The sequence below is a fragment of the Carassius gibelio genome, chromosome B23, assembly GCF_023724105.1.
Source record: "Carassius gibelio isolate Cgi1373 ecotype wild population from Czech Republic chromosome B23, carGib1.2-hapl.c, whole genome shotgun sequence".
Taxonomy (NCBI): Eukaryota; Metazoa; Chordata; class Actinopteri; order Cypriniformes; family Cyprinidae; genus Carassius; species Carassius gibelio.
Window position 1 is genome coordinate 27248852 of NC_068418.1, and position 72089 is coordinate 27320940.

Genomic DNA, 72089 nt, shown 5'->3' on the forward strand with positions numbered 1-72089 from the left:
TGTGAAGAAAATGAACACTGAACAGAACATGGCCCATCATTCTTCTGAAACCAATATCACTGGACTCTGGAAGAAAAAGAGAGACATTTTTGCCTTAACTTAGTTAATAAAATATGCATAATATGCATACACTATATATATTTATATATATATATATATATATATATATATATATATGCTGAAATATAAGGTACTGTAGTTTATAAGAACTGTAAATGATCATCTTGCAGATTAGTTGGCGTGAAACAAAATGTCTAATGAATAACACTTAAAATATTCAAAATTATAATAGAAAGTAAAACCTGCTAAGGAGTTTGGAATGAATCCTTTTAATCTGTGCAATAAACATTAAATAATAAATTGAATATACATCACATATTTTTATCTGCATTTTACAAAATCTGTATGTTTTCCTAAATCTAATCGTATGGTGTGAAAATAATACGAGTATTATAGAAACTCTGACCTGTGTGTGTGTGTGTGTGTGTGTGTGTGAGAGAGAGAGAGAGTGTGTGTGTGTAGCACTTACACACTAATCCCCACAATAATAAAGATGTTAAATACTCATCTGAGGAGGAAACAATGTTGCATCATAATGAAAGGATGTGTAACGTACACTTTTCTGTAAACTGAGCCAAACATTTTCACTTATTTAGGGAAGAGTAAGAATATTTACCGTATTGCGCAAGTTAGTTCATACTTAGATATAATTTTATATGCAATATTACCTTTTCTTTTCATCATCATCTTTAAGAGTTCATAATAATTTCTGTTCAACTTTATTTCTCAGTTGATAAATCCATGCACAATTCATAAAACACAACACATGCAACTGAGGTACAAGAAGCCTTGACTTCCAAAATCATTGAAATCATTAAAAAATTAAATCGACTGGTTAAAAAAAGCCTCAGGTCCAAATATTCATTTCTCACTAATAAACTGTTTGACAAACATTTCCTGCTTCGATGTCCAGATCTGAATTTAAAAAAAAAAAAATTCACAAACAGTCTCAGGAGTCTTGATATGACGATATATTTGCCGATCTGAATCAACGGAGTCCCGAACAAGCTCCGAAGTGCCGATCTGAATCAACCGAGTCGCGAACAGGCTCCGAAGTGCCGATCTGAATCAACCGAGTCGCGAATAGGCTCCGAAGTGCGGATCTGACACAACCGAGTCGCGAATAGGCTCCGAAGTGCGGATCTGAATCAACCGAGTCGCGAACAGGCTCCGAAGTGCGGATCTGAATCAACCGAGTCGCGAACAGGCTCCGAAGTGCCGATCTGAATCAACCGAGTCGCGAATAGGCTCCGAAGTGCGGATCTGAATCAACCGAGTCGCGAATAGGCTCCGAAGTGCGGATCTGACACAACCGAGTCGCGAATAGGCTCCGAAGTGCGGATCTGAATCAACCGAGTCGCGAACAGGCTCCGAAGTGCCGATCTGAATCAACCGAGTCGCGAACAGGCTCCGAAGTGCCGATCTGAATCAACCGAGTCGCGAATAGGCTCCGAAGTGCGGATCTGAATCAACCGAGTCGCGAATAGGCTCCGAAGTGCGGATCTGACACAACCGAGTCGCGAATAGGCTCCGAAGTGCCGATCTGAATCAACGGAGTCTCGAACAAGCTCCGAATTGCCGATCTGAATCAACCAAGTCTTGAACAGGCTCCGAAGTGCCGATCTGAAAAATTCGACTAACCAATGTAAAAAATAAATTCATTTTAATATAGTAAAAATAATTAAGATTGATCTTCCTCTATATTATATCAACAGCCTAACTTTTAACGAGCAATGCACCATAAGATCACCTTTATACTATAAACAAAACACTATATTTCAGCCTATATTAATAACCTCTACGTATTAAAAAACATAGAATACCTTACTTACCAAATTCATTCAACACATTATTAAATCATATTTAGTTTTTAAACACGTGACAGGAACTTTCAGATCTGATTTCAAAGTTACTGCGTTTATAAAACAACTCTATGAAAGACTCCAATCACGTATCTAAAAATAAATCGCTACAGTAAAAGAGAAATAATAAGAGGAGTGAAGTTTCCTACCGTTCTGCTGTGTTTGGTCCTCACGCGCGTCTGACGCTCCGCGGCGCGTCTCCGCCCCTCACACGCGTGTTAACAGCGCTAAATCAATCATCTGTGCTAATTATTATACATTTACTTCATTGTCAGCTTCAGGTACTTCATTTATTATTGTTCAATGAACTGTTTGAAACAAAAAAAAAGGTTGTATTCGACAATACAAGTAGTGCTGTCGACACGCGGCTATTGATAGTGATGCTACAGTCAAAAATCTGTAATAATTCAAACTTATCAAAATAAAATATATAAAATAATAGTTTCTATTTTAATATCCTTTAAAATATCATTTATTTCTGTGATTTGCAGCTGTATTTTCAGCATCATTCCTCCAGTCTTCAGTGTCACGTGATCTTCAGAAATCATTAAAATATGATGATTTATTATTAGAATTAATAATAGTTGTGATGCCAAATATTATTTTGGAATCTGCGATACCTTTTTCAGGATTCTTCGATGTATAATTTTTTTTAAAGAACAGCGTTTATTCAAAATATAAATCTCTTCTTACAATATTAATCTTTGATTCACTTCTTATCAATTTAATACATTCTAAAAGAGTTATAAACTTTTGAACTCTAGTGTTTATTGTTAGAAAAGACTTCTATTTTAAATAAATGCTCTTCTTTTTAACATTTCATTCATCAAATAATCCTGAAAGAAGTATCACAGTTCAGCAGCACAACTCTGATAATAAATCAGTAATGGAGTAATGATGCTGAAAATCACAGAATAAAATAGATTTTAATGTATATTAAAATATAAAAATATTTTTTTTACTTCATAATTCTATATATTTTTTAAAAATCCAGTATGTTTGATGAGTAAAAGAAACTCCTGTAAAAACAAACAAACATAAAATATCATTCTGATCCCAAACTCTGACCTGTGTGTGTGTGTGTGTGTGTGTGTGTGTGTGTGTGTGTGTGTGTGTGTGTGAGAGAGAGAGTGTGTGTGTAGCACTTACACACTAATCCCCACAATAATAAAGATGTTAAATACTCATCTGAGGAGGAAACAATGTTGCATCATAATGAAAGGATGTGCAATGTACACTTTTCTGTAAACTGAGCCAAACATTTTCACTTATTTAGGGAAGATTAAGAATATTTACCGTATTGCGCAAGTTAGTTCATACTTAGATATAATTTTATATGCAATATTACCTTTTCTTTTCATCATCATCTTTAAGAGTTCATAATAATTTCTGTTCAACTTTATTTCTCAGTTGATAAATCCATGCACAATTCATAAAACACAACACATGCAACTGAGGTGCAAGAAGCCTTGACTTCCAAAATCATTGAAATCATTAAAAAATTAAATCGACTGGTTAAAAAAAGCCTCAGGTCCAAATATTCATTTCTAACTAATAAACTGTTTGACAAACATTTCCTGCTTCGATGTCCAGATCTGAATTTAAAAAATTCACAAACAGTCTCAGGAGTCTTGATATGAGTCAACCGAGTAGCGAACATGCCCCGAAGTGCGGATCTGAATCAACCGAGTAGCGAACAGGCTCCGAAGTGCCGATCTGAATCAACCGAGTCGCGAATAGGCTCCGAAGTGCGGATCTGAATCAACCGAGTCGCGAACAGGCTCCGAAGTGCCGATCTGAATCAACCGAGTCGCGAATAGGCTCCGAAGTGCCGATCTGAATCAACCGAGTCGCGAACAGGCTCCGAAGTGCCGATCTGAATCAACCGAGTCGCGAATAGGCTCCGAAGTGCGGATCTGAATCAACCGAGTCGCGAACAGGCTCCGAAGTGCCGATCTGAATCAACCGAGTCGCGAATAGGCTCCGAAGTGCGGATCTGAATCAACCGAGTCGCGAATAGGCTCCGAAGTGCGGATCTGACACAACCGAGTCGCGAACATGCTCCGAAGTGCCGATCTGAATCAACGGAGTCACGAACAAGCTCCGAAGTGCCGATCTGAATCAACGGAGTCTCGAACAAGCTCCGAAGTGCCGATCTGAAAAATTCGACTAACCAATGTAAAAAATAAATTCATTTTAATATAGTAAAAATAATTAAGATTGATCTTCCTCTATATTATATTAACAGCCTAACTTTTAACGAGCAGTGCACCATGAGATCACCTTTATACTATAAACAAAGCACTATATTTCAGCCTATATTAATAACCTCTACGTATTAAAAAACATAGAATACCTTACTTACCAAATTCATTCAACACATTATTAAATCATATTTAGTTTTTAAACACTTGACAGGAACTTTCAGATCTGATTTCAAAGTTACTGCGTTTATAAAACAACAATATGAAAGACTCCAATCACGTATCTAAAAATAAATCGCTACAGTAAAAGAGAAATAATAAGAGGAGTGAAGTTTCCTACCGTTCTGCTGTGTTTGGTCCTCACGCGCGTCTGACGCTCCACGGCGCGTCTCAGCCCCTCACACGCGCGTTTACAGCGCTAAATTAATCATCTGTACTAATTATTATACATTTACTTTATTGTCAGCTTCAGGTACTTCATTTATTATTGTTCAATGAACTGTTTGAAACAAAAAAAAGGTTGTATTCGACAATACAAGTAGCCTAGTGCTGTCTACACACGCGGCTATTGATAGTGATGCTACAGTCAAAAATCAGTAATAATTCAAACTTATCAAAATAAAATATATAAAATAATAGTTTCTATTTTAATATCCTTTAAAATATCATTTATTTCTGTGATTTGCAGCTGTATTTTCAGCATCATTCTTCCAGTCTTCAGTGTCACATGATCTTCAGAAATCATTAAAATATGATGATTTATTATTAGAATTAATAATAGTTGTGATGCCAAATATTATTTTGGAATCTGCGATACCTTTTTCAGGATTCTTCGATGTATAATTTTTTTTAAAGAACAGCGTTTATTCAAAATATAAATCTCTTCTTACAATATTAATCTTTGATTCACTTCTTATCAATTTAATACATTCTAAAAGAGTTATAAACTTTTGAACTCTAGTGTTTATTGTTAGAAAAGACTTCTATTTTAAATAAATGCTCTTCTTTTTAACATTTCATTCATCAAATAATCCTGAAAGAAGTATCACAGTTCAGCAGCACAACTCTGATAATAAATCAGTAATGGAGTAATGATGCTGAAAATCACAGATATAAAATAGATTTTAATGTATATTAAAATAGAAAAATATTTTTTAAAACTTCATAATATATATATATATATATATATATATATATATATATATATATATATATATATATATATATATTTTTTTTTTTTTTTAAATCCTCTAATTTTGATGAGTAAAAGAAACTCCTGTAAAAACATACAAACATAAAAAATCATTCTGATCCCAAACTCTGACCTGTGTGTGTGTGTGTGTGAGAGAGTGTGTGTGTAGCACTTACACACTAATCCCCACAATAATAAAGATGTTAAATACTCATCTGAGGAGGAAACAATGTTGCATCATAATGAAAGGATGTGTAACATACACTTTTCTGTAAACTGAGCCAAACATTTTCACTTATTTAGGGAAGAGTAAGAATATTTACTGTAGTGCGCAAGTTAGTTCATACTTAGATATAATTTTATGTGCAATATTACCTTTTCTTTTCATCATCATCTTTAAGAGTTCATAAAAATTTCTGTTCAACTTTATTTTTCAGTTGATAAATCCATGCACAATTCATAAAACACAACACATGCAACTGAGGTGCAAGAAGCCTTGACTTCCAAAATCATTGAAATCATTAAAAAATTTAATCGACTGGTTAAAAAAAGCCTCAGGTCCAAATATTCATTTCTCACTAATAAACTGTTTGACAAACATTTCCTGTTCGATGTCCAGATCTGAATTTAAAAAAAAAATTCACAAACAGTCTCCGGAGTCTGAATATGAGTCAACCGAGTAGCGAACAGGCTCCGAAGTGCGGATCTGAATCAACCGAGTCGCGAATAGGCTCCGAAATGCGGATCTGACTCAACCGAGTCGCGAACAGGCTCCGAAGTGCCGATCTGACTCAACCGAGTCGCGAACAGGCTCCGAAGTGCCGATCTGAATCAACGGAGTCGCGAACAAGCTCCGAATTGCCGATCTGAATCAACGGAGTCCCGAACAAGCTCCGAAGTGCCGATCTGAATCAACCGAGTCGCGAACAGGCTCCGAAGTGCCGATCTGAATCAACCGAATCGCGAACAGGCTCCGAAGTGCCGATCTGAATCAACCGAGTCCCGAACAGGCTCCGAAGTGCCGATCTAAATCAACCGAGTCGCGAACAGGCTCCGAAGTGCCGATCTGAATCAACCGAGTCGCGAACAGGCTCCGAAGTGCCGATCTGAATCAACCGAGTCGCGAACAGGCTCCGAAGTGCCGATCTGAATCAACCGAGTCGCGAACAGGCTCCGAAGTGCCGATCTGAATCAACCCAGCCGGCATTTCAACGTTTATTCAACGTTGAAACAACGTCAGGTACCATGGTTGAATCAACGTTGAAAAACCTTTCGATTTTGCAAATTGGATCAACGTTGAAATCACGACGTTGATTCACCGTTGAAATCGTGACGTTGATTTACGGTTGAAATCACAACGCTGATTCACTGTTGAAATCCCGACGTTGAATCAACGTTGAATAACCTTTCGATTTTGCAAATTGGATCAACGTTGAAATCACGACGTGGATTCACCGTTGAAATCGCGACGCTGTTTCACCGTCTTACCTGCATTATGGGTGAATTAGGGTCGTGCTGCAGCCCTGGGATGAAAGCTGAATGAGGTGTTGATTTTGAAAAGTTAATCAGCGTTGATAACACGACGTTGTTTCCCCGTCGTACCTTGCACCGTGTGTAAATACACCTAGATCCTAGTTGGCATTTAGATCAACAATGTACATGCAAGGCTAAAAATCTAATGACTGGCAGCAATGGCTTTACAAACAACTTCAATAAACGACCACATGCTCAAAATTGTCAAACAGCAGTTAAATTTTGTAAACATACTGAATAAAACAGATGAAAATAATCCCACACTTTATTATGCAGAGTATGCATGGAGGTAATGCTAAAATGTAGTAGAACAATCCAAATACAATAATATTTAAAGGTTTTTGTAAAATAATTCGGCACAAAAATGCATATTTTTTTCAGCACTTACAAGACAAACCCTTGTACCTTTATGACTGAAACCAGTGGATCTTTTATTTTGGTGGAAAACTACAGTTTCTGTCAAAAACATGTTTTAGTAATGTGTCTCATTTCAAGTTGTGCACATTTGTGCAGTGAAAATGTGTTCAACCAGTTGATTTCTAATGGGAACCCCCCCGGACTGTGTCTTCTTTACCGTGGGGAATGCAGAATGAGATTTCTCCCGCAGGGCACTCTAAAATGTTAGACCGTCCCCTCCACTCTCTTCTACTTGTGCACTTTCTGTACCGTCCTGTATAAACATTTACATTTAATCATTTAACAGACGCTTTTATCCAAAGCCACTTACAAATGAGAAGAACAGAAGCAGTCAGGTGTACAAGCGAACAACAACAGTATACAAGTGCCATGACAAGGCGTCAGAATGGACCTAGCGCTGGGACACTTTCAAGGATCACCCGAAGCACAACCACACTGTATACACTAAGGCTGCTGGTCTCAGTTAGTCTAGTACAGAACGCATAGCCAGGTTTTTTTTTTTTTTTTTTAATATGAAAGACAAGAAAAGAAGGAAAAGTGCTAGCATTAGTTGGTTAAGTTCCTGTGCAAAAGGCGATAGAGAGAGTGTCAGAGCGCTGTTGCGCTAGTCCGAATGGGGACTTTTATTATGAAGCGCGCTCATCGCGCATAGCCGGAAGAGACACTGTTCATGACTCTGAGATCGGCAGACCGCCTCAGCTGCTGCTAGCGATCAGGTTTCTGCATAAATAAGTGCTGGAGATGTGCATCATCATCCACATATGTCTTAGTTTGAATGTATCTTGTGATGTGTGCGTCCTATACGAGTGAGTACATATAACCGTTGCTTGATTGCTTGTCAATGATGACGCAGTTATTAGCTGTCTGATAGTGTGTGATAATGCTATTATCTACAGCTATTCTTGCACTTATGTTTATTTACAAAGTTCAGCATTATAATGTTATTATGTTATGAGTCATGTGGATAAATAATGACCATGAATGCACTGTCTTACAAAGTGTTTATTAATCATTGTTACTGTAAAGGGGAGCAGCCTATAGTTGTGTATGTAAAATACTTGTAAGAGTGGTTCCATTTATATACATATTGCTTTATTTCTTTCAGAGAAACCACACCTTCATCGCAGTCATACATTTCATGCTTCATCTGATAAGCACCTAGCTTTCACAAGGAGACCAGATTATTTAAAGACTGTGCTTAAGTTTCGCCTCTAACTGGCTCACGCCTCCAGTCATTCTCAGCAACTTGTGTCTGCTCATCTGCAGTAGCCTCAGAGCTCATCGCTGTCAAACCTTATCCACTGGGTGGTCACTGCGGTCCTCAAGCTTTTGGTCCACATCTTGTTAGTGGACACGGTCTGATGTGCATGTAAAGGCTGACTCCCCCTCTGAGTTGATCATACTATATCTGTGAAAATAAACCTGTTCAAACTGATACTTCCCTCTGTGGTGTTCTGACCGACACACCTGGTTCGCTGCGATTCAAACTAGCCCTAACAGTATCTGGTAGATCTTCGCTACATTTGTGGTCCTTCGAGCCGGATCGCAGTTGTGCTAGGACTATGCAACAGAGTGATGAAGCATCGTGGGCCCCCTCCACTCGGCCCAGACGTCAGTTAAAACAGCCATCCTATTTGAAGGATTATGAGGTCAGTGCTGTGCGACCAAAGATACGTGGTCCATCACGGGTCAGCCCAGCAGTAAATCCATCTAGGGAGGAGAATCGGAGCTCACAGCCTCATGTAAAGTGGAGTCAACCCCCCCTGGCACCTGACAGTTATTCCCCAATCTTTGAGGAGAGCTATGAGGACAGAAGCCTAGGATGGCCACATACCACTATGTCCTACACTGAAGGAGCTGAGGCAAGCGGGCAACACAGAGAAGGCCTGCAGTACAGTTCTGCCTCACTTTATGACTCTACAAGGGAACTGCTTGAACCATCTGCCTCAGCCAGAGAGCAAGGTGCAGCACAGTGCGTTCAATCCTTTGAGCGGTGGCCGATGCCTCCCCTTCCGGTACCAGATGACTCTTTAGTGCCAGAGGAAGAGGAGGGTGATGGGGAGCTGCCCCCTCCGCCATGGCCTTCTTCTGACTATCCTCCAGGGCCAGCAGCTGTTGAGGAGCAGCGAGTCGTCATTGTCATAGACCGGATGATGAGTGAGTTACAGCTTATGAGGGATAGTGTGACATCCAGCATCACAGCCCGCACTCGTCCACATTCGACCGATCGAAGCCTGAACCCCCCTCAGCCTATACGAGGTCCTGCACAGTATGATGTCTTGTCTTCAACCCCCAGAGCAGGGCCATGTTCACCCATATCGCGTCCACAACCCAGTATGTATCCTACCAATGGGAGATCCTCAACTCAGCATCCAGTTAGGCCTGATATGAGCCATCCGCATGCTACCAGAGGCAGCCAGCTCTCGTCAGAATCTGTGAATCAGGGAAGAGGACCGTATATAGGGCCTGCACCAAAGATTCCTCTGTTTATCCATAACGACCCGATGGAGTTTTCTCGGCTAAAATTAGCTCTGTCAAACCTGCTACCCACAGATGCTTCAGAGCTTTTCAAGTATCAGATACTTGTTGATCACGTGAAACTTGAAGAGGCCTGTCTCATTGCTGACTCCTTCATTAACTCACCAAGGCCATACACGGACACCATGGCAGCCTTGACTGAGAAGTTTGGCCAACCGCACCACGTAGCCTTGAAGCGGATTGCTGCAGTGATGGATTCACCTGAGATTAGGAGGGGAGATATAGTAGCCTTCGAGAAATTCTCTCTGCATGTACAGTCACTTGTAGGTATGCTGCAGACATTAGGCCCAGACGGAGAAGTCGAACTGAGATGCGGCTCTCATGTGGCTCGTCTCCTTACAAAGCTTCCAATTGAGATGAGAGCGAACTTCAGGCGTATGATGTTCCACCGTCCTGGACACACTCATACGCTGCTCGACCTGGCAGAATGGCTTCGATACGAGTCATGGTGTCAAGGATACGACAACCCATCTGACATCCGTACCCCAGGTCTGTCTGGCTACCGAGCTGAGAAGCGTCGCAGCAAGCCCGTAGCTACAGTCCTACATGGGGCTGAGAGCCATAAGTCAAACCAAGCAACTGGACAAGAAGGTCAGAGTTCATCCGCGGTGAAATGGAAAGGCAAAGTGAAACCCTACTGTCCATATTGCGAGGGTACAGAGCACTTCCTCAATAAGTGTTCAGCTCTTCAGAAACTCACCCGAGAGGAGGTCATAGAGTGGATCAAAGTCAACAAGAGATGTTGGAGATGTGGGAGAGCACATCAAGCAGCACAATGTGACCTCAAGAAGCTCTGTAATGTGTGCCAAGGAAAGCATCTAAGAGTACTGCATGACGTCAACACACGCCCCAATGCTGAGCAACCAAAAGCTGAAAGCTGTCTTGTAAGCACCAGTACAGAAGTTCTTTACCTAGACAGACCATCGTCACATACCCGAGTTCTGTTGAAAGTCGTCAGAGTTCTCCTACGAAACAGAGACCGGATACTAGACACTTACGCAATTTTGGACGATGGATCGGAGCGGACAATGCTCCTCCCTGAGGCAGTTGAAAAACTGGGCCTACATAAGAAGCCTGAAGATCTAGCTCTCCGCACTATTCGACAGGAAGTTCAAACCCTGAAGGGAGCCGCTGTTTCATTCAGAATCTCATCCACAACTAATCCTAAGAGAACCTTCCGAATAGTGGAGGCCTTCACCTCGCAACGCTTGGGTCTAGCAGACCACACCTACCCTGTCACCAATCTAAAGAAGAGGTACAAGCACCTGGCAGACCTCCCGATTGAGCCATTTCAACATGTCAAGCCGCTCGTGCTGATTGGTGCAGACTACCCTCATCTACTTACCCCGGTGGAGCCAGTCAGACTTGGTCCTCCTGGAGGTCCGGCGGCCATTCACACAAGGCTGGGATGGACGCTCCAAGGACCTGCCCATCTTATCCAGTGGGCCCCAAATATCCAGCAGTGTCTCCTCACTGGTGTCTCATCTCCGGCGACAGAGCTGATGCAGAACGTAGAGAAGCTCTGGAAGATGGACATCCTGCCATACCAGAGTAGCAAACTGGCTGTGAGATCAAAACAGGATAAGGAAGCGCTGGAGCACTTGGAGGCCAGAACGGAGCGAGTGCAAGTTGCAGGCATCCTTAGATATGCCACGCCCCTGCTAAGGAAACAAGGCATACTCCCACTCAGATCTCCCAAAGAAGCCGTCCTACCCAGCCTCAGGAGTCTGGAGAGACGCTTGGCCCGAGATCCTCTACAAGCTGAAGAGTACTGTGCAGCGATTCGGAAGTTGGTGGAAGCAGGAGCTGTCAGGAGGATTGACCCAGGCGAAGCCTCAACCACCAATGAGTCATGGTACATACCACATCACTTGGTAAATCATAACGGGAAGAGTCGTTTAGTCTTCAACTGCTCCTTCCAATTCCAAGGCCGAAGCCTCAATGACACCCTCCTTCCTGGACCAACACTGGGAGCCTCTCTTCTGGGAGTTTTATTACGTTTCAGGGAACATGCGGTGGCGGTTAGTGGAGACATCAGAGGCATGTTCCACCAGGTTCGGCTCTTACCAGAAGATCAGCCGCTCCTCAGGTTCATTTGGAGGGACATGAAACGCGATAACCCCCCTGAAGTCTTCCAGTGGCAGGTGCTACCATTTGGCACTGCGTGCTCACCGTGCTGTGCCACCTTCGCCCTCCAGAGGCATGCTAGAGATCATGGCGGATCAGGTGAAGAAATCCAGCATTCGGTGGAGCGCTGTTTTTATGTGGATAATTGCCTCCAGAGTGTGCACACCGCGAATGAGGCCAAAGAACTGGTGGACCGACTCAGAGAGGTACTAGCATCTGGAGGATTTGAGCTCAGACAGTGGGCCTGCAACATACCTGATGTGCTCCGACATCTACCTGCAGAGGCAAGATCCGACAGCACAGAGCAATGGCTTTCCCATGATGAACCTGACCAGTTGGAACCAGCCCTCGGACTCAGCTGGAATTGGAGATTAGACGTGTTAGGTTACAAGAGCCGACCTCTGGACTATGAGGCACTGACGATGAGAAATGTCTATAAGGTACTGGCCCGACAATATGACCCCCTGGGATTCATTGCACCTTACACGACTCGCGCAAAGCTCATCGTCCAGAGCATGTGGGACAAGCCTCGTGACTGGGATGACCCATGTATCCCTCAAGACCTGCAAAAGGCATGGAAGGAATGGGAATCCGAGTTACACCTGCTACCAAGCATCTTGGTACCCCGACCCTATGCTCCAGGTCTTACGGAGGAAATGGTTGTTTCCAGGCAGATCCACGTGTTCAGTGATGCCTCCGAAAGGGTTTATGGCTCAGTCTCCTACCTTAGGACAGAAGATGTTCAGGGACGAGTCTATCTAGCCTTCCTGGCAGCTAGGTCCAGGGTAGCACCCCGGCGGCAACTTTCCATTCCCCGCCTCGAGCTTTGCGGTGCATTGACCGCTGCCCAGTTGTCAAAGACAATCCAGAGGGAACTGACAGTGAAGACCGATAAGACAGTAATTTGGAGTGACTCAACGACCGTGTTATCCTGGTTGCAGTCGGAGTCGTGCCGCTTCAAGGTCTTCGTAGGCACTCGTGTGGCGGAGATCCAAGAGCTTACGGCGGAGAGTACCTGGCGCTATGTTGACTCCTCACAGAACCCGGCGGATGATGTCACCCGTGGAAAGACCTTGGCAGAATTAGCTGTACCTAATCGCTGGAGCCAAGGGCCATCTTTCCTCCAAAAGGGACCTGCTGAATGGCCATCCTCACCTAAAGAGATCACAGAACAGGATATCACAGAGTATAAGAAGGTGGCTTCATGTGGAGTGATATCGAGGGCTGACAGAAAGGAGAGTTACCTGTCCTGGAAGGATATGGTTGAGGGTACAGCGCAGGAAGTGCATGGGACGGTAAACCAAGGTGAGCCCTTGACTGCAGAGGACTATTGTCAGGCAGAGAAGAAAATCTTTCAGAAAATTCAATCGGAATGCTTTCCAGTAGAGTTGCGCCATCTTAAAGCCGGGAAAGATGTACTTCGAAGTAGCCGTCTCCTTACCCTATCCCCAGAACTGGACCCTGATGAGGGAATTATACGGGTGGGGGGGAGACTTCGACGGACCGAAGGGTTAGACCCTGCCTTTAAACATCCCATTGTCTTGGACCCCTCGCATCCCGCAACGAAGCTTCTTATCCAAGACTGTGATGCTCGGCTCTGTCATCCGGGCCCAGAGCGAGTATTCGCAGAGATGCGCAGGACGTTTTGGATCCTCCGTGGAAGGGAGGCCATCAGGAGGGTGCAAACCCAATGTCAGGAGTGCCGGCGATGGAAATCTAAGCCGTCGGTCCCAAAGATGGCTGATCTACCTGTGGCACGTCTTCGTCTATACAAGCCGGCGTTCTACTCCACTGGTGTCGATTGTTTCGGACCTCTACAAGTGAAGATAGGACGACGTTCAGAGAAAAGGTGGGGCATTATTTATAAATGCCTTACCACTCGGGCAGTGCACCTGGACCTCCTGCATGCTATGGATTCTGACTCCTTCTTAATGAGCCTCAGACGTTTCATTGCACGTCGTGGGAGTCCAGCAGAGCTCTATTCAGACCAGGGCACAAACTTTAAAGGAGGTGAGAAAGAGCTCAGTGATTGGTTCAATCGCATGTCTTCTGACCTCAAACAACTACTCGCCAAGCAGAAGATTTATTTTCGCTTCAATCCCCCAGCAGCTCCCCACTTCGGGGGTACATGGGAGAGGGAGATCAAGTCTGTTAAGACCGCCCTGTATACTGTCATTGGAGTCCAACCGGTCTCTGAGGAAGTATTGCTTACAGTGCTTCTAGAGGTCGAGGCTATATTGAACTCAAAACCCCTGGGTTACACCTCCTCCAGTGTTGCTGACTTGGATGCTGTGACTCCAAATGTCTTCTTGATGGGGCGGCTGGATGGTGCGTTACCTCCGGTGGTGTACCCTAAGAGTGAGGGACTGAGCCGACGAAGATGGCGACACTGCCAAGTCTTAGCAGATCACTTCTGGGCGAGATTCATCAGGTGCTACCTGCCAACCCTTCAATGCCGACAGAAGTGGCATGGTACCACAGCTGATCTGACAGTGGGTTCTGTAGTCCTGTTGATGGACCCCCAGTTTCCGCGGGCACTCTGGCCAGTTGGTAGAGTGGTTAAAGTACATCCAAGTGGGGATGGGCATGTACGATCTGTAGACGTACAGGTTAAAGACAAAGTCTACACCCGGCCCGTTGCTCGGCTTATTACTTTGCCAGTCATACCGGATGCTGGGGAGGATGAAGAATGCCGGTCAACGACTCCAGATTAAGGATACGCCTTTTACAGGAGCAAATTGCACACAATTTGGGGGCGGCTGTGCAAAAGGCGATAGAGAGAGTGTCAGAGCGCTGTTGCGCTAGTCCGAATGGGGACTTTTATTATGAAGCGCGCTCATCGCGCATAGCCGGAAGAGACACTGTTCATGACTCTGAGATCGGCAGACCGCCTCAGCTGCTGCTAGCGATCAGGTTTCTGCATAAATAAGTGCTGGAGATGTGCATCATCATCCACATATGTCTTAGTTTGAATGTATCTTGTGATGTGTGCGTCCTATACGAGTGAGTACATATAACCGTTGCTTGATTGCTTGTCAATGATGACGCAGTTATTAGCTGTCTGATAGTGTGTGATAATGCTATTATCTACAGCTATTCTTGCACTTATGTTTATTTACAAAGTTCAGCATTATAATGTTATTATGTTATGAGTCATGTGGATAAATAATGACCATGAATGCACTGTCTTACAAAGTGTTTATTAATCATTGTTACTGTAAAGGGGAGCAGCCTATAGTTGTGTATGTAAAATACTTGTAAGAGTGGTTCCATTTATATACATATTGCTTTATTTCTTTCAGAGAAACCACACCTTCATCGCAGTCATACATTTCATGCTTCATCTGATAAGCACCTAGCTTTCACAAGGAGACCAGATTATTTAAAGACTGTGCTTAAGTTTCGCCTCTAACTGGCTCACGCCTCCAGTCATTCTCAGCAACTTGTGTCTGCTCATCTGCAGTAGCCTCAGAGCTCATCGCTGTCAAACCTTATCCACTGGGTGGTCACTGCGGTCCTCAAGCTTTTGGTCCACATCTTGTTAGTGGACACGGTCTGATGTGCATGTAAAGGCTGACTCCCCCTCTGAGTTGATCATACTATATCTGTGAAAATAAACCTGTTCAAACTGATACTTCCCTCTGTGGTGTTCTGACCGACACACCTGGTTCGCTGCGATTCAAACTAGCCCTAACAGTATCTGGTAGATCTTCGCTACAGTTCCGGTGAAAAAGATGAGTCTTAAAATGTTTCTTGAAAATGAGTAAAGACTAAGCAGTTCGGATTGAGATTGGGAGGTCATTCCCCCAGCTGGGCACAGTCCAGGAAAAGGTCCGTGAGAGTGATTATGAACCTCTTTGGGATGGCACCACAAGGCGTCGTTCACTTGCAGAGTGCAAACTTCTGAAGGGAACATAAGATTTAACCAGTTTGTTTAGGTATGTCCACAATGTTTCACAATAACTTTGATATTGTGAAATATATTTAACTGAAAACTGAATGCAAAATAAATCACACAATATTTTCACTTTACAGTTCAGTAACAGTGAGGTTGGAAACAAAGTGGACAACACTATTCATTAAACACTTATTTAATGTATTCAGATGAAAATTTACAATATTAACAAATTATTCACAAGCAGTGTTTTCAGAGCCCCCAGTTACACTGTTTTAATCAGAACACTAGCAATACAGTGTAGTAAAACAAATAAAATCTAATTCAGTAAATTTTTAATAAACTAAGTACAATCAAAACCTATCACAAAAGGTCAAAGCATCTCTAGCAGAAGTGACAGTGCAATGTAGCAGATGAACAGTTTCTTACCAATGTTTCAAGAATAAACTGGATCCTCGATGACTCTACAAGGGGAAAGAAGAAATGGTTTACTGAAAAGTTCTTTAAAAGCAGGATTTCATATTATACCATTTCTTTAAACCACTGGTTCAAAAACTTTTTATACCAAGTACCACTTCAGAAAATATTTGTTATTAAATATTAAGTTGCACCATAATGACCAACATTACATTTCAGCAGCGTAGTAGACCAAACTATTCAGCTACAGCTCTACAGTTAAAAAATGAGGCAGTTTTATTCTAATAAGAATATTTATTGTTGTCAGACACTTTACCATTTTTGAACATTAACACTACAACTGTGCTTACATACACAGGTAAATAAAATAAAAAGCTTAAATTAAAATGTAATTATGTAACAAAAGTCACAAAACTTTACTGTACTTTAACTCTAACATACTTAAATGTGCAAAAAAAAAAAAACTTACTCAAAGATTAAGTTAAAATGTATTAACATTAATTAGTTTAATTTAGTGATTCACCTGCATAACAACTAGAGGGGGCCTGACACTTTGAGAACCATGGCTTTAAACAATCCTTTTATTTATTTATTCATTTTCATTAATTCATTAAAATTATATTATTTAAATACCGACATTTGCACTTATATGTTTCAGAAAACACTTTGAAACTATTATAAGAATACAAACATATATAACACACCTAATGCATGGGATACATATCAGGAAAATATGGGAAAATCTCTAAACCATCTCTAAATATCTCTTACCAGCAACACATTAGGTGAGCACCTAACTTGATCAGCTGTGATAAAGCAATGCAAAAATAGACACACGGGTATTTATTTATCTGCAGGTTACATGTCCTTTAAACTACCCATTTGTAAACTCTGGTAATACTTTACTCTTTTCAAAAGATAATAAAGATAACGTTAGCGATTTTCTTACCTCATTTTGACAGGATGTTTTCAGGACCTCGCAGAACACCTGACCCTTCTTGTGTTCACAGTTTTTGTTCTCCATTGACATGTCACGACTCAAATTCGCTCAAAATAAATAAAAAATGTACAGGCAAATATGAAATAATTCGGGACCGATAGAGCAGTCAGTTATAACGAGCAGCAGCTCACAGTTAGCCGCCTCAGTCACTCACAGAAAGACGACAATAACGGTCATATTTTTAAATGTAGAAAGGCGCGAACCGATTCATTGTCCAGTTTCCTGAATGACAGCCAGATTAACCAATCATGATAGAAGACGTAATAAAATAAAACTACCAATGGGAGTTGTTTCAGTGTGATAAAGCAGCGAAATGTATATAGTTTTATTGTTGTTAATGATGATAATATTTAACATATACCTTTAGATTTTAGAATAGGTATCATGACTAAAATATTTTAAAATGCTATTAAAATAATTAATTTAAATAATTTAATATAAATAATTTAAAAGCTTGTTAACCTTTTTCTACCATTTAGCATTAAACATTTTTAACCTTGTTTCATTAAAACAACTGACCTTATTTCAACCATATTTCAACATTGAAAGTTGGTCATGTGCTGGATGTTTTTCAACTATTCAGCTTTAAACGTTGAATCAACGTTGTTTCAACGTTGAAACCACAACTGACCTTATTTCAACCATATTTCAACGTTGAAGGTCGGTCATGTGCCGGCTGGGATGTGTTCAGTCTCGAATGAACGGAAGGTGGTCGTGAGAGCAAGCTGTTATCGATCTATCGCCGCACACACTTGAGGTTATATGTAAATAATATGAGTTGATCAGATCAGCTATTACTGTTCTGACTGCAGGTCACTCATTTTAGTTAAAATAACTGCGCTTGCAGATTTTCAATTCCCTTTTACTTTCACCTGTCGTAACGTTTTCTCTCTCTCTTTTTTTATGTTACGTTTCTTAAATCTTATGCGGTTGCAGACTTTATCTATATTTCTTGCCTTTGCTGCTGTTTTCAGCTTTCAATTAAAAGCACGTAATGTAGCTGACAGCTCGTAATTACAATTAATTTGCTAAACAATTATCTTCTCAAACAGATGGCATTGGAATCAGAAGAGGTTGTTAGTGTTGCTGTGTATATTTGCAGCTGTGCGGCTGGTAAAGGATTGTACAACCATCTGACAGCACTTTTATATCAGACGGTCCACTACGTGCAGCTTCATTCACAAACCGTCCCATCACCACTGACCTGCACCAGTCAGACACAATTTGGTCCTGTACCTCGTGGCAGTCCACTTTCTTACAAATGTCCCCCTATAGCTGCAGGTGTTCCTGATCTTAATTTTCCCCCACTACCTGTGTTTGCGTATGAGTTTGGCTGTAATTATAAATTTGTGCCACACACCATCAAGCACTTCATCTGGAGTCTATAAAGGTTACCCATAGCTCAGCTTGCCAGATTGAAGAGGACACAAGACTACAGTCAAAATGCACTGCTTGGGGACAAATTCGGAAATCAAGGGTTACTGCGAGCAGGTTCCGGGAGGTTTGTCATGTGGTTGGGGATTCAGCGAGTCAAGAATCATTAAGTGCTATGAAACGTGGCCTTGAACTTGAGCCAGATATTTTGAGAAACTCTTCAGAGACAGCCAGTGTTAGTGTCCTACCATGTGGCTTTATTACCAACCCAGAAGCATCACATCTGGGAGCTAGTCCAGACGGACGAGTCCACGATCCATCTGAATCATTCCAGTTTGGACTAGTGGAGGTAAAAAGCAGCTCTGCTGAAAACATTGCTCTGGTTCCGTTTGTGAAAATATTTGATAAATCGCAAATTATACTGTAACATTAAATATATAGTGCTTGCTCTTAATTATGTAAATATGTACATACCAAGCTGGATACATTTTGTATTCGATATTCTGTAACGTATATGATATGCATACACATTTACTGCTTGTATATATTTATTTAATACAATGTGTGAAAGGTGGAAATGTGGTTTTATTAACAAAGTTCGGGAGAAGCACGATCAGATAATCATCCAATTTGGTACAGGTGCATCTCGTTTAGCTAATCATCTTATAGCACGCACGCGTATATATATCCAGTCTTCCTACCTTCTGTCCCACGACAGTTTTTCGGCATAGACCGTCTGTCAGCATTCGGTTCGCTCTGTCAGCATTCGGTTCGCTCTGTCAGCATTCGGTTCGCGCTGTCCGTCATCTTATCACAGGCCCAATCTTCCTTCCGACGAAGATATCTATCCGCCGAACACCAACAAGCGTCATCGGTCAGCTGCTCTTCTCGCCAAGCCACACGTTGTGGCCAAAAGCTCGTGCAAATCCTTGAGCTCGCCTCACTCGGCAACACGATTTTCTCGCCAGGACCGGGCTCTATTATAATGCTGGATCGCAGCCGTGCTCCAGTTCTCCCCGCAGTAAACCTCTCTCGCTTTTTCTGCCGTGTCGCAGTTCGATGCTGCCTCCACTAGCGGCGAAGACCGTGCGTTGTAGTGATATGTCGTTCGTGAAAGAATCGTTTTTTCGAATGAATCTTCTAGGCGAACGAATCGTTCTCCGTTTACACTCATTCATGAAGAATTTTTCAGAGTTGTCATCCACAATGAGCGAGTTTCATATGAGTCTCATAGATCGAGAGCTCTCATTCGTGAACGAAAGGACTAAACCGGTATACATGTCGAGTTGATTAAACAGATACATGTCGTTCGTAAACGCAAGGAACTCTTATCAATTTTGTTAAGATGAGAGTAAACCGGGTCAGTTAGCCATTTAGCATGTCAATCTTGCAAAATGTAAAGCGCAGTTATAGGTACTGTGCACATATTGTTTACATATTTAGCATACAAAAGATAAATTCCACGTTTAATCCCCGATTTATGAACGTGAATATATAGATCAATATATGAACCGTCTGACCAAACAATTAAAATGCTAATCATGCAAGAAAACCTCGTGATTTGCTCATCTGAACAATTTAAATAGACGTTATATATAGAATGCGCTTATGAAGACGCCAAAATTTGTTAAACAGCGTTATGACTTAACTCTGTCCGATGACGATGCCACTTTTTAACCACGAAGCAAAGGCTTTTTGCAGAGTTGTCATCCACACCGAAATGTCTAAAGACATTACATTTGCTTTACTGTGCATGTCTAAACCTCACTGAGATGATACAGACATAAGTTTCATGCAATTATTCCGGCAGGATCAATTATTTAGGGACATATTTCACCATTTACTGGCATGATTATTCAGAATTTTTCACGCTACTGCCTCGTGTTTGGCTGCAGAACAACAAGTGTGAGTAAATTTTCTATCTGTTATACGAAAAGCATGCAAAGTAAATGTCTTTAGAAACGGCTTGAATTTGAATTACTGCAATTAACGTTACTGCTATAGACATGTCTATTGGTACAATGGTTTATAAAACTAAACATGCTACATTGTTTCAAAGCCTCTATTTTCACAGTCCATACTACAACAGGAAAACAGCATCCCAAATTTATCTGCTCCGGAGGCTGTTTAAAAGGGCCCGAAGGCCAAAACAAGAGGAAAAGATGCTTTTCCAACAGGACTGTATTAATTCAGACAAGGTTTGAGCAATTGTCAAATCAGCCAACAACTACAGCAGCCAAAGCAAGCATGAAGCTACTTTTACTTGCAACACGGGCCTGCACATCTCAGTATTTCCATCCTGTTACTTCTGCTAGCAGTGCAGGCTACACAGGTTCTTCAAGACATCACACACCCCAGCCCCTTCCCACGACCCACAGCTACAGCAGCTGAAGCAAACGTGAGGCCGCCTCCATTCGTAAACGCGCCCTCAACTCTTCCGCTCCCTCATGCTACTAACCATTTTTCTGTTCAGTGGCCTCCAGCTCCAGATTTGCCAGAAGGCAGAGGGTACCAAGACCTATTATTGGTCAGGCCGATTATTTTATTTATTTATATATCTATCTCGAACCCTCTTCAGCCAACCCCTCTAACGCCAGCTCATCCCCTTTCACTAAAACTCCTAATCTACCATAGCTAACTCTCCTAACATGCCCTATCTATCTGTAATGGTCAATCCTCACTTCAGCCATCCTTCCGCAGGAGCTTTCTCTGTATCTCCCCACCGCCGCAGCATTGTCCGCTCCCGCAGGAGCCTTCTCTATATCTCCCCATCGCCGCAGTATTGTCCGCTCCTGCAGGAGCCTTTTCTGTTTTTTCCTCACTGCCGCAGCAGTCTCCGCTTCCGCAGGAGCCTCTACCTATATTTCACCACTGCCGCAGCAGTGTCTGCTCCCGCAGGAGCCTCTACCTATATTTCACCACTGCCGCAGCAGTGTCTGCTCCCGCAGGAGCCTCTACCTATATTTCACTACTGCCGCAGCAGTGTCTGCTCCCGCAGGAGCCTCTACCTATATTTCACCACTGCCGCAGCAGTGTCTGCTCCCGCAGGAGCCTCTACCTATATTTCACCACTGCCATAGCAGTGTCTGCTCCCGCAGGAGCCCTTTCCATCCTTCCCTACTGCCGCAATTCTCGCTGCCGCAAGAGCCTCAAAAATAAATAAATAAATAAATAAATAAATAAATAAATAAATAAAAATATATATTTTATGTCCATTCTCCAATCCAACCTCATCAGGCTCGCTTTTGTCTAACTCCGGAACGCCCAATCTAAATTCACGATGGACCCTCATTTCATCAACGACTCTGGTTTAAAAAAAAAAAAAAAAAAAAAAAAATTAATCGAGTAACAAAATGTGTTGTTGCTTAATTATACTGATGTGCGCATGCACAGTAAATCTGATGGGTAGGATAAAATGTCAGGACCCCGGACCTTTATTTAGTCGGGTTGACGTACCTTTTCAGTTCTGTGTATGTGATGTGACGCTAGTTTTACTTAAAGTCAAATGCTCATGAACTGACTGTCAGAGCAGTTCTGGAGATGTTGTTCATGTGTTCAAGTCCTCATTTAGTGAGACAGCAGACGCAGAAATTACCGCGAGAGTAATGCGCGCTTCAGTGGGTGTGTGAAAAAGGAAGTCGCGCTCCTGCTCCATTCATTAACAGAGACACACAGAACATGCAGGATTTACATTTAAACACTGTTCCGTCTTAATATTTAGAGATATTAATTCGTGAATCGGATGTAAGTGCAATTACCTATTTTGATTAATTCATTCAAAAAAAAAAAAAAAAAAAAAAATTCATTGCGAAAGAACCCGACGTGAGATTTAGAATAAATTAAAAGAGGCTTCGAAGCAGAGGAATTTGCCTACATCATTTTTTGTAATCGCGTTACTCGAGGAATCGTTTCAGCCCTAATCTTAAGCAGCTCAAAAGGGGCCTCTCACATAATCCGATAGATGCCCTCGGTTGTTGTTCATCAGACATTTAAAAAAAAAAAAAAAAAAATTTATATATTCCTCCTTAAATCATGTTGTGTACTTGAATAATAGAAGCCTCTCAGTTATCGTTTCTTCGGCCAAAGTAAGGGCCCTCCAGCCATCGTTACAATCTCCTTGCCTATTTCAGCATCGGACAGGGCTCTCCCTTCCGGTGCAGCTGGGCAGTGGCTCCCTTCGGTCGCAGTGTGAGCCTTTCATCTGTCATTGAGTTGCGCTGCGCGCTCAGCGGCAGATGGGGGTATCCCTCCCGGTGCAGCAGAGCCACAGGCCCCCTTCGGTCGTTGTGACAGCCCTCCATCCGATGCATCAAATTAAGCCGCTTATACAGTCGCAAGGGGGACTCTCCCTTCCGGTGCAGCAGAGCCGCAGCTCCCTTCGGACGCAGCGAGAGTCCCTCCATCAGTCGCGTTTTCTTGCCTACTCCGTATCGGACGGGGCTCCCCTACCGGTGCAGCAGACCCACGGCTCCCTTCGGTCGCAGGGTGAACCCCCCGTCTGAGTTATGTTGCATGCTCAAGGGCGGACCGGGATCTCCCTCCTGGGGGAACACAGCCGCTGGCTCCCTTCGGTCGCAGCAGGAGCCCTCCATCCGATGCATCAAACCGTTCCTCGAATCTTCTTGCCTATTCTGCATCTGATGGGGCTCTCCCTTCCGGTGCAGCAGACCCACGGCTCCCTTCGGTCGCAGGGTGAACCCCCCGTCTGAGTTATGTTGCATGCTCAAGGGCGGATAGGGTTCTCCCTCCCGGGGGAATAGAGCTGCTGGCTCCCTTCGGTCGCAGTGAGAGCCCTCCATCAGACGCATCAAGCCATGCCTCGCATCGCAAGGGGGACTCGCCTTTCCGGTGCAGCAGAGCCGCAGCTCCCTTCGGACGCAGCAAAAGTCCCTCCAACAGTCGTATTCTAGTTAGCGTCAATCAGGGTTCTCCCCTCCGGGGCAGCACTCCTGCTGCAGAGTTGCGAACCCCCTACGGAGGCTGGGAGAACCCTCAGAGGCAAAAAACCGTGCCTCCATAAACCCGCAATGGGGTACTCCCCCTTCCGGTGCAGCAGAGCCGCAGCTCCCTTCGGATGCAGCGGGAGTCCCTCCAACAGTCGCGTCTCTTTGCCTTCTCAGCATCGGACTAGGGCTCCTCTTCCGGTGCAGCAGACCCACAGCTCCCTTCGGTCGCAGTGTGAACCCCCCATCTGAGTTATGTTGCATGCTCCACGATGGCTAGGGATCTCCCTCCCGATGGGGTACAGCCGCTGGCTCCCTTCGGTTGCATTAGGAGCCCTTCATCCGACGCGCCAAACCGCGGCTCGAATCTCATTGCCTATTTAGCATCTGACGGGGCTCTCCCTTCTGGTGCAGCAGACCCACGGCTCCCTTCGGTCGCAGTGTGAACCCCCCGTCCGAGTTATGTTGCATACTCTATGGCGGCCAGGGATCTCCCTCCCGATGGGATACAGTCGCTGGCTCCCTTCAGTCGCAGTGAGAGCCCTCCATCAGATGCAACAAACCGCGCCTCGTACTCAGCCGCAAGAGGGACTCTCCCTTCCGGTGCAGCAGAGCCGCAGCTCCCTTCGGAGGCAGCAAGAGTCCCTCATTTCTTGATATCTGGCATTGTGCTCCTCCCATAAGCGGCATGGAGGGCTCGCTGGTAAGACGTTGCGAGCCGCAGCTCTCGTCGAACACTGCACGGGCTCTCCAGGTCGCTCTGCATTTTCTTCCCAACACGCATATTTTGGGGGGCAACTAAATTTTATCTCTCTGGCTGCTGTCCTATGGCTTTAAGCTTCTTTTGGGGAGTTATTTGGGTTCGGGCTATGCTCCGGGCCCGGACCCCTCCCCCAGGACAGCACGCCAAAATATGCCTACTATTTGCCTTCAGATTAGATGTAAGGGTGAACTCGTGAAATGTGGTTTTATTAACAAAGTTCGGGAGAAGCACGATCAGATAATCATCCAATTTGGTACAGGTGCATCTCGTTTAGCTAATCATCTTATAGCACGCACGCGTATATATATCCAGTCTTCCTACCTCCTGTCCCACGACAGTTTTTCGGCAACCCTCCTCCACCCCAACTCCTCACTTCTAATCTATTTATCCCAAATTGGGATAGGGGGAGTTATTTGGGTTCGGGCTATGCTCCGGGCCCGGACCCCTCCCCCAGGACAGCACGCCAAAATATGCCTACTATTTGCCTTCAGATTAGATGTAAGGGTGAACTCGTGAATGATCCGTCTAGCACCAACACTGGAGACATGTCTTCAATCGTGAACCCCTTGTCTGCCAGGACCACATCTCCAGACTCAAGCAGGTCCAAAATCCCAGATTTCTTTGTCCGAGATTGAACCTGTATAAAGCTGAGAGATAAGTGACTGCACCACACGGAGCTACCCCAACCAGAGCTTTGAATGTGGTGGTGCTCTTGTAACTGGAGAAGATCTCAGCGATGGAGGGCTTTCACAGCGGATTTCTGTGCAGTCCAGGACGACTCGCAGGTCTGGACTGAACAAACGCTAATTCTCTGGCATGGAGGAGCATCCAAATGGTACTGAACCCAACACAAAGAACAGGTAATTATCCCAGGTGATAATGGTCCTACTCACCGTAGCCACACTTACTCCAAAAATGTCTGCAATAACTCGTTCCCTCAGTCCAGCAGCTGCCCGACAGCAGTAGATGAACAGTTTTCGGTGCAGGGTTAGGTTTGGGGATTCTTCCTGACCCATCCTCTGTGTCTTGGTCCAGTACACCAGATTTCTAACAGATGGAAATATAGACTCCCAGAACACCTGGAAAACTTCCTGTGAGGGACACTTTATGTAGTATCTGAGAGTTTGATCAGAAACACAAAATCTGTTCAGTACTGTTTGTTTTCCTAGTGGCATTTTCTGCAACCTTGCCTCCAGCTCTTCGATGTACTGCAGAGCCTCATCTAATGCACCTATAAAAATGTTAAATATATATAGAGTTATTCATACTATTTGTAAATTTCACGTCACAGTACACTGTTTGCACCAAAGACAAAAGGGTCGTTCTATAATTGTAGGTACATTTATGTTTTCCCCCTGCATTGACATTTCTTACTCAGTGTCATGAATCACAAAATGTTACATACTATATACACACACACACACATATGAGGCGCCGTGTAGGATTTAAATCAAACTTCGCTTATCAATACATACATAAAACACGTGCATATACACCTATAAATTACTCGCATATACATGCATACTACTGAATGTTCAAAAATACATATATAAAATACACGTGAACACTAATATGAAATCGATACCAATACATATAATGTTAGCAATGTATGCATACACACTTGTGAATAACTTGCGTATACATATAAACTTGACACGTGCATACACCTACAGACACTCACATATACATATTAACTTGATCCATGCATATACACCTATTAAACACTCGCACATACATATAAACTCGCTGCATACAAACACACCTGCACATACTCGCACATACATATAAACTTGATCCGTGCATATACACCTATTAAACACTCGCACATACATATAAACTCGCTGCATACAAACACAACTGCACATACTCGCACATACATATAAACTTGATCAGTGCACATACACCTATTAAACACTTGCACATACATATAAACTCGATGAGCGCATACACATCCATAAAACACTCGTGCATACAAAAACAATAACATTTACTAACGTATACAGTTCAGATGAGAAAAACATGTGTACATGTATATATGCGAGTGATTTCATATGTGGATGTGCGTGAATTTTCAGTATAAACGGAAGGCATTTCAGTGTAAACGGAAGGCGTTTCAGTTTAAAAGGAAGTCGTTTAAGCGTGTACGGAAGTAACCTGTCTAAATACCGCATTTGCAATCATGGACCGGGATTGTGCTACACCTGAAGCATTTTGCGGAATGTTCTTTTTTCGCCCACTATTATAAGATCAATTACCATCAGTTTGTGTTGCCTGCTCACCTGCAGTCTCTGTCTGCAGTCAGAAACACAATCTGAATCGCGCACTTTGTTTCGGCCTTCGAGCCCTGGTGGCATACAAAGCATCAATAACACCGCAAACGATGCGATCATCCGCCCGCGAAGTTCACGGACCGTGATATCACACTTGTCAGTGGTAAAGTAACTGGCAGTTTCGATCTAGAAAAAGATGAGAATTTCATTTCTATGCAATCTTCACGAAATAACTTCCAAACGCTATGCAAGTTAACGTTACACACACACATACACAGAGGGAGAGAGAGAGAGAGACAGTTTTGCCTCTAGTTAAAAAATATAAAATTTGTTCCCAACTAAGTCCCACTAGTGAACTTAGCCATTTTCAGAATTAAGTGTTTAAGCTATTTGCACAGAATCGGAATATCATAACTTCATAATATAGTGAGTATGTTTGCAAATATTTTGAACAAAACAAATAAAATAAAAGCGATCCATGTGTCATACAGATCTATCGTGGCTGTGTTGTCACATGACAAGCATGACGCGTCGCCATGGAAACATTAAGGCGGTACATTCTAAAATAACGGTCGCCTAAAGAAACTCACGCTGGGGCTCAGCTAGAATATTTTAAACTCATGTGCGAAAGGGTTTTATTTCTGAAAATGGCTAAGCTCAAGTGGAACTGGGACTATTTCGTGAAGATTGCATAGAAGTGAAATTGTGAAATTCTCACCTTTTTCTAGATCGAAACTGCCAATTAACTTACTGCTGACGAGTGTGATATTATGGTCCTTGAACTCGCCGGTGTTATGAAATGTTCAGTGTCTGAGATATTTGGTGTCATTGAGAATAAAGGACTATATATAAAGACTCATATGCAGTAACAACTATTTAACTTTTTTTTTCTCCTTAAAAAAGGTTTCACATGGAAGTGCATGAGAGCCTACAGTTCATGTGGAGAATGTTTGTTTGTAATTAATGTATATGTTACAAATCAGCAGAGTTTGATACTTGCACTTCTGCCTGTTATTTTGTTCCTAGTTTGCAGAAGCTCTTCTAATGGGGGAGACTCATTCTCAAGTTATATATGAGCCACTACTGCACACATACATGAAGACATGGGTAAACCCAACCTTCTCAGAATTAAGTTTTTTATTATCTGATGCAGGGGATGGTGGATGTGTACTTTATCAGTGTAATAGTTAAACATCATATGCAAAAAAAAAAAATAAATAACCTTGTTTGATACAAATTTTGTATTATTAACCAGTTTTAAAGTTTTACTACATTCTGTTCCTGAAATCCACAATTTTGAAATCAAGATAATCAAAGGTAATCAAATCAAGCACGTCCTAATAAAACATGTTTCGTGAATAAAGGGTATTGTAAAAAAAAAAAAAAAAAAGAGCATGGTCTGTGGACAATTCATCTCAAAGTGCACCACAATTCAGTATATGATTAAAGACAAAAACAAAGTGTATAAAGACATTTTACAACCTTTTTTTAACTATAGAGTACATTTTATCTACTAAATGTATCAGTTTTGGGAAAAAATTTTTTTTGATCAAGAATCTTCCAGTTCATGTGTGTGTATATATACATATAATATTCCGATTTCGTTTTGTTATTAAAAACTTTTTTTTTTGAATGACTGAGCAAACGATTAGGAATGACACAGATCCCTGTCCATAATTGCAAATTTGGTTACTTCCGTTCACACTTAAACGCCTTCCGTTTACACTGAAATGCCTTCCGTTTATACTGAAAATTCACGCACATCCACATATGAAATCACTCGCATATATACATGTACACATGTTTTTCTCATCTGAACTGTATACGTTAGTAAATGTTATTGTTTTTGTATGCACGAGTGTTTTATGGATGTGTATGCGCTCATCGAGTTTATATGTATGTGCGAGTGTTTAATAGGTGTATGTGCACTGATCAAGTTTATATGTATGTGCGAGTATGTGCAGTTGTGTTTGTATGCAGCGAGTTTATATGTATGTGCGAGTGTTTAATAGGTGTATATGCACGGATCAAGTTTATATGTATGTGCGAGTATGTGCAGGTGTGTTTGTATGCAGCGAGTTTATATGTATGTGCGAGTGTTTAATAGGTGTATATGCACGGATCAAGTTAATATGTATATGTGAGTGTCTGTAGGTGTATGCACGTGTCAAGTTTATATGTATACGCAAGTTATTCACAAGTGTGTATGCATACATTGCTAACATTATATGTATTGGTATCGATTTCATATTAGTGTTCACGTGTATTTTATATATGTATTTTTGAACATTCAGTAGTATGCATGTATATGCGAGTAATTTATAGGTGTATATGCACGTGTTTTATGTATGTATTGATAAGCGAAGTTTGATTTAAATCCTACACGGCGCCTCATACACACACACACACACACACACATAAAACCTGCAACATCTTGTGATATAATTTTTTTATTTTTTTATTTCTAGTTGTCTGAATGTGTAAATTCTGGCACCATCAAATTAGATTATTAAAATAGAGTGAGAATGTTAATAGTATTTAAGAATTGAGTCATACACAGACACACACAGTAATAATTATTAATTGCCTTGCTAGCAAAGTACTGTAAAAAAAAAAAAAAATGAAGAACTTTGAAGTACTTACATTTAAACACCCAGAGATGTATAAAGTACTAGAGTAGAGACCCATACTTGAGTAAAACTACAAGTGCTCTATCAAAAAAGTGACTTGAGTAGAAGTAGAAGTGCTCTTTAAGCACCACACTTAAGTAGAAGTACTAAAGTATTCAACATTTTTTGTACTTAAGTATTGCAAGTAGTCTATTTTAAAATGTACTACTCAAGTACTGAAAGTAAAAGTAGAAGTATTGTGTTATGTAGCTATTAAAGAAAGTAGTCAAAAGTTTGAACATATTGTTTTTACTATTTCAAATGATTAACCTAAAGGACAATCACAATTCCTTTGACTGTAACTTCTTGTAAACAAAAAACGGTTACTAGGGTCAGTTAGCCCAATTAGCAAAATAATGTCATTAATAACTTACCCTCATGTTGTTTCAAACCCGTAAGACATCAGAGGGTCATTTAGAATTTTTTGAAGCATCGAAAATACATTTTGGTCCAAAAATAGCAAAAACTACGACTTTATTCAGCATTGTCTTCTCTTCCGTGTCTGTTGTAAGACAGTTAAAAACAAAGCAGTTTGTGATATCCGGTTCGCGAGCGAATGTAACCGGATCTTCTTGAAACAGTTCACCAAATCGAACTGAATCGTTTTAAACGGTTCGCGTTTCTAATACGCATTAATCCACAGATGAATTAAGCTGTTAACTTGTTTAATGTGTCTGTTAAAACAAACCAATACCCCGGAGTAATTCATCGACTCAAACAGTACACTGACTGAACTGATGTGAAGAGAGAACTGAAGATGAACACCGAGCCGAGCCAGATAATGACTCGTTCACGAGTCAAGAACCGTTTCTGTCAGACGCGTCCGATTCGTGAAACGAGGAGCTGATGATACTGCGCATGTGTGATTCAGCGTGAAGCAAACCGACACACAGAGCGTCTGAACTGAACTGATTCTTTTGGTGATTGATTCTGAACTGATTCTGTGTTAATGTCATGAGCCCAGGTGCAGTAAACGCCAATGACGCCATTGCGTCGAGCGCAAAAGAATCGGTGAACTGTTTTCTTCAACAGGTTTATTGAATCGAACTGTCAGAAAGAACTAACGTTACTGGTCATCCGAGAACCGATGCAACCGGTTCTTGACTCGTGAACGAGTCATTATCTGGCTCGGCTCGGTGTTCATCTCTCTCTTCACAGCAGTCAGCATGCGCAGTCTTCTTAATCGCTTGATTCGCTCAATGATGTGCCAGCTTCATCAAACCTGCCATCTACAGTTCTGGCAGTGGTTTGTAATGGAATGATTCGTAACAGTTTTATAATTGTAACGAGTAACGATGCAGCACATAAAAAAATTATCGGAGTAAAAGTATTAAACTCAGCGAAAATATGTACTGAAGTAAAAGTGGAAGTAGGAGAAAAAAATAATACTCTAGTAAAGTACAGATACCGCCTTTTAGTACTTAAGTACAGTAGTGAAGTAGTTCTACTTCGTTACTATACATCTCTGTAAACACCACATCACTTGTGTGTAGATCTGATCATTTGAATCAGTTCGGGAGTTCGTAGCGGGTTCGCGAATCATTTGAGTCAGTTTGGGAGTTCAAAGCGGATTCGCGAATCATTGGAGTCAGTTCGGGAATTCAAAGCGGGATCGCGAATCATTTGAGTCAGTTCGGGAATTCAAAGCGGGATCGCGAATCATTTGAGTCAGTGCGGGAATTCAAAGCGGGATCGCGAATCATTTGAGTCAGTGCGGGAGTTCAAAGCTGGATCGCGAATCATTTGAGTCAGTGCGGGAATTCAAAGCGGGATCGCGAATCATTTGAGTCAGTGCGGGAATTCAAAGCTGGATCGCGAATCATTTGAGTCAGTGCGGGAATTAAAAAATTAAAAAATTAAAAAATTCAAATATTATAGGGAGTAATGATATGTTTTATGAAATTTACTGAAGTTAAAACTACGATTTTATGCTTTGGAATGTAGTCAAATAAAAGTAGAAGTTACTCAAAATAAAACGACTCAAGTAAAGTACAGATACTTGAAAAATGTACTTAAGTACAGTAACGAAGTAAAGCTACTCCATTACTGTCCACCACTGCCTACACACTAATGGCCCACAATAATAAACATGTTAAATACTCATCTGAGGAGGAATATAATTTATATAGGAGGATATAGTTTTATATGCAATATTACCTTTTCTTTTCATCATCATCTTTAAGAGTTCATAATCATTTCTGTTCAACTTTATTTCTCAGTTGATTAATCTGAATCAACAGAATCAACCGAGTCGCGAACAGGCTCCGAAGTGCCGATCTGAATCAACCGAGTCGCGAACAGACTCCGAAGTGCCGATCTGAATCAACAGAATCAACCGAGTCGCGAACAGACTCCGAAGTGCCGATCTGAATCAACCGAATCGCGAACAGACTCCGAAGTGCCGATCTGAATCAACAGAATCAACCGAGTCGCGAACAGACTCCGAAGTGCCGATCTGAATCAACCGAGTCGCGAACAGACTCCGAAGTGCCGATCTGAATCAACCGAGTCCCGAACAAGCTCCGAAGTCCCGCTATGAACTTTGACTAAGGAATGTAAAAAATAAATGCATTTTAATATAGTACTTATTTAATATTTAATATAAGTTTGATCTTCCTCTATATTATATTAACAGCCTAACTTTTAACGAGCAATGCACCATAAGATCACCTTTATACTATAAACAAAACATTATATTTCAGCCTATATTAATAACCTCTATGTAAAAAAACATAGAATACCGTTCTTACCAAATTAATTCATCACGTTATTAAATCATAACTAGTTTTTAAACACTTACAGGAACTTTCAGAGCTGATTTCAAAGTTACTGCGTTTATAAAACAACTCTATGAAAGACTCCAATCACGTATCTAAAAATAAATCGCTACAGTAAAAGAGAAATAATAAGAGGAGTGAAGTTTCCTACCGTTCTGCTGTGTTTGGTCCTTAAATAAGGAAAGCGTTAAATTAATCATCTGTGCTAATTATTATACATTTACTTCATTGTCAGCTTCAGGTACTTCATTTATTATTGTTCAATGAACTGTTTGAAACAAAAAAAAAGATATTCGACAATACAAGTAGTGCTGTCGACACGCGGCTATTGATAGTGATGCTACAGTCAAAAATCAGTAATAATTCAAACTTATCAAAATAAAATATTTAAAATAATAGTTTCTATTTTAATATCCTTTAAAATATCATTCATTTCTGTGATGTGCAGCTGTATTTTCAGCATCATTCCTCCAGTCTTCAGTGTCACATGATCTTCAGAAATCATTAAAATATGATGATTTATGATTAGAATTAATAATAGTTGTGATGCCAAATATTATTTTGGAATCTGCGATACCTTTTTCAGGATTCTTCAATGTATAATTTTTTTTAAAGAACAGCGTTTATTCAAAATATAAATCTCTTCTTACAATATTAATCTTTGATTCACTTCTTATCAATTTGATACATTCTAAAAGAGTTATAAACTTTTGAACTCTAGTGTTTATTGTTAGATAAGACTTCTATTTTAAATAAATGCTCTTCTTTTTAACATTTCATTCATCAAATAATCCTGAAAGAAGTATCACAGTTCAGCAGCACAACTCTGATAATAAATCAGTAATGGAGTAATGATGCTGAAAATCACAGAATAAAATAGATTTTAATGTATATTAAAATAGAAAAATATTTTTTTTACTTCATAATAATATATTTTTTAAAAAATCCTGTATTTTTGATGAGTAAAAGAAACTCCTGTAAAAACAAACAAACATAAAAAATCATTCTGATCCCAAACTCTGACCTGTGTGTGTGTGTGTGTGTGTGTGTGTGTGAGAGAGAGAGTGTGTGTGTAGCACTTACACACTAATCCCCACAATAATAAAGATGTTAAATACTCATCTGAGGAGGAAACAATGTTGCATCATAATGAAAGGATGTGTAACGTACACTTTTCTGTAAACTGAGCCAAACATTTTCACTTGTTTAGGGAAGAGTAAGAAAATTTACTGTATTGCGCAAGTTAGTTCATACTTAGATATAATTTTATATGCAATATTACGTTTTCTTTTCATCATCATCTTTAAGAGTTCATGATCATTTCTGTTCAACTTTATTTCTCAGTTGATAAATCTGAATCAACCAAGTCGCGAACAGACTCCGATGTGCTGATCTGAAAAATTAATTTGGGGTCCTGAAATACCCTGAACACTGCACAGAGGTTAAGATGACCATTGCTACAAAAATAAAATAAAAATTGAAACTCGTCCTATTTTGTTTTATTTTTCCCTTACTAAATTATACAGTTACTGATGCTATGGACTGTGGGATTACTGACAGACTATTAACAAATATCTGTCTCTAAACCTCTTTTCTCTTTATTAAACTTGATCTAGTAGCCTACATGATAGAATCAAATGCTTTGCAAATCCGCTCGAAAGACCTGATCTCAAATGATTCGCGAAACGCGCTTCAGAGTCCCGATCTGAATCAAATGTTTTGCGAACTCGCTCCGAATCCCAGATCTCAAGTTATTTTCCAGTGAAAGCGCTATAGAGTTCATTCGCTTGCCGAGAAATGGCGGAGACCAAAAGTATTCATATGTGCCTTTGTGTTCTAATTAAAAAAAAAACGGCGAGAGGAGGAGGCGACAATTATGATGTTTATTACTGGAAGTGTTGCTCTGCAAACCTTATGTGCCTTAATTTAAATAATTTCTTTTCTTACACGATGTGTAACGTTGTTTAATTTAGGGAGTAACTCTGCAGTCCATAATTATTACATGTTCAGTTGAATTTGGCATGTTGTATATTGTTGTAATTAATGTGCAGCAAAGTAAGTAATCTTTGAATAGAGATATCGTGTACTACTGCATTTCTAAGTTTGTATTTACTTAGTAATAATCATTTATTATAACACTGTATTCAAGTCATACATAACAAAACTATAATTTAATTGTGATTGTGTTTGTTTTATTATATACTTTTTAGGCATGTAATAATTCTTTGTTATTTATATAGAGTTTACATTTGTACTGATTTATGTCTGTATCTCTATTTCAGAACCACACACATATACTTTGAAACTTTATTTCAATAAACACCTAAACGGAACATCTCGTCTGCATTCTCTGTGTGGTCACAACCTTCCAAAGACCAGTCAAATTATACAGTCCATAACAATCACCAAAACAACGTCAATTATTAATTCCTCAACGAAACACTATAGTATTTACAATTATGGTCTATTAATTAACCAAAATAAAATGAAATATGTTACATTTAAAATGCATTCCAACAAAAATTCCAGTCAGCATAATCAAAGCTTGATTTGCATGTCGACCATTTACAGTAGGCTATTATTTAAAGAGATCGAAATGAAAGGAAAAGATGAATATAAACGAATGTAGTATAAAAATATAAACAATAATAATAATAATAATAATAATATACAAATATTACGGGGACAAGACGATCAGTTAATGGACAAAACAAGGATAAAATATTTTTTCAGTCAAATGGAAACACCCATATACGCAGCAATCATCTTTAATAGAAGAAATGTGTGAAAACATCTCTTGAGAGAAGCTCATATTATTAAATTCTGCATTTTCTGCAGCGTCGCGCGTCAAGTCACGCTCCTGTGGGCGTCTTACAGACTGCATCTTACAATCACAACTTCATTGTGCTCTTACTCTTTTCGAGGCGAATTTCACAAAATTGGTCAGCTCCCGACAGCATCAGGTGTTTTATTTATTTCTTTATTTCAATGAATGTAATCGATTAATCACGGCCTGGTTTCCCAATAACGATTGATCTTATGCTCAAGAACGTTTTCTAGAGTTATTTCACGATGGTTTGTTATTGTTTCATGTGCTTTTCCCAAAAATACACTTAACACAGTTGCACGTAGCTGTCCTTTAAGTGCTGCTTATGAGTCGCTGTCCGTTTATCAAGTGCTGAAATGTCCGCATGACTCTTCATTGTAGCACACGATCGTTTATTGACTTTAACCTAATGCTGCGCTCCAGACAGACAACATGGATATATTAACTATAATATGATACAATATTATAATATATTATAGTGTATAATATTATACTTTAACATAATAATATATAGGCTAATATACTTTATATATTATATGTTATGTTAGGTAAAAATGTTAGCCTGAATGTTAGTTTTTAACCTATTCTTTAACCACTCTCTTAACCTTATGGCACGATTTTGTCTGACTCCAAAGCGCACGCTAAGAACGCGCGTTTTTACTGCAGATCACACGTCGATGACGCGCGTTTTGATGCACAAAGTATGTAATATGTAAAAATGTGGGTAAGAAAGCGGGTTAGGGACAATATTTTCTTTTTTTGCGGTCCGAGTTGCGGGGGTTAGTTGAAAACGGTGGGGTGCGGGTTATTAATACATTGACCCGCGCATCACTGGCGGGAAACTAGACGCGGCAGACGCGAATTTGACGCTCTATTCGCATTTGGTGTGAACGCAGCATGAGAGATGAATCATCAAGAGAAGCGGTTCAAACGAGTCATTTGTTCGTGAATCATCGCATTCAGACTGAAAAGCTGCATTCTCAAACCTGGTAAATGAGATTTATTATTATTATTTATTTCGCGTTGGAGAACAATCTTAGCAAAATGCCGAAATAAACGCAGTTATAGTTTAAAAACTGCTTTTACAAAGGTGATGAATAATGTATATTTCTTAGATAATTAGCGAATCAGAGAAAACAAACTGTTGTTGGGAAAACATTCCGTTTCCATGGCAACTTTGGAACGACAGCGTCACGCGCCACCGCTTTATGACGTCAGACTCCGTATAAAAGGCCTCGCAGAATCTTTGTAGTTGAGTGATATTCGAAGCAGAGACTCGAGTCTGAGTGAAAGTCTTTGTTTTACAGTCTGTATAGATCGAGATCTGCTGAGATTGTACAGAGTGTATCAGATCGAGTTTAAACTGAGATTATTGGATACAGACAGTTTGATAACTGTGCATTAAGAACAGATCTGTCAGTATGATAACTCCAGACACAGTGTCTATAGTGGCGAGAGAGGTGCGTCTGGAGGTTTATCTCAACGGTGTCTTCTACACCGGAGACAGTTGCTTTGTATTAGATGGTAAAGATGTGCAGCTGGAGCTGGAGATCACCGATGCCATCTACGACCTTCTCGGCTTCAGCGGTAATCAAGAGATAGATGTGAAGCTGCAGGTCATGACGGATGACCACATCTCCGTCAGTTCCTGCAGTCCAGGAGAGATGCACGTACAGCTGGAGACTGACGAGAATGAGCACATGTCGGTGTGTGAGCTCAAAGATCTGCAGCTGGAGATGAACAGGAACAGCATCTCGGAGCTGAAGAGCCCTGAGCCGGTGTCTGAAGATGAGAGCGATCCAGTCCCAGCAGGAGCTTCAGGAGAACAAGCCCTGGATGATGAGGAGAACCGCTCAACAGGTGTCTTCTTCATCTTTATTCATGTTTCTGACACTGTTTTATGATGTTGGAAGACAAAGACGTAATACTGTTTTACTATTTCAATGAGTTACTCTTCCACGTCCCCTGAAACCCTTATTTCCAAGAGTAACACCTCCTTGAGATTTCAAGCTGCATCCTCCAAATTTGGCAGAAACCTTCAGGCTGATCTGAATTATGATGCTATATCTTTTCTAACTGATCCGACTTACAGAATTCCTTTAGTCGACTTCAAAATACTGATAGATTTCCATTAGGGGGTGAAAACTTTTGCATTGATTTAATTTTGTGATTGTGAATTTCAGATGTGAATAAGTTTGTTATCTATCTATCCATCTATCTATCTATCTATCTATCTATCTATCTATCTATCTATCTATCTATCTATCTAAAACCAATTAGAAAACAGGTAGCAGAGGATTTGGAAGTGGTTTTTAAAGGTCTAAAGGTTTTTAAAGGTCTAATTGGGTTTGAAATGTTTGGTTTCTTAGAAGTAATATTTTCTGAGTAAAACCTTCCAACTTCAAGTTTTTAAAAGTTCTTTAAAACTTTCAGACAAGGCTTTGGTCAAGTTTGTCATTACGCTCTACTTATGTAGTATCTCTTCTTTCTCCAGAACTCACCACTGGGCAGATGACCAAGAACATTAGTGCAGTCTTCCAGGGATTTTGTGCAGCTTTCCAGGGAAAAATGCCGAACCCTGTTGGGGAAGCTGAAGTGGATCTGATTGGTCCAGATGGATCATATGTCCCAGATCCAAGTGCTCATGAGCCAGAATCTGAAACATATCTGGTCGATTCTGAGCAATCGTGTTTCACTGAAACTGATCTGGTTGCTCCTCCAGAACCTAAACTGGATCCGGTTGATCCAGAGGAATCATGCGTCAGCCCGGAAGGTGAAGAGATGCAAATAGAAATGTCATCTTACAATCTGAACTAATTATTCATGTTTAATCTGGTTTGAGATGGTTCTAATGCCGCATTGTTGGGTTTTCTTCTTTTATCAGAAAGGTTCGTCATGACCAAGAGAACGGAATATGCTACAGTGAGGAACATAAAGAATATCAGCACTTTCCTCCAGAACGACAGGCCGAAGCATGTTGGAGTCTCAGCGCGGCCAGATCTGGAGCTGAACGTTCCTGATCCAGAACCTGGAGAGAATCCGGATGATCCTCCTGAAGATGATTGGGATCTGGCTCCTCCACAGGAATCATGTGCACCAGCTGCAAGCGTTCCTGAGCCGGAATCTAAAGTGACATCTGAGCTTTCAATGTTGGAAAACTACGTCCCTCTAAACGTGTTCCAACTGGAGGATCGTTTGGAGAAATACACACCTCTCAAACAAAGACACGTGACTAACGTCTGGCCCAGGGTCTTCATCGGAGATGAGTGAGTCTACAACACAACTCTATTTCTCTTATTGTTCTGTCATTTATTCTGCTTGGTACGTCCTCTGTAAGAAAGACTAACCCAGGCCGTTGTGTTCTTGTGCAGAGAGATGGCCACCGACCGAGATGCTCTGCAGGAGATGTGCATCACTCACATCCTCAACGCTGCAGCACCAAAGAAGCATCTTAAATACTACTTAGGACGTTTGATGAATGATGAAGACATGGTAGGAACGGTCAATACAGGGTCCAGATATTACAGAGGCTTGCACATCAATTATTACGGGTTGCCTACAGCAGACAGACACTGTTCTGACATCAGCAAGTGCTTCATACCAGCTGCCAAATTCATTGACAAGGCCCTGGAGAAGCGAGCAAGTGAGCTGAGAAACACACACAGCATTTCTCATCTATTAGAGTCCTAGAGTCTAGAAATGAAGTGTTTGACCGTCTGACTGTGTTTCTCTCCTCAGGTAAGGTGCTGATTTGCTGCAAGCAGGGTGTGGAGCACTCGGTGACTCTGTTTCTGGCGTATCTGATGATCTGTCATGACATGATGGTGGAGGAGGCCATCGATCACGTCATGAAGGAGAGACGCATCAGACCCTCCAGAGACGTCCTGAAGAAGCTGATGCTCCTCAACGCTGACCTGGTGCTGCAGAGAAAACTGAAACTGCAGGACATCAAAACCGGCCGAAAGAGGAACAAGTGGCAGCTTAAAAAAAGGAGAGCGCTGATATAAAAATAATAAAAATGTGCACAGATGAAAAAACATAACAGCAAGAGCTGTCCTGGTAATGAGCTGCTAGTACTTTTATTCATTTATTAGTTATTTTATGTGTTCATATAGTTCAGAAGAACAAGTGCACAGATAGAAAAAAAATGTGTATATAAATAGAAATGTGAGCAAAATTATTCAGAAGTAATTCAGAAGTAAAATCAAACTTTTGCACATAGTTGAATAAAATATTAAAATGAATGGAGCTGCCAGTGCTTTTGTGTATTTAATTCTTATAGTGCAGATGAATAAGTGCACAGATAGTTAAACAGTTCAAATCAAACTTTTGCACACAGTTATATTTAATATTACAAATATTTCATTTCACAAACACTCAAAAAATGGATTGTTCGTTTTACACAGATATGTTTTGTTAAAACAACACAAATATATTTAGTTTTCCACCAAAACACAGTTGTATTGTGCTTAATCAACTTAAATTGTTTTATTTTAAATAAGGTATTGATGGAAATGAACAGGTGGATATTCTAGCTAAACAGGCCATGAAATTGGATGAGGTTAACATCAATGTCTCTCTATGCAAAGCTGAAGGGAAATCTATTATTCAGGAAAAAGTGATTGGGATGTGGCAAGAGCAGTGGGATAATAATGACACTGGCAGACATCTTTACTGTGTGCAAAGAAATGTGTGAGGGGGAAGATCTAGGGATGGAAGTAGGAGAGAAGAGGCAGTGCTGACACGTTTAAGAATTGGCCATTCAGGTCTCAATAGATCTTTACTCCGTAAAGAGAAACATCAGACAGGAGGTTGTGATTATTGCGGTCAGCCAGAAACAGTTGAACATGTCCTAATAGAGTGTAATAATTATACGGAAGAGCGTAGTTGTTTAACATCAGTCCTATATAAAGGAGAGAAAGCGCTTACTTTAGTTAATTTATTAGGAGATGTATCTAAAACTGTTAAAAATCAAGTTATGAGGTTTCTCAAAAATACGGGGTTGTTCTACCGTATTTAATATGTACATATTTATATAATAAGTATGCGCATAGGTGAATAATTCCCTCTGACTATTCTCGACGACCACACTCCTGTCTGGTAGATGGCGGTAAATGCACCTTAAGTTGGTCTGCCAACCGCCAGTTAAACTCTAAAAGAAGAAGAAGAAGAACCGGAAGTGAGGATTTCCAACGCATTTGATGACGGCGCAGAGGAGAGCAAGAGGTACCAGTCAGGTAAGAAAATCTAAAGTTTTTCTTGTGTTAAGTCGAAATCTTTAATTTCTCTTAGAGTTTCTGTTTTGGGGTGCTTTTGTTTTGCAGTCTAGTATTGTGTAATCGGTTTATTGCAATGTTAATAGATGATTTTGAGCGTTTGGGAGATGTGAAAGCGCACTACTCTTTGTAATGTATTTACTTTAGTATATATATATATATATATATATATATATATATATATATATATATACACTAGGGCTGAAACAATTAGTGGAAATTATCGACAACGTCGACGATAAAAAAAATTGGCGGTAAATGTTTTTGAGTAATGTTAGTGGTTTGATCTCGTATCTGCCTAATGCGAAAGCCTGCAATAATGCAGTTTGACCAGTGTGGCGCTGTAGCGCAAGATTGTAATACACTCTCCTGATTCTATTCAAAAGAAGAAGATAGCACTTCAGTTTGAGCAAACCGAGCCGATCCGAACCTTGGATGAATATGTAAATATATAGTGCACGCCTTCCTCTCAATAACTGCATAAACACAACAAAAACTGACTGCGATGTAAAAGCAGATCTTAAGAACACATTTGATTACAGCGATGTGGATGTTTGCAGGAACTCTGAGGTTCTCCAGGCACAACAGTAAAGAAAAGTCCAGTCACGTTTATTTATATAACAGTCCTTTATGCAATAGATAGCTTTTCAATATTAAACATGAAAATACAGAGTCAGTGTCACTAGAATTATAACTTGATTTCCTGTTATAAAGCTGCTCTCCAGTGTGGATCTAGCTAATGATAAAATCATTTTATAATTGGGGGAAATATTTCATTAAAGTTTTAGTTCTGTGCTAGATCAAACCAAACTGTTTTGATTATCATAATCCAATAAGGTATTTTAAGAGAGATTGTATTTATTAATAAAATGTTTATCCAAAAATAAAACGTCCTATCACTTACCTTTACTTTTATTATAAGAACCTTGATTAGCTGGTTCAGGTGTGTTTAAATGTAATTATCTATGAAGATTCGGGAGGAGCGCGTCAGATACTTAGCCTAATCATCACAGGTGGACCACAATCAAGTAATCAATCCCACAGTATAAATATCGCTGACTTACCTCTATCCATTGACGGTTTATCAGCATGCTGGTTCGCTTCGTCAGTCACCTTATCACAGACCCAATTTTCGTACCAACGAAGAGTGCTACACAGGGGATTTATAAGACCTGCTGCTTTTGCCGTACCCGAGATCATTTCTACCCAGCCAAACACGGCCGTTGAGCAGCATTAAGCGTCATCGCGACAGCTGCTATCCTCGCCAAGCCACACATCGTGGCCAATAGACCGTGCAACTCCGAGCTTGCCTGCTCGATACACGATCGCGCCGCCCGAGACCGAGCTCTCGTCGAGCGCTGGATTGCAGCAGAAAGAATCCAACCACGGTTCAGCCTTTCACCACGGCGTTCCGGCCGAGTGGCAGTTTGAGGCCGCTTCCTCTAGCGGCGCGCAGACTAATACATTTCCAGGCGAAGACGCTAAAAAACAGGTTCTTCTTTTTCTTCATTGGATTTTTACGGCAGTTTGCATTCAAAGTGTTGCATCTAAAAGCAGTTTTGCGGCTAAAGTTTTGTTCCGTCTTCTTCTAGTAGTGTTTTACGGAGGTTTTGGCAAACCAACGTAAAGGTGCATTACCGCCACCCGCTGATCCGGGGTGTGGATTCCGCATAGATTTGGACTACAGATCCACCGTTCCGTCGGATGATGATGCCACTTTTTAACCACGAAGCCAAAGGCATTAGGTTAGATTATTGTAATGCCTCGTTCTCAGGCCTTCCAGCTAAATCGTTGAGCAAGCTTCAGTATACAAATTCTGCCGCACGCTTGTACTTCTCCTCGCGAACACATTACACCGGTTCTTTCACAATTACACGGGCTTCCCGTAAACATGAGAATTGATTTTAAAATTCTTATCTTAACATACTAGGCACTTCATGGGACTGCACCTGAGTATTTTTGTGAACTCATCAGTCCTGATATTCCATCACGCTCTCTTCGCTCTACTAACTCTTCACTTCACCAGCCATAATGTGAGCTAAAGACCATGGGGGAAAGAGCCTTTTCATATAAAGCCCCTACGCTATGGTATGTACTTCTTCTGCATGCACCTATGTTGGGCGATTTTTGTTGATTAAGTCACATTTATTCAAGACCGTCTGTCTTTAATGAATTATTGTATTGCTTTTGGCGTTTGTTCCTACAAATAAAATGCATTATTATTATTATTATTATTATTGTTACATTCGCCTTACCGCGCACGTTTAAACCTCGCCGAAATGATACAGACATAAGTTAAAAAAAAAAAAAATAAAAAAAAAAAAAAATAAAAAAAATAAAATAAAAAAAAAAAAAGTCTCTGGATAAAAGCGCCTGCTAAATGCTTAATTTAATTTAAAAATTTTCATTTGCATGCAAGTCTTCTGGTAGGACCAAATCATTTAGGGACCTATTTTACCATTCACTGGCGTGATCACTCAAAATTAATCTAAAACGCATCTGCCCTCGTGTTTTGATGCAGGATAGCAAGCATGAGTAAAATTACCATCGCCTTTTAAGGACCGTAATACGGAAAACCGGAAAGTAAGTCTCTTTAGAAACCACTTGGAAGCAAATAGCACATAACTGCCGTTAACCCATTTGCTGCAAGCATCGCCAACGGCCCCAGTCTATGTTTCGTTTTCACAGCACGTTAAACATCACTCTCTTACTTGATCTGGATAAGCCGCGCATCAATTGAAGTCCAAAGACTTTGGCTTTTATATCTGACCAATATTTCGATAAAACATAATTCCAGTGATTAATTTTCCATCATGTCAGGAAAACTATTCCTATTCCTGAACGGTAAACGTCAAAGTGTTAGCTCGTGGACAAATGTTGATCATGGATCTAGTCAGAAAGAATCATGAACAGAAACATCTTTATTTTGGGTATATAATTTCTGCCTCCATGCCAAAAATGGGGGGTATCTTGTAAGGGGTTAACGTTACTGCTATAATCATGTCTTTCGGTACAACGCCTTACAAGACTAAACATGCTCAATCGTTTCCAAAAGCCTCTGTTTCCACAGTCCATAATACAACGTGAAAACAGCGTTCCAAACGTATCCACTCGGGATTCCGTCTAAAGAGCCCGGAGGCCAAATGAGAGGAAAGATGCTTTTCCAACAGGAACATAATAAGGTGGACAAGGCCCGAGGAATCGTCAAATCAGGCAACAAATTGCTAAGCTGGTAACACAGTAGGCTACCCATCCATTTTTAGCTTGCCCCATCAAATATTACTAACACTTTTTACTCTTCCCACAGCCAACATCTACAGCAGCCGAAGCAAGTAGCCTTTCATGTACCTCCTCACTGCCGCAGCAGTGTCTGCTCCCGCAGGGGCCTTTCCTGTACCTCCCCACCGCCGCTGCAGTGTCTGCTCCTGCAGGAGCCTTTCTTGTACCTCCCCACCGCCGCTGGAGTGTCTGCTCCCGCAGGAGCCTTTCCTGTATCTCCCCACCGCCGCTGCAGTGTCTGCTCCCGTAGGAGCCTTTCCCGTATCTCCCCACTGCCGCTGCAGTGTCTGCTCCCGCAGGAGCCTTTTCCGTATCTCCCCACTGCCGCAGCAGTGTCTGCTCCCGCAGGAGCCTTTCCCGTATCTCCCCACTGCCGCAGCAGTGTCTGCTCCCGCAGGAGCCTTTCCCGTTCTCCCCACTGCCGCAGCAGTGTCTGCTCCCGCAGGAGCCCTTCCTACACCTTCTCCCTGCTGTGCAGTGTCTGCTCCAGCAGGAGCCTTCCTACACCTCCTCACTGCCGCGCAGTGTCTGCTCCCGCAGGAGCCTTTCCTGTACTTCCACACTGCCGTAGCAGTGTCTGCTCCCGCAGGAGCCTTTCCTGTTCTCCCCACTGCTGTTGCAGCGTCTGCTCCCGCAGGAGCCTTTCCTACACTTAAATATATTAAAAAAAAAAAAAATACCACACATCACCTCCGCCTAAAGGCATGCCATGCATCTGAGGTTGCGGTGATATCATCATGTATCGACAATAGCCAAGACGATATTAGGCCCATTCTCCAACCAACGTTTTTTATAATAATCATTAGGCGGCCTACCTTAATTCGGCCTACCTTAATTAATCAAACCGCTCCGTTATCCCATCTCAGCACTGCATTTCCCGCTCGCCCGTGCCCTCAAAGGACGATGTGAGCCCGTAGGTTTAAAAAAAAAAAAAAAAAAAAAAAAAAAATCATTGGACAAGCGAGATGATCGTAGTGCCGACTACATGAACTAGCAGTATTTAAATATAGTATTTATACTTAATACCAGTGTATCAGTACTTCCGAAAGTATATATATTTTTTTTGATTACGGGCGATTCCATAGGCTCTTTTCGTGCACCTGCATGGTCAAAATGGTAAATAGTAAGCTCAGACAGTATAAAGAATCTTTCTCTTACTCCACCCATGCACGATTACATCGTCGATATGTACCATCGATCTCACGTGCTGACAATGACCACATCGCCGATACATGGCACCCATTTGGGGTACACTGGCACAGGAAATCCTAATTTATTTTTGCACGCTTAATTTCGGATACTATGACTGCACCAAGATTTTTTCGGACTCATTATCGGAAGCAGCTCATTGGATGTGCTAAACAATTATCCAAGTAAGCCTCACAGCGTCTACCCTCGTAGACAAATAAATCATCCTTAGTATCGAACTCCCTGCCAGGCGCTGCAAGAGGGCTCCCGGTTGAACCAACCTTTGCCTTCTCCATTCAACTATTATAAATCATCCTTAGTATCAAACTCCCTGCCAGGCGCTGCAAGAGGGCTCCCGGTTGAACCAACCTTTGCCTTCTCCATTCAACTATCAGCAAAGCTTACTCGTTTGACAACGCAAATATTCAAATCCTGCCAGATGCTTTCCCACTTAATCAATCTTGGACTTTCCATCCAACCACCAGCGAAGCTTACCCGATTAAAAAAAAAAAAAAAAAAAAAAAATAAAAAAAAAACCGCCACTTACCTATCGAACACCAATGAGTACATTGCAGCCCAAATAAATTTTCCCTTCGATGGCAAGATGTACCCATTCAATACCGCAAGTTACGCTTTCGCCGAACACTAACGGGCTCTTCGCAGATAAAACAATCTCAATTTTCCCTCCGATGGCTGGAGAGACTACCCATCTGGTGTCGCAAATTTTAATAAATATAATAAATGAAAATACAAATAAATATAGAAAATAAATAAATAAATAAATAATAAATAAAAAGACACCGGATGCTGGCCATAGCCTCCCGACCAGATAACCTTACCTTTTTTCAATCCTATGGCCGGCAAGGCTTCTCTCTTCGATGCCAAGAGCTTGAGCTCCCATCGGATGCTGACGAGAGCCTCCCGGCCAGACAACCTCACCTTTTCCATTCTGCGGCCAACAAGGCTTACCCGTTCGTTGCCTGGAGCTCACACTCCCTTCGGACGTAGGTGAAAGCCCCCGGCTACCTGCTTTTCCATTTCTGTCTTTCGTACGGAGAAGTTTACCCGCCCAACGCATGGAGTTAAGGCTCCCATCTAACGTAGGCGAGAGCTTCCCGGCTAGACAACCTTACTTTTTCCGTCCTTTGGCCAGCGAGGCTTAACCGTTCTATCCGGGAGCTAAGCTCCTGTCGGACGAAGGTAAGAGCCTCCCGGCCGGACAACCTTTTCCGTCCTTCAGCCAGAGAGGTTTACCCGTTCGATTCCTGGAGCTAAGCTCCTATCGGACGTCGGTCCGAGCCTCCTGGCTAGACAACCTGACCTTTTCCACCCTTGGCCAGCGAGGCTTACCCGTCCAATGTGAGTGCTCCCATCGGACGCCGGCGACAGCCTCCTGGCCAGCCAACCACGACCCTACTGTGTGTTTCAGGTTACTAACCTACAAGCAAGCTGCTTAAATGCTGCAAGTACCTAACACACAATAAACTCTCCTTCCTTCCTATGGTCACCAAGGCTAAACCGTCTCTTGCCAGGAGTAGCAAACCCCCTTAAACGCCGACGACAGCCTAACGACCACGCAAACTTACCTTTTCCAACCTACGGCCTGCGAGGCTCACCCAGTTTGTCCCCGCCGGACGCTGGCAAGAGCCTCCTGGCCACCTATCGTTACCTTTTCTGTCCGCCATCCGGAGAGGCTTACCCGTTCGATGTGTGTGCTCCCTTCGGACGCTGGCGAGAGCCTCCTGGTCAGACTTGCTTTACGTTTCCACCCTACGGTCGGCGAGGCTTACCCGTTCGATGTGTGTGCTCCCTTCGAACGTCGGCAACAGTCTCTCGGCCACACAACTTACCTTTCCATTTGACGGTAGGCGAGGCTTAACCGTCCGACGCCACGAGTCTCGTCCTCTCGCCAAATCCTGCAAAAAAAAAAAAAAAAAAAAAAAAAAAGCTACCCTCAGCTACTCTCACATCTTTTAACCCCGTCTGGCGAGGCTTACCCGTTCGATGTTCTGAGTTTGAGGCCCCATCGGATGCTGCGAGAGTCCTCCCAGTCGGGTTTTCCTTTCCAACCCTCCCCGTCCGCCGAGGCTTACCCGTCTGTCGCGTGCGCTCCCTTCAGACGTCTGGCGAGAGTCTCCCGGACGGGCCTATGCTTGCCAGCCGCAAGTGAATCTCATCCAGCCGATGCCGTGAGTCGGGATCTCCCTTCGGATGTTGCCAGAGTCCTCCTTGTCGGCTGGCCCAAAAGCTTTTTATCTGCCTAACCGAGAGGACCCAGACGTCCGTCATCCTGAGTCTCAATCTCCTGTCGGAGGCTTCATGGGCCCTCTCGGTCAGCGTTAGGCCCTTCACCCACTGAATAGCAGGGGCTATCAGCCAGTAGGGCCCGTACGCCGACACCGTGACCTATTCCGGTCGAGGCAACTCGGGTCCTCCCGGTCGGGCACCACAACCACGCCGCTCCTCCTCATCGGCCGGCAGGGCTCACCGATCCAACGCCAAAAAACTCCAGTTGAGCATCGGCCCGAGCCCTACCGACCGGGCGCCAACAACCACGTAGTTCACTAGCTGCAGCTGGTAGGGCCTACTCTCTCAACGCCCAAGTCGCTCCCTCCGGAGTACGTAGGCCCTTCCAGCCTGACAACGAGATAACTTCTCAGAAACCAAATCAGCCCCCGCCAGTACTCTGCTTTTTGGGGGGCATTCTTTAAACTGGCGGCTGTCCTCCTGTACATTTGCCTTTTTGGGGGGTACTCTAGCTTCGGGCAATTCCCGAGCTCGGAGCCCTTCCCCGGACAGCACGCCAAATACGCATACCATACCTCAGCTAATTATATGTAAGCGTGAACTAGTGAAATGTAATTATCTATGAAGATTCGGGAGGAGCGCGTCAGATACTTAGCCTAATCATCACAGGTGGACCACAATCAAGTAATCAATCCCACAGTATAAATATCGCTGACTTACCTCTATCCATTGACGGTTTATCAGCATCCCTCCTCCACCCCATCTCCTCACTTTAAGTTCACTTTACAATATACGGGGAAGGGGGGGTACTCTAGCTTCGGGCAATTCCCGAGCTCGGAGCCCTTCCCCGGACAGCACGCCAAATACGCATACCATACCTCAGCTAATTATATGTAAGCGTGAACTAGTGAAATGGCTAGATCACCCAAAAATAAACATGTCATTTCTCACCCTCATGTCGTTTCCATCCCGTAAGACCATCATTCATCTTCAGAGCACAAATTATGATATTTTTTAGGGATGACCCGATCATGATTTTTCATGGCCGATACCAAATATTTTTACAAGCAAACTGGACGATTTTTTTTATTTTTTATCTTCAAGCAACAAACAAGTAAGAAGGAAAGTGTGCATAAACAAGATGTTTATTTGGTATTTAATAGGCTAAACTGGCTTTTGGCTGTTGTAATAACCGTGACCGTCTGAAATGAACGGCAGTAACTGCACAGTGAGCAGACTACATTCAATACAAACACAGATGGTGCAGACATCAGCATTTAGCTTCTGTTTCTGAATTGGGTTGAAACTACAGAGAACTGGCCTTAAATGAAAAGATTAACTGTAACCATGTGAAATTAAAACAACAACTGCATAGTTCTAGGGTCCAATATTGAGGAAAAGCTCAATAAAGCCCCTTTCACACTCTGATTCCAGCAAATACAGGACCCGTAACGACACGTGACATCAGGGCATGACGTGTACTGTACGAGTCGAAAACATTAGGCAGGTAATACTTTCACTGAAGCTGGCGAACGATCTCTGTGTCACCGTGGAAAGTGAGGAACTATCTCTGCTTCATACAGTTTGCACTTTTTTTTTTTTCAGTGAACGTTGATCTTCCTTCAAAACAGCCGCTAAAAGAGTCGCACGATAACGTCATCACTACGACACGGCATTAGATCTGGCTTTTGTGATTTCTGAACCTCCATAAAGGCTGCAATGCAACTGAAATGTTCCCAGAGTCATAGTAAGGACATCAGTAAAACAGTTCAAGTGACATCAATGCTTCAGCCACACTTTTACAAAGCTACAAGAACATGTTTTTGTGCAAAGAAAACAAAAATAGCGACTTTATTCAACAAATATTTGCTTTTCTGCAGATCAACAAAAAAATAACTATAAAACTAGATCTCTCTTTCAGAGAGAGATGATAACGATTCCTTACATAATCCCTTATTGGAATAGTATTGTGGAGAATAAACCTTGGGAGAAAGTATGGACCTTGCCTCATAGATATCTGCTTACCAACAAAGTAAAAGAAATAACATTTAAGTTAATTCACAAATGTTACCCAACTAAAGCCTTTCTTAGGAAATATAAGACATTGGCGTGAGTTGCTGTTTTTGTCATTCTTCTGAAGAAGACTTCATTCATTTATTTTGACAATGCTCCTACACTGAAACATTTTGGTCAGATTTTTGGAGTTTATTCAGTGTTATTTTGTAAGTGACTTCTCTTTTTGTTTTCATGATGCTTTCATGATTTCTTTGGATTGTTTCTATTCAAAAGAGAATATTGGAAAATATTACATAATGTTTCCTGTTAGCTAAATTTCACATTCATAAACAGAAGTTTACTGGCTCTAAACCTCTTTTTTCTTTATTAAAATTGGACTTAGACAAGTACATGGAAACTATCCAAAGTTCTGTTAAATTGAAAGCTATGAAAACAGTCTCTTTATATTCGTCCTTTGTGTCTTATTGAGATGTAATTTTATTACCTGGTTTTTATTACCTCGTGTTGTTACCCTGGCATAACTAACAAATCTGTGTATATTCTTTTTTTTGTGTATATAGTGTACTGTATTAATGTTTGTATTGTTTAATAAAAATTTTTAAAAAGAGTGAGTCAGTTCAGGAGTTCATAGCGGGTTCGCGAATCATTTGAGTCAGTTCGGGAGTTCGTAGTGGTTTTGTGATTCATGTGAGTCAGGTCGCGAATGATGTGCCTTTTGACAGTATCAAGTATATTCAAAAACTAAACGAATCGTGCCTAAAAAGTGCACGCATCTAGGCTAATGTAAAGTGACATGATGAAGTCATACTAGTGCGCGTGTGCATTTTGAGTGCGTTCTTTCACTGCATTATTCGGTGTATTCAAATGCGTTTATGAATGCATGTGAATGATCACAAAATTCAAGATATGGGGGTTAGAAAATGTATTTATATCATTTTATGTAGTTAATCAATATCAAACATTTCAGTTTTTTTTCAAAAATCAGCATGATTAAAATGTGATATTAATTTACTACAAACAACTTTTGGTCTGTACTATAGATATATATAAATAGACATTCTTGAATCATTCTTGTCTTGCCTCTCAACAACTATTAAATATCGTCTGTAATTTAGTGTCTCCATACGCTGATTCCAACTTTAACTTACCTGATAACGAGCTGATTCACCTTAAGGAGGTTAATCAATATACTGTATGATTCAAGACACTAAGACTTTTAAGGTTCTTCATTTTTGACAATTGTTTTAAAATTGATATACACAAATTTGACAAAATTGATAATTGATATTTCGTTTATATTTTGTGTAAATTCATGTTTAAATGTAAAATTGTGACCCAAAGCACACTTAGTAATTAACCTCTGCTGCATTTTGAATCAAAAATCACATTTAAAAACAAATACTACTGAGATTAATATATTGATGCTATATACAAAGTAAGGTGACTGCAAACTAAACCAACAGGGTCCTAGAACTGCAGCCATCGCTATATCGTCCAGTACGGTAGGTGGCGCTGTCACGAAAAACTAGAGTCCTAGATCTGCAGCCTCCGGTTGTGCAGGAACATACTATTGGGTCAAACAGCGGATCCTGATCGGACCCGTGTGGGACGCGGACGCGCCTTTACTGCAACGGTTGAGTACAGCACAAGAGCCGACATCAGTCCAGGATTTCTTTGCTGGGACACGGCTGCGCTGAACCCTCTTTTGAGTAAGTATTGATTTATTGATATATTGCGACATTCACAGTAAACAGTGGTTTTTAAATCATCATGTATATTAATGATGTAATGGAGTTGTTTGATATAGGACAACTTTAACATGTTCACTCGTGGATAATGGTTTAGCTTCTAGCTAGCTGTGCATTATTAAGTTTGCATTTTTGTAATTTTTGTCTCGTGTGTGTGTGTGTGTGTGTGTGTGTGTGTGTGTGTGTGTGTGTGTCTACCTGCCATCCTCTTTATAATCAAAATTAAGCTTCAGCATTTTAATCACTGTTTGAGTTGGTTCAGACAATATGCGCCTGTTTGAATGTCAAAAAGTGCTAGCTTATCTGCTAATGCTAGTTACCGTCTATTAGCCTGAAACCATCCAGCAAATAGACCGGTGATTTAATGTCACCGCTCATTTGACACAGTTTAACAACAAAACAAAATGCTAAGTGAACATTACTAGCCAAGTTACCCTTTTCATGTTGGTTTTGAGCGCTATGCAGCCCAGCTAACTTGGAAAATGTTTTTAAAACAGTGTTGTTTATACAGCGTTTCGGAGGAATACAGCGTCTCCTGCAGCGGGGAGTCATGGGCAGAGGAGCGCAGCGTTCGCTACATTAGCTTCTTGTGTCGTCTGGGGTCCGATTAACAGTAAATTCATCAAATTCAGTGTCCACAATGCTATTTTCCAACAAACTGTAGCTTTCATATTTTACAGGTTCCACGTGAGTGAGGATTTCATGTCGCGGCTTTCGTCACTGTTTGTCACTTTGTCTATTATAATATATTATATACAGTATAAATACGATTGAGTGACAAGTAGTGGTCGCCATGTTGGTAATTTGGTTGGCATGACTTCTCGAGTGAAGACGTCTTGTCACTGTTCAGTTGCTGAGAGGGAACGGATGACAGATCGTTTGAGTTCTGAAGAGCAGACCGCTGTGACCAGATGTACATTAAAAATGAAGTCGTGTAATTATAACTTTTCATAAACAGCTGAAGGAGCAGCGGTGCGACACCCAATGTTAATGACTTTTATATCAACTGCATTTATTCATAGCAGACGCTTTTATCCAAAGCGACTTACAATTGAGAACAAAAAAAGCAGTTAAACTAACAGTAGGACAACAAAAGACAAGTGTTATGGCCCTTCTCAATTAAATTTGTGTTTCGAGCGGTCTCTTGTATTACATTATGGAAAAACTCATTTTTTCGAGAATTTTGAAGCCACATTTTTTGTGCCGTAGTAAAGCTGCACAGCAGACACAAATGAGCGTCTAGCGCTGTCATTGGCTGCTGCAGCAACTGGCACTAACCAATGGTGAGGCGGCTCAGACGCTTGAACCAATCAGGGCACTTCCCGCCCTGGCACGTCAGACAACAATGTGTTTATTTAAATACAACATTAGAAACAATTATACTTTTACACACCTGACAGAAACCTGTCTCTCTTGACATTTCTCTTTTAGAACAAAACTGAATAGAAAGACTGAGTCTGTCTCCTTCTCAAGATTAAGGTGAAGGACGCGTGTAGACGTTCAGAAAATACTTCAAAAAAATAAATAAAATAAAAAATAACTGCGCTTGCAGATTTTCAATTCCCTTTCTTTTACTTTCACAAGTGGTAACGTTTTCTCTCTCTCTTTTTTTATGTTACGTTTCTTAAATCTTATGCGGTTGCAGACTTTATATTTCTTGCCTTTGCTGCTGTTTTCAGCTTTCAATTAAAAGCACGTAATGTAGCTGACAGCTCATAATTACAATTAATTAGCTAAACAATTGTCTCCTCAAACAGATGGCATTGGAATCAGAAGAGGTTGTTAGTGTTTCTGTCTATATTTGCAGCTGTGCGGCTGGTAAAGGATTGTACAACCATCTGACAGCACTTTTATATCAGACGGTCCACTACGTGCAGCTTCATTCACAAACCGTCCCATCACCACTGACCTGCACCAGTCAGACACAATTTGGTCCTGTACCTCGTGGCAGTCCACTTTCTTACCAATGTCCCCCTATAGCTGCAGGTGTTCCTGATCTTAATTTTCCCCCACTACCTGTGTTTGCGTATGAGTTTGGCTGTAATTATAAATTTGTGCCACACACCATCAAGCACTTCATCTGGAGTCTATAAAGGTTACCCATAGCTCAGCTTGCCAGATTGAAGAGGACACAAGACTACAGTCAAAATGCACTGCTTGGGGACAAATTCGGAAATCAAGGGTTACTGCGAGCAGGTTCCGGGAGGTTTGTCATGTGGTTGGGGATTCAGCGAGTCAGGAATCATTAAGTGCTATGAAACGTGGCCTTGAACTTGAGCCAGATATTTTGAGAAACTCTTCAGAGACAGCCAGTGTTAGTGTCCTACCATGTGGCTTTATTACCAACCCAGAAGCATCACATCTGGGAGCTAGTCCAGACGGACGAGTCCACGATCCATCTGAATCATTCCAGTTTGGACTAGTGGAGGTAAAAAGCAGCTCTGCTGAAAACATTGCTCTGGTTCCGTTTGTGAAAATATTAAATAAATCACAAATTATACTGTAACATTAAATATATAGTGCTTGCTCTTAAATAGATGTAAATATGTACATACCAAGCTGAACACATTTTGTATTCTATATTCTGTAACGTATATGATATGCATACACATTTACTGCTTGTATATATTTATTTAATACAATGTGTGAAAGGTGGAATGATCCGTCTAGCACCAACACTGGAGACATGTCTTCAATCGTTAACCCCTTGTCTGCCAGGACCACATCTCCAGGCTCAAGCAGGTCCAAAATCCCAGATTTCTTTGTGATTTCTTTGTCCGAGATTGAACCTGTATAAAGCTGAGAGATAAGTGACTGCACCACACGGAGCTACCCCAACCAGAGCTTTGAATGTGGTGGTGCTCTTGTAACTGGAGAAGATCTCAGCGATGGAGGGCTTTCACAGCGGATTTCTGTGCAGTCCAGGACGACTCGCAGGTCTGGACTGAACAAACGCTAATTCTCTGGCATGGAGGAGCATCCAAATGGTACTGAACCCAACACAGAGAACAGGTAATTAGCCCAGGTGATAATGGTCCTACTCACCGTAGCCACACTTACTCCAAAAATGTCTGCAATAACTCGTTCCCTCAGTCCAGCAGCTGCCCGACAGCAGTAGATGAACAGTTTTCGGTGCAGGGTTAGGTTTGGGGATCCTTCCTGACCCATCCTCTGTGTCTTGGTCCAGTACACCAGATTTCTAGCAGATGGAAATATAGACTCCCAGAACACCTGGAAAACTTCCTGTGAGGGAAACTTTATGTAGTATCTGAGAGTTTGATCAGAAACACAAAATCTGTTCAGTACTGTTTGTTTTCCTAGTGACATTTTCTGCAACCTTGCCTCCAGCTCTTCGATGTACTGCAGAGCCTCATCTAATGCACCTATAAAAATGTTAAATATATATAGAGTTAGTCATACTATTTGTAAATTTCACGTCACAGTACACTTTTTGCACCAAAGACAAAAGGGTCGTTCTATAATTGTAGGTACATTTATGTTTTCCCCCTGCGTTGACATTTCTTACTCAGTGTCATGAATCACAAAATGTTACATACTATACACACACACACACACACACACACATAAAACCTGCAACATCTTGTGATATAATTTTTTTATTATTATTTATAGTTGTCTGAATGTGTAAATTCTGGCACCATCAAATTATATTATTAAAATAGAGTGAGAATGTTAATAGTATTTAAGAATTGAGTCATACACAGACACACACAGTAATAATTATTAATTGCCTTGCTAGCAAAGTACTCTTAAACTGTAAAAAAAAAAAAAAAAAAAGAACTTTAAAGTACTTACATTTAAACACCACATCACTTGTGTGTAGATCTGATCATTTGAATCAGTTCGAGAGTTCGGAGCTGGATCGCGGAACATTTGAGTCAGTGCCGGAATTCAAAGCGGGATCGCGAATCATTTGAGTCAGTGCCGGAATTCAAAGCGGGATCGCGAATCATTTGAGTCAGTGCCGGAATTCAAAGCGGGATCGCGAATCATTTGAGTCAGTGCCGGAATTCAAAGCGGGATCGCGAATCATTTGAGTCAGTGCGGGAATTCAAAGCGGGATCGCGAATCATTTGAGTCAGTGCGGGAATTCAAAGCTGGTTCGCGAATCATTTGAGTCAGTGCGGGAATTCAAAGCATTTAAAAATTTCATCCTTACAAAAAAATCCTGCAGGACCTACAGACCACATACCTGCATATTCTTACAGGATCCCGCAGTATTTTCGTGACCGTTTTCCTGTAGGACTCCTACAGATTCCTAAAGGAAATCAAAAGCATTAACATTATTGTTCAATTCCTATAGGATGTCTGCAGAAATCTAAATTAATGATTATATATATTCATCATGTTGGACTGCTAAAGGGATATTCAGGGCCTCCTGTATAACAAAACACTTTTTTAAAAGCAATGTTGTGTCTAAATTTTAATTATCAACAAAAAGTAAAAAAGACAGAAAATGTTAATTATGAATTATTTATTAGTCAAAAGAGCTTGAAAATAAAATGAGACCAGTGTGAAGAAAATGAACACTGAACAGAACATGGCCCATCATTCTTCTGCAACCAATATCACTGGACTCTGGAAGAAAAAAGAGAGACATTTTTGTCTTAACTTAGTTAATAAAATATGCATAAATATAAATATAATTAGATGCATATGTTATAGTGAATTTCCCTCACCTCTTATGTGCTTCACTCAGTGTTGCAGCGTAACATTGTCCTTATGTTGCCTGAGAAATATGAGTATACACTATATATATTTATATATATGTGCTGAAATATAAGGTACTGTAGTTATAAGAACTGTAAATTATCATCTTGCAGATTAGTTGGCGTAAAACAAAATGTCTAATGATTAACACTTAAAATATTCAAAATTATAATAGAAAGTAAAACCTGCTAAGGAGTTTGGAATGAATCCTTTTAATCTGTGCAATAAACATTAAATAATAAATTGAATATACATCACATATTTTTATCTGCACTTTACAAAATCCTTATGTTTTCCTAAATCTAATCGTATGGTGTGAAAATAATACTAGTATTGTGACATGGTGGAGTCCAGAAGAGCTGAGATGTGAAGAGCTGCAAGCTGCACTTGTGAGGGAGGTTTGCACAGCATGCTTGTGTCCACTGCTGTTAGCCAGCATCTCTAATAATCTGTTCATGATCTCTATATAAAGCAATGTTTACATTAACTCATTTATTCATATAGCAAAACATCTATAACCATGTAAATCAATAGCCTACCATTGTGCAGTTTAATGTTCAGGTCCTTTAGTTGCTGATTCTCTGCTCTCAAGGCCTTGATTTCATTTCTCATCTCATTTCATGTGCGATTTTCTTGGGTTTTTTTTCTTCTATTTTTTTAAGCAACAGTGTATCAAGTTTTTTCTTCTCTTACAGTTAATAACTGAAGTGTAGGTTAAATTTTTAGAAATATATGTAAAACAGATGATTGAAATAGACATAAACTCCAAAGACTTCAACTTTTATCTTTGTGACTTGTTCAGGTTTGATTCTAATCATATTGTAACATTACTAAAAACCTTTTTTTTTTTTCATTACAAAAAAATATATATAAAAAAAAATATATATATAAACCTACTATATATATATATATAACAACTTCTGTGGAGTAAAAACATTAATACACAGGAAAATTGCATGTTTTGTTGTTGATTATGTTGATATAATTGATCAGGAAGTTAGATTTGACTTCTTTAAATCTCTTGATCTGGACTTGATGATGGTGTTTTCTGGACTGAATATTATTTTCCTTTTTATTGCTCTCTTCTCAGGCAGCTTGCACTCCTCTCTACTCGTCTAGTTAATCCAAACAATATACATATGTATAACGTTACTGTTGATAAACAATATAAGAACAGACGTCACATAGGACATGGATGGTAGCATTTTAATAAAACTGTTAACATTATGGCAGCGGGGAATTTGAACGTGCATGAGTTATTGTATTTAATCTGTGTTATTTTAATGTTTGGGGTTTGTTTGTTTTGACCTACAATTGATGTGTCTGCATCATCTGAACTCGAGCATTTCAGTGGGCTTAAATAGATCACTCTTTACAACGGATTTAGTTCCCAAATACTGACAATTTTGACCTAAATATGATTTTCAGTTACAATAATTACTCCAAAATTGCGACATTAATAACTTACTTTTAGCAACATCAGACGCAGTCGCGCGCTCACAATATCTCCCGGTTCTTACTTCTGGAGACTCGCACTAAACGGTTCATTTGAATCAGTGAGTGGTTGACTCCACAACAGCTGCAATCAGATCATTCTAATTCCTAAAGGAATCGTTTGGTGCGATTTGCGATCTGATTAAAGTTTATTTTGAAAAGACTCAGTTCGTTCATAATGAATCAGACACCGCTTTGAGCACGTGATATATTAAAGAGAGTAATGATATGTTTTATGAAATGTAGTGAAGTTAAAAGTACGATTTTATGCTTTGGAATGTAGTTAAGTAAAAGTAGAATTTACTCAAAATAAAATGACTGAAGTAAAGTACAGATACTTGAAAAATGTACTTAAGTACAGTAACGAAGTAAAGCTACTCCATTACTGTCCACCACTGCCTACACACTAATGGCCCACAAAAATAAACATGTTAAATACTCATCTGAGGAGGAATATAATTTATATAGGAGGATATAGTTTTATATGCAATATTACCTTTTCTTTTCATCATCATCTTTAAGAGTTCATGATCATTTCTGTTCAACTTTATTTCTCAGTTGATCAATCTGAATCAACAGAATCAACCGAGTCGCGAACAGTCTCCGAAGTGCCTTAGAGTAAGAATATTTACCGTAGTGCAAGTTAGTTCATACTTAGATATAATTTTATATGCAATATTACCTTTTCTATTTATCATCATCTTTAAGAGTTGATGATAATTTCTGTTCAACTTTATTTCTCAGTTGATAAATCTGAATCAACAGAGTCGCGAACAGGCTCCGAGGTGCCGATCTGAATCAATGGAGTCGCGAACAGGCTCCAAACTCCCGATCTGAAAACTTTGACTAACCAATGTAAAAAATTATTGCATTTTAATATAGCAAAAATAATTCAGATTGATCTTCCTCTATATTATATTAACAGCCTAACTTTTAACGAGCAATGCACCATAAGATCACCTTTATACTATAAAAAACACTATATTTCAGCCTATATTAATAACCTCTACGTATTAAAAAACATAGAATACCGTACTTACCAAATTCATTCAACACATTATTAAATCATATTTAGTTTTTAAACACTTGACAGGAACTTTCGGCGCGTCTCCGCCCCTCACACGCGCGTTTTTTTTGCATTTTAATATCCTTTAAAATATCATTCATTTCTGTGATTTGCAGCTGTATTTTCAGCATCATTCCTCCAGTCTTCAGCGTGACATGATCTTCAGAAATCATTAAAATATGATGATTTATTATTAGAATTAATAATAGTTGTGATGCCAAAGATTATTTTGGAATCTGAGATACCTTTTTCAGGATTCTTCGATGTATATTTTTTTTAAAGATCAGCGTTTATTCAAAATATAAATCTCTTCTTACAATATTAATCTTTGATTCACTTCTTATCAATTTAATACATTCTAAAAGGGTTATAAACTTTTGAACTCTAGTGTTTATTGTTAGAAAAGACTTCTATTTTAAATAAATGCTCTTCTTTTTAACATTTCATTCATCAAATAATCCTGAAAGAAGTATCACAGTTCAGCAGCACAACTCTGATAATAAATCAGTAATGGAGTAATGATGCTGAAAATCACAGAAATAAAATAGATTTTAATGTATATTAAAATAGACAAATATTTTTTTTACTTCATAATTCTTTATATTTTTTAAAAATCCTGTATTTTTGATGATTAAAAGAAACTCCTGTAAAAACAAACAAACATAAAATATCATTCTGATCCCAAACTCTGACCAGTGTGTGTGTGTGTGTGTGTGTGTGTGTTTGTAGCACTTACACACTAAGACTAAGAAAATTTACTGTATTGTGCAAGTTAGTTCATACTTATAATTTTATATGCAATATTACCTTTTCTTTTCATCATCATCTTTAAGAGTTCATAATAATTTCTGTTTAACTTTATTTCTCAGTTGATAAATCCATGCACAATTCATAAAACACAACACATGCAACTGAGGTAAGAAGGCTTGACTTCCAAAAGTCATTGAAATCATTTAAAAATCAAATTGACAGGTTAAACAAAGCCTCAGGTCAAATATTAATTTATCACCAATGGACTCTTTGACAAAAACCTCCTGCTCCGATGTCCAGATCTGAATTTTTAAAAATTACAAGTAATCATTATAGTAAAAATAATAATAATCATGATTGATCTTCCTCTATATTATATTAACAGCCTAAGCACCATAAGATCACCTTTACACTATAAAAAACACTATATTTCAGCCTATATTAATAATGTATTAAAAAACATAGAATACCGTTCTTACAAAATTAATTTAACACGTTATTAAATCATATTTAGTTTTTAAACACTTGACAGGAACTTTCAGATCTGATTTCAAAGTTACTGCGTTTATAAAACAACTCTATGAAAGACTCAGATTATAAATTAAATTAATCAATTATAAAAGTTTTCTACTGTTCTGCTGTGTTTGGTCCTCACGCGCGTCTGACGCTCCGCGGCGCGTCTCCGCCCCTCACCCGCGCGTTTACAGCGCTAAATTAATCATCTGTGCTAATTATTATACATTTACTTCATTGTCAGCTTCAGTTACTTCATTTATTATTGTTCAATGAACTGTTTGAAACAAAAAAAAAGGTTGTATTCGACAATACAAGTAGTGCTGTCGACACGCGGCTATTGATAGTGATGCTACAGTCAAAAATCAGTAATAATTCAAACTTATCAAAATAAAATATATAAAATAATAGTTTCTATTTTAATATCCTTTAAAATATCATTCATTTCTGTGATGTGTTATAAACTTTTGAACTCTAGTGTTTATTGTTAGAAAAGACTTCTATTTTAAATAAATGCTCTTCTTTTTAACATTTCATTCATCAAATAATCCTGAAAGAAGTATCACAGTTCAGCAGCACAACTCTGATAATAAATCAGTAATGGAGTAATGATGCTGAAAATCACAGAAATAAAATAGATTTTAATGTATATTAAAATAGACAAATATTTTTTTTCCTTCATAATAATATATATTTTTTTAAATCCTGTATTTTTGATGAGCGAAAGAAACTCCTGTAACTACTGCCAGCCTACATACATCCCGAAGAGCAAAGAGCTTTAAATTCAAACATTCACGTCGTCATTATTTAGGACTAAAATTGTGTGTTTTGCCAGATTTTTAGCATTTATTTCTGTCTTGTCTTCTTCAGAGAAACTGACAGATTTCTAAATGTTCATGTAGCATAGGGCAGGGACAACGCGTCGAGGTCATCGATGACGTCGACGCAAAAAATACGTCGACGCAAAATATGCGCATCGATTCGTCGACCTGTTTTTATTTCTCTAAAAAACGTTTGCAAAATTGTTTACCTTATGTGCGCTGAATATACGCGATGGCCGGATCAACATTCTGTCCAACGTTATAGAACCAATCCAGGGGTTTTTCTGCATTGATCTTTTTTTTTGGCGGCTGTCAAAGCCTTATTTGATCGCTGTGCCTGACAGGGCGCGTAGGAGAGAGAGCCCCGGCTGAGCGCGCACTCACCAGTCTTCAAACAACACGAGCGCTTCTTGCTCTCTCTCTCTCCCTTGTGCATATTAATCAAAATCATTAAACACGATATAAAAAGGGCGAAACACCAAAGTTTCACGCGCGCTCGGCCACTCACAGTCTTCAAACGACACGAGCGCTCTCTCTCTCTCTCGTGCATATTGACCAAAATCATTAGACACGATAGAAAAATGGCGGAACGCCCAAGTTTCACGTGGAGCATTGGGAGATTTTTTTTTCTCCATGACAGGCTGCTGGCTCCCACTGTTAATTTTTATTTATTTGGAAAAGCACTCTCTGTATTAGCTTAAAGCCCTCAAGTTTACATTGGTTACTTTATTCTTTCAATTGCTCTAAACAAGTATTTTGGGTGACCTTTTTATTGAATGCTAGACATCAAGTTGTTGTTAGTTTCATCTGAAAGAATAACTTTTTTCAGTAAGCTAGGCCCTATACAAGTGCAAAGTAATGCATTCTTAGTCAGTCTTTTGTAATTTTAAGAGCAATTAATATTTATATCACAATGCTAAGGAACTAATGTTTTTTTTTCATTCATATATGTAAATCAACATGTTCGAATCAAATTCGAACCTGCTCCGAAGTCCCGATCTGAATCAATGGAGTCGCGAACAGACTCCGAAGTGCGGATCTGAAAACTTTGACTAACGAATGTAAAAAATAAATGCATTTTAATATAGTAAAAATAATTCAGATTGATCTTCCTCTATATTATATTAACAGCCTAACTTTTAACGAGCAATGCACCATAAGATCACCTTTATACTATAAACAAAACACTATATTTCAGCCTATATTTATAACCTCTATGTAAAAAAATGTAGAATACCATTCTAACCAAATTAATTCAATACGTTATTAAATCATAATTAGTTTTTAAACACTTTACAGAAACTTTCAGAGCTGATTTCAAAGTTACTGCGTTTATAAAACAACAATATGAAAGACTCCGATCACGTATCTAAAAATAAATCGCTATAGTAAAAGAGAAATAATAAGAGGAGTGAAGTTTCCTACCGTTCTGCTGTGTTTGGTCCTCACGCGCGTCTGACGCTCCGCGGCGCGTCTCCGCCCCTCACACGCGCGTTTAAAGCGCTAAATTATTCATCTGTGCAACAATACAAGTAGTGCTGTCGACACGCTGCTATTGATAGTAATGCTACAGTCAAAAGTCAGTAATAATAAAAACTTATCAAAATAAAATATATAAAATAATAGTTTCTATTTTAATATCCTTTAAAATATCATTTACTTCTGTGATGTGCAGCTGTATTTTCAGCATCATTCCTCCAGTCTTCAGTGTCACATGATCTTCAGAAATCATTTTTTTTAAAGAACAGAGTTTATTCAAAATATAAATCTCTTCTTATAATATTAATCTTTGATTCACTTCTTATCAATTTAATACATTCTAAAAGAGTTATAAACTTTTGAACTCTGGTGTTTATTGTTAGAAAATACTTCTATTTTAAATAAATGCTCTTCTTTTTAACATTTCATTCATCAAATAATCCTGAAAGAAGTATCACAGTTCAGCAGCACAACTCTGATAATAAATCAGTAATGGAGTAATGATGCTGAAAATCACAGAAATAAAATAGATTTTAATGTATATTAAAATAGAAAAATATTTTTTTTACTTCATAATAATATATATATATATATATATATATATATATATATATATATATATATATATATATTTAAATCCTGTATTTTTGATGAGTAAAAGAAACTCCTGTAAAAACAAACAAACATAAAAAATCACTCTGATCCCAAACTCTGACCAGTGTGTGTGTGTGTGTGTGTGTGTAGCACTTACACACTAATCCCCACAATAATAAATATGTTAAATACTCATCTGAGGAGGAAACAATGTTGCATCATAATGAAAGGATGTGCAACGTACACTTTTCTGTAAACTGAGCCAAACATTTTCACTTATTTAGGGAAGAGTAAGAATATTTACTGTATTGCGCAAGTTAGTTCATACTTAGATATAATTTTATATGCAATATTACCTTTTCTTTTCATCATCATCTTTAAGAGTTCATAATCATTTCTGTTCAACTTTATTTCTCAGTTGATAAATCCATGCACAATTCATAAAACAAACCACATGCAGATCGATGTCCAGATCTGAATTTAAAAAAAAAAAATTCACAAACAGTCTCCGGAGTCCCGATCTGAATCAACCGAGTCGCGAACAGGCTCCGAAGTGTCGATCTGAATCAACCGAGTCGCGAACAGGCTCCGAAGTGCCGATCTGAATCAACCGAGTCGCGAACAGGCTCCGAAGTGTCGATCTGAATCAACCGAGTCGCGAACAGGCTCCGAAGTGCCGATCTGAATCAACCGAGTCGCGAACAGGCTCCGAAGTGTCGATCTGAATCAACCGAGTCGCGAACAGGCTCCGAAGTGTCGATCTGAATCAACCGAGTCGCGAACAGGCTCCGAAGTGCCGATCTGAAAACTTTGACTAACGAATGTAAAAAATAAATGCATTTTAATATAGTAAAAACAATTCAGATTGATCTTCCTCTATATTATATTAACAGCCTAACTTTTAACGAGCAATGCAGCATAAGATCACCTTTATACTATAAACAAAACACTATATTTCAGCCTATATTAATAACAGTAAAATATCAGTAATAATTCAAATTTATCAAAATAAAATGGATAAAATAATGGTTTCTATTTTAATATCCTTCAAAATATAATTTATTTGTGTGATAAGAAACACATAATAAATCATTCTGATCTCAAACTCTGACCGGTTTGTGTGTGTGCGTGTGTGTGTGTGTGTGTGTAATCTCTGCTGCTGCTGTTACATTCACAGTCACGAACAGCTTGAATCATCTGGACTTTTTGAGTCAAATATTTTGGCAAAATTATTTAGCATTTTTATTTTATATTATTTCTTAACATATCAGACAATATCTGCCTTCATTTTGCATGCATCTTGTTTATTATCTCTTATAAACTTTTTTTGTTGTGTTGTTTTTTTATCCTCATTTGTAAGTTTGTAAGTTTGTAAACTTATCAAATTATGGCTTCGTTTCCTTACATGAATATCGAAATATTCAACTCAAATAAACACTTGTATGATGCAGTATTATAATTTAATTTGGGGTCCTGAAATACCCTGAACACTGCACAGAGGTTAAGATGACCATTGCTACAAAAATAAAATAAAAATTGAAATTCGTCCTATTTTGTTTTAATTTTCCCTTACTAAATTATACAGTTACTGATGCTATGGACTGTGGGATTACTGACAGGCTGTTAACAAATATCTGTCTCTAAACCTCTTTTCTCTTTATTAAAACTTGATCTAGTAGCCTACATGATAGAATCAAATGCTTTGCAAATCCGCTCGAAAGACCTGATCTCAAATGATTCGCGAAACGCGCTTCGGAGTCCCGATCTGAATCAAATGTTTTGCGAACTCGCTCCGAATCCCAGATCTCAAGTTATTTTCCAGTGAAAGTGTCGTGTCTTCTTCACTTAACAAGCAATAATGAACTCTGACGACTTGAATTAAAACAAAGAACTTGTTTACTGTAGTTTCAGGCAGTTTACAGGGGAATGAATTCTCTTTAGCAGCATATAAAATACTAAGTTCCCTTCTCAGGGAGCTCTCAATCTGAATAGCATTATGGGCAAATGAATTCTTAAAGGGGAACAGCCCAATTAATTACTATATATATCGTTAATGTTCTTATTATTGAAAACAATTAATTAAACATTGTACTAAACATTTATGACTCTCATTAATCTAATTTAAGTTACAACATCCTCCCCCCCGATGAACGACTGTTCATCAACTTAAATCTCTAATGCATAAAGCAACTGAACGGGTCTTCTTAATACAGTTCCTGTGGATGTGCGAACAGCACAGGATCTAACTTTGCCATCTCTGCCTGGAAACAGCTCTTCAATTTTTCCTAATTTCCAGGTTTGTCTTGGCATGTTGGCATCTCCTATGAGAACAATGTCACCTGTTTTCAGCACAGTGGGTTTCTGTGTGCTGCAAGAATGTGCAGATTTCAAGTCTAGCAGATAGTCTTTCCTCCAACGATTCCACAGATTGGTCATGAGTCTGTTTTTGTATCCCCACCTCCTTGTCATCTCTTCCTTACTCACAGTGGTATGATCATGGTCTGCAGGAAATGGTTTTGGCGGCAGTGAAGTTAGTCGTTCACCAACCAGGAAGTGAGCAGGTGTCAGTGGCTGTGGCTCGTCAGCTTCATTGTGGACAAAGGTAAGGGGTCTGGAATTCAGTGTAGCTTCTACTTCTGTGAGGAGTGTAGTCATTTCTTCAAAGGTGAGCGATGCTCTTCCTAGCACCTTTCTCAGGCACGTCTTTACAGACCTCACTAGCCTTTCCCAAAATCCACCCCACCAGGCCGCTCGCTCTACGATGAAGCGCCAGCTGATGCCCTTCCCTGAGAAGTATTCCAGCAGTTGTGGATCTTTGATGGCATGCCACAGCTCACTGAGGTCTTGGTTTGCTCTTTTGAAAGTTTTGGCATTGTCTGAATAAATGACCTTGCACAATCCTCTTCTAGAAACAAATCGCTTAAGTGCTAACAGGAAGCTTTCTGTTGACTGACTTGATACAAGCTCCAAATGCACTGCTCTGGTGACTGCACATGTGAACAGAGCAACATAAGCCTTGCATAGCACATGATCATTCTTCACATACAGTGGACCTGCAAAGTCTATACCAGTCACTGCGAATGGAGGGCTCTCTATTATTCTGTCTCGTGGGAGTGGAGCCGTGTCCTGTTGTGCGGGTTTTGCTTTAAATCTTTTGCAAACAGTACATTTTGACAGGATACCCTTTACGAGTTGTCTGCCTCGCAAAATCCAGTGTCTACTTCTTATTTGTACAAGAGTGTCTCTTAGACCAGAATGCATGGTAACTTCATGGTTGTACTGGACCAGCAGCTCACAATATCTGCCTTTGCTAGGTAGAATCCATGGGTGTTTTTCTCTGTAACTGAAGTCTGACTGTTGCAATCTGCCTCCAACACAGAGCAATTCATCAGCATCAAGGAAAGGTTTCAGATCTCTGATTTTGGAATCTGAATTCAGGGTTTTTCCAGCTTTCATCAAACTAATCTCATGACTAAAACTGCAAACTTGTGTCACTTTGGTCCAGTACTTCTCAGCCTCAAACATTTCTTCAGCAGTCAACTCACCTCTTCTCCTTGAGTTTGAACTTGTGTTGTGCACGAACCTCTTAATCCAAGCAGTAACCCGCAATACCCTTTTCAGTTTACTGTACTTCGGTAAATCTAGCACAGGTTCTGTTTCACTTTGGTCACTGCTGCTGCTGAGTTGCACACTGATCTGCTGAACTTGTTTTAGCTCATTAGTCACGTCTTCAACACTCTGATCTTCATCACTTTCCTCAGACAGATTTGGAGTAGTCAGAAATGGGGGTCCTTTCCACCACAGTCCGCTTTCTTTCAGATTAGCTACGGTCTGACCTCTGGTTGGGAGATCTGCTGGATTGGCCTTGCCTTTGCAGTGAAACCACATTGCCGGGTTGGTTAAAGACTGTATTTCAGCTACTCTGTTTGACACAAACTGTTTCCATCTGTAAGCTGGACTGCGAATCCACTGTAGTACGATCATTGAATCTGTCCAAAGGTGAACCTGTTGTAGCTCCATATTCAGAGGCTTTAGCAAGTTGTTTCCTAGTCTTGCTCCAATGACTGCTCCCATCAACTCAAGACGTGGCAGGGACATCTTTTTCAGCGGGGCTACCCTGGACTTTGAAGCAACGAGGCATGTAGACTTTGTTCCATCATCCGCCTCTCGCAGCAAGTATGCAACTGTACTGTAAGCTTTCTCACTTGCGTCACAGAACACATGAAGTTGTTGTGCATCATGCTTGTGCTCAGATTTTATTCCATACCAGCGGGGAATGACTATGTGGTGGATCTGTGGAAGTTCTGAACACCAGCTTTGCCATTCTTTTGCAAGATCTGTAGGCAGCTCCTCATCCCAGCCAAGGCCTCGTATCCACATCTCTTGAAAAAGGCATTTCACCCGCACAGTGAAAGGAGTCAGAAAGCCTATTGGGTCGAATATGCGAGCAGAGAGTTTCAGAACGCTCCTTTTGGTGTTCTCTCTTTTTGCTACAGCGTCCAGCAATGCAGTCAGATCAAAGACGAAATCATCCTTTTCAGTCCTCCACACCAAGCCTAGCACCTTCAGTACAGCTCCTGGTGTCTCTGTCTCTGGCGCAAGCTCATTCATCATCATTTTCCATTTCTCCTTCAACTCTGGACAGTTCGTTGTCCATTTGCAAAGGTCCATGCCAGCTGTGGACATAATCTGTTTGGCATTAGCAGTTATGGAGAAAGCATTCTCTACGTCACTTGCACTTGAGATAAAGTCATCGACATAAAGTGATTCCTTTATTATCTTTACTACCTCAGGAAGTTGGGCTTCATATTTCTTCAAATGTTTTCTCACTGTAGCTGCGAGGAGAAATGGGCTGGGAGATACTCCAAACACCACCCTCGTCATCCGTAGCACACGCAGCTTCTCACCTCTGACTTCATGAGGCAGTGCATCAAGTCAGAGGAATCGCACAGCATCTCGGTCCTTCTCAGCAAGAGAAATTTGCAAGAAAGCCTTTTTGATATCTGCTGTAAATGCAATCGCATGCAGTCTGAACTTGATTAATATACTGAGCAGATCTGGATTCAGGTTAGGACCAGTAAGCAGACAGTCATTAAGTGATGGAGAGTCTGTGTCATGTGATGAGGCATCAAACACTACTCTGAGTTTTGTTGTTACCTTGTCTTCGCGGAGAACAGCATGATGAGGCATATAGTATTTCACAGTGGTCGGAGATGACTCCTCCTCCACTGCATCTTCGACAATGCCCTGCTCAAGGTAATCGTTCACAACTTCATTATATCGGTGACACATCACTACATCTGACTGCAACTTTCTCTTAAGGCCTTCAAATCTTTTCCTTGCTATTCTGTAGTTATCTGGAAGTTCTGGCTTGTCAGGTCGCCACGGCAGTTCAACTTCATATCTTCCATCTTTGTACAGAGTTGTCTTTTCAAACTTGTGAAGAGCCTCCTCATCCTCAGGACTGTCTGTCTGCTTCATGGTGATACCGAGAGACTCTATTTCCCAGAAGGCTTTCAGGCGCTCTGAAACCAGTGTGTCTTCAGTAACTTGCACTTGCATGCAGGCTGAATCAGCAACACTGGACATTTTGACTGGGCCTTGCACTGACCATCCAAAGATGCTCTCAATGGCTACAAGTGCATCTGTAATTCTTTCTACTCGGCCTGACACTATACGCCAGTAGTAATCGGCACCAATCAGCATTGACAACTCTGTATCATAAGTGCCGTCGTCTGTATGATCTGCTAACTGCAAGCCTTTTCGTTCCAGCTCCGCTTGGATGTGCTCACCTGGGATCTTCATCACGGCAGTGCACACTTGGGGTGTCTCGAGTGCTTCTATTTCAATTTTCTGCTCCTTCTTCCAGATGTTCTGCAGAGTTAATTTGACTGTGTTGCGCTTTGCTGTAACTGGTGCTGTAGAGCCAAAAGTATGAAGAGTGACTGTTTCTTGCTTGATCACAGGTAACTTTAAAGCTCTCACTGTGTTTTCACTGATGAAGCTTCTCTGACTGCCTCCATCCAGTAAGCAGCGAATATTTCTACATCCACCAGGTCCTTCTGCACATGCTCTTACAGTCTGCAGAAGCACAGTGTTGTTCTGTTTAGCGGGCTGTATCTTTACTGAATGGGAAGCAAAAGAAGAAACTACATTGTCCTTGTTATCATCAGTGTCAGAATTGCGTGTCTCTCTTCTTTCACATACAGCACTGTGGTGTCGGCTTCCACATACATTACAGCACATTTTAGTCTTACAGAATCTTGCGATGTGCTTTGGCCCAAGACACACAAAGCATCTTCCCATCTTCATCAGTTTGTCCTTTCGTGCAGCAATATCAGTTTCGGGACACAGTTCTGTTTTGTGTGCTGCACTATCACAGAAAAGGCAGTTCTGTATTCTTTGACTGGTGGTTTGCAGCACTGCAGCTGATGGCATGTTGTGTTTTCTGTGCTTCATTTCAAATGATGTGTCTTGTCTTTTAACTGGTTTCTGATAACTTTGACTGTCTCTTGAATTACTTGGCTTAATCAGCTGCATGGTTCTTTCTCTGCTCAGAATCTCTTTCTGCAGGAATTCCATAACTTCTGAGACTTTCCATTCATCGCTGGCTCCTCTCTGTCGACTGTACTGGAGAGTAATGTCATCTGGAATCATCTGTAGCAGAACAGGGCACAACAAGCTGCCATAAGCCTCTGATGCGACACCCAGCGATTCTAAGCTGCGGATATGTACTTCACATTCATCATAAAGTTGTCTCAAAGCAGTGACATCGTTTGATTTCTTTACTGGGCAGAGATTCAGCAGTTTGGTCATATGAGCGTTAACAAGCAGGTCTTTTCTTCCGAACCGATTCTGCAGCAGCTCGATCGCGTGATCATAATTACTGTCTGTTAACATCAGTCCCGCTATTGCCTTTGAAGCAGCGCCGGTTAGGTACGTCTTTAAATAATTGAACTTCTCTGTTTTGCTCAGCGCATCGTTCTTGTGAATAGCGGTTTCAAACTGATTCCAAAAGTCTTGCCACTGACTAATTTCACCGTTAAACTTGTTTATAATCAACTTGGGCAACTTAACTGTTTGTCTGTGCAGCGAGGGCTCTGTGCTGCTCGGTCTGCTACTTTCCCGGTTTCTCTGTATCACTCGGTGCGCGCGTGATTTCGCGGTTATGACTCGCTCTTTATACTCCTCAACATCAGCGATTTCATTCTCCAAATCATCGGTGTCCGTCCCTTCCTCGATTCCAACATCCAACTCCAGCAGCGTTTCCCCCTTTTCAGATAACAGGGCTAACAGTTCACGTAATCGTTCAATGACTGGATCTTCTTTGTCTACCTCTGTTTCGATGTCTTGTAAAAGTCTCGTTGTGGAAGCGCGTACAGCTCTCCGTTTTCTGATTAGTCTTTCAAGTCGCTCCGCCATTTCGGGTCTTGCTTGCTAGTATCCCGGGTTTCGGCACCAAACAATTGTCGTGTCTTCTTCACTTAACAAGCAATAATGAACTCTGACGACTTGAATTAAAACAAAGAACTTGTTTACTGTAGTTTCAGGCAGTTTACAGGGGAATGAATTCTCTTTAGCAGCATATAAAATACTAAGTTCCCTTCTCAGGGAGCTCTCAATCTGAATAGCATTATGGGCAAATGAATTCTTAAAGGGGAACAGCCCAATTAATTACTATATATATCGTTAATGTTCTTATTATTGAAAACAATTAATTAAACATTGTACTAAACATTTATGACTCTCATTAATCTAATTTAAGTTACAACAGAAAGCGCTATAGAGTTCATTCGCTTGCCGAGAAATGGCGGAGGCCAAAAGTGTTCAGATGTGTATAGTGTGCCTTTGTGTTATAATAATAATAATTAAAAAAAAACTTATTTATGATTTCATAGTTTTCCCACCAACGAAAATAAAAAAAGCGTTGAAATTGGGCTATACGGCAAGAGGAGGAGGCGACAATTATGATGTTTATTACTGGAAGTGTTGCTCTGCAAACCTTATGTGCCTTAATTTAAATAATTTATTTTCTTACACGATGTATAATGTTGTTTAATTTAGGGAGTAACTCTGCAGTCCATAATTATTACATGTTCAGTTGAATTTGGCATGTTGTATATTGTTGTAATTAATGTGCAGCAAAGTAAGTAATCTTTGAATAGAGATATCGTGTACTACTGCATTTCTAAGTTTGTATTTACTTAGTAATAATCATTTATTATAACACTGTATTCAAGTCATACATAACAAAACTATAATTTAATTGTGATTGTGTTTGTTTTATTATATACTTTTTAGGCATGTAATAATTCTTTGTTATTTATATAGAGTTTACATTTGTACTGATTTATGTCTGTATCTCTATTTCAGAACCACACACATATACTTTGAAACTTTATTTCAATAAACACCTAAACGGAACATCACTTCTGCATTCTCTGTGTGGTCACAACCTTCCAAAGACCAGTCAAATTATACAGTCCATAACAAACACCAAAACAACGTCAATTATTAATTCCTCAACGAAACACTATAGTATTTACAATTATGGTCTATTAATTAACCAAAATAAAATGAAATATGTTACATTTAAAATGCATTCCAACAAAAATTCCAGTCAGCATAATCAAAGCTTGATTTGCATGTCGACCATTTACAGTAGGCTATTATTTAAAGAGATCGAAATGAAAGGAAAAGATGAATATAAACGAATGTAGTATAAAAATATAAACAATAATAATAATAGTAATAATAATATACAAATATTACTGGGACAAGACGATCAGTTAATGGACAAAACAAGGATAAAATATTTTTCAGTCAAATGGAAACACCCATATACGCAGCAATCATCTTTAATAGAAGAAATGTGTGAAAACATCTCTTGAGAGAAGCTCATATTATTAAATTCTACATTTTCTGCAGCGTCGCGCGTCAAGTCACGCTCCTGTGGGCGTCTTACAGACTGCATCTTACAATCACAACTTCATTGTGCTCTTACTCTTTTCGAGGCGAATTTCACAAAATTGGTCAGCTCCCGACAGCATCAGGTGTTTTATTTATTTCTTTATTTCAGTGAATGTAATCGATTAATCAGGGCCGGGTTTCCCAATAACGATTGATCTTATGCTCAAGAACGTTTTCTATAGTTATTTCACGATCGTTTGTTATTGTTTCAGTGCGTTTCCCAAAAATACACTTAACACAGTTGCACGTAGCTGTCCTTTAAGTGCTGCTTATGAGTCGCTGTCCGTTTATCAAGTGCTGAAATGTCCGCATGACTCTTCATTGTAGCACACGATCGTTTATTGACTTTAACCTAATGCTGCGCTCCAGACAGACAACATGGATATAATAACTATAATACCATACAATATTATAATATATTATAGTGTATAATATTATACTTTAACATAATAATATATAGGCTAATATACTTATGTTAGGTAAAAAATGTTAGCCTGAATGTTAGTTCTTAACCTATTCTTTAACCACTCTCTTAACCTTATGGCACGATTTTGTCTGACTCCGAAGCGCACGCTAAGAACGCGCGTTTTTACTGCAGATCACACGTCGATGACGCGCGTTTTGATGCACAAAGTATGTAATATGTAAAAATGTGGGTCAGAAAGCGGGTTAGGTACAATATTTTATTTTTTTGCGGTCCGAGTTGCGGGGGTTAGTTGAAAACGGTCGGGTGCGGGTTATTAATACATTGACCCGCGCGTCACTGGCGGGAAACTAGACGCGGCAGACGCGAATTTGACGCTCTATTCGCATTTGGTGTGAACGCAGCATGAGAGATGAATCATCAAGAGAAGCGGTTCAAACGAGTCATTTGTTCGTGAATCATCGCATTCAGACTGAAAAGCTGCATTCTCAAACCTGGTAAATGTGATTTATTATTATTATTTATTTCGCGTTGGAGAACAATCTTAGCAAAATGCCGAAATAAACGCAGTTATAGTTTAAAAACTGCTTTTACAAAAGTGATGAATAATATATATTTCTTAGAT

The 72089-nt window shown here is 40.2% G+C and overlaps 2 protein-coding genes across 3 annotated transcripts; both read left to right on the forward strand.

Annotated features, from left to right (window-relative positions):
- The first annotated feature begins 7834 nt into the window (after positions 1–7834).
- LOC128011416 (uncharacterized) lies at positions 7835–15565 on the forward strand. Of its 2 annotated transcripts, none has more exons than XR_008182552.1 (2): positions 7835–14936; positions 15236–15565. XR_008182552.1 is itself a non-coding variant. In XM_052593777.1 (2 exons), exon 2 carries the CDS (start codon positions 8831–8833, stop codon positions 14645–14647), a length of 5817 nt encoding a protein of 1938 aa, XP_052449737.1. In that variant the 5' UTR covers positions 7835–8074; positions 8374–8830; the 3' UTR covers positions 14648–15565. The 2 variants fall into 2 exon arrangements, 1 of the variants encoding a protein (XP_052449737.1); XM_052593777.1 differs by having other exon boundaries at positions 7835–8074; positions 8374–15565.
- A 19822-nt stretch (positions 15566–35387) lies between these two features.
- Positions 35388–38138, forward strand: LOC128011699 (uncharacterized). The gene is made up of 3 exons (XM_052594378.1): positions 35388–36728; positions 37363–37641; positions 37753–38138. The coding sequence occupies exons 1-3, from the start codon at positions 36290–36292 to the stop codon at positions 38136–38138; spliced, it is 1104 nt and encodes a 367-aa protein (XP_052450338.1). The 5' UTR covers positions 35388–36289.
- The last annotated feature ends 33951 nt before the right edge of the window (positions 38139–72089 follow it).

Excerpts from the sequence above, each read along its gene's own strand:
- LOC128011416 (XM_052593777.1), top strand. The coding sequence starts at position 8,831 with ATGCAACAGAGTGATGAAGCATCGTGGGCCCCCTCCACTCGGCCCAGA.
- LOC128011699 (XM_052594378.1), top strand. The coding sequence starts at position 36,290 with ATGATAACTCCAGACACAGTGTCTATAGTGGCGAGAGAGGTGCGTCTG. Across the intron at positions 36,729-37,362 it reads TGAGGAGAACCGCTCAACAG|AACTCACCACTGGGCAGATG; the intron begins GTGTCTTCTTCA and ends TTCTTTCTCCAG. Across the intron at positions 37,642-37,752 it reads ATCATGCGTCAGCCCGGAAG|AAAGGTTCGTCATGACCAAG; the intron begins GTGAAGAGATGC and ends TTCTTTTATCAG.